The 72,089-nt window shown below is 33.3% G+C and overlaps 1 protein-coding gene across 1 annotated transcript; it reads right to left on the bottom strand.

The window, feature by feature from the left end:
- Positions 1 to 14,732: 14,732 nt before the first annotated feature.
- On the bottom strand, positions 14,733 to 48,031 carry LOC129000363 (nephrin-like). The gene is made up of 20 exons (XM_054427327.1): positions 47,869 to 48,031; positions 41,800 to 41,979; positions 36,434 to 36,586; positions 34,555 to 34,743; positions 33,746 to 33,971; positions 33,154 to 33,218; positions 30,839 to 31,138; positions 30,091 to 30,227; positions 29,661 to 29,814; positions 28,860 to 29,034; positions 28,482 to 28,612; positions 27,043 to 27,315; positions 26,298 to 26,579; positions 25,968 to 26,143; positions 25,412 to 25,696; positions 24,563 to 24,695; positions 21,331 to 21,492; positions 19,297 to 19,439; positions 18,673 to 18,835; positions 14,733 to 17,243 (listed from the first exon to the last, which is right to left on the bottom strand). The coding sequence occupies exons 1-20, from the start codon at positions 48,029 to 48,031 to the stop codon at positions 17,038 to 17,040; spliced, it is 3,696 nt and encodes a 1,231-aa protein (XP_054283302.1). The 3' UTR covers positions 14,733 to 17,037.
- Positions 48,032 to 72,089: the final 24,058 nt, after the last annotated feature.

Raw genomic sequence — 72,089 nt, forward strand, 5'->3', positions numbered from 1 at the left:
AATGTTGTAGGTTTGACCATTTAATAACCTAAAAACCTTTAAAAACTTTTAATTAATTACTTTCTCTTCTTCTTCGTATCCTGGTTTTACTTACTTTTTAATACAAGGGATTCGGAGGTGTCGAAAAGACTGTTTGTGCAGACATTTAAACTCGCAGTAGCTACTTGATAATCGTGAAAGAAAGGGCAGACGGGTGTACTGTTTTGCAGTGTATTTGAGTGTAAAGGTCCTAAACGTTATATTACAAATTTTTTCGCTTTATAATCTATTAAGATTTTACTTTTATTTATTCTAGTTTTTTGTTGTTGTTAAATTCAGGCTGTTTTGTGGATTTTTGAAAATGTTTATGTCTAATTAACAAAGATAGAAATATTTAGCTGTAGAGATGTGTTTGGTTTCTACTGTAGCATTATTTTTCCGTTTTATGTTACTGTATAAATTGCAAGTTATAAAAAATTATAGGGGGAGATTGTCAAGATCCCAAATTTTAAAATGCCTCCCTGTAGCTTGCTCGAACAAATAGACGCAGAATATTAATGTCTCGTTGAAGAGAACAAACATCTTTTTTTCAGGGCGTCCCCCTAGACTCCAGAGTAAGCTATAAGCGACTCATTTAGAGTGAAGTAGGCTGGATTCAACACATACGTCATCATACAATTGTTTAGTAAAAAATAACGTTAAAAATTAAAATTACTCTTTGACAATTTTTTCTTGTATAAATAAAATCCAAGCAGAATAAAACAGGTTAGGTATTAATATTCAACTCTATCTATTGATAGGCCTAATCTGACATTAGACGCCTCGTTTGTGATATTATGTAATGAGAGACCCTTCAATTAGAAGGGCTCTCTTGAGGGATTACCTATTTCCTAATTGGCCCGGTGCGATCCATCAGTGGGCATCGGTTATAGGAAAGCATGAGGAAAGCATTGAGTTTTAATAGAAGATAAAAATAATTTTAATTCACTATTTGGACTTCTTCCTTGCATTTGTAAAGTCTTGACAAGTGTAGAAAGTTGTAATAGACGGGGTTTAAAACTAATCAAATTTGAAGCGAGTTCATTGCAACTATGTTGTTTTACTCAAATTGTCTATACGTTTCCAAAATGTATATGATATCTGATTTGTATGATACAGGAACTAACTATTCTTTTATTACAGGAGCTGGGTGTTATTGCTGCTCGTTTGTAGCTTTAAGCCCAATCCGGTGTATTCATACAGAGTGTCCCATAAACAGCCAAACTCCGGGAAATGGTTTTATGTGTCAAAATAAAAAGAAGATCATCATCATTTTGTTTTTGCTCACTTAATAGTGAATATTATCATTTCAGCTTACCTAAACGTTTTTGAATTTCACTTGACATGTTTCGATTCGATGATGATTTTGAGAGAAGAGCATAAAGCAATTTTCTTTACCATATAGATTCATAAATTGTATACAACGAAAGGGCCATAAGTCGTCATCGGCATATGTCTCGCTAATGACAATAATTGCCCAACTTACTGATTGATACTGACACCTTACAGATTGCATCTCGACTTGACGACAACACTAACTGATCGAAGCATCAATTCTCTCAGATACTTATACTGTTGTGTTAAGTTTTTAATATAATGGCAATATAATGAAAACCCTTTTTAAAATATGTGCATGGTTTTAAATACTTTAAAACGGTAAAATATTTATAGTTCAATACATCTCATTTTGTTAAGTGAAGTTAGTATCTCCTTTGGTTGGTATATAAAATTCTTCCTCTAGCACTTTGTTTAATCAACAATATGGTATTTATTATAAGATTTTTGTAAATATTTTTTCCTTCAATATATTTTTTTGTTCACCTAACAGTGAGTTGTATCATTTGTCATAATTTTAGTTTTAAATATTTCAAGAATATCATTTCGCCGTGTATCAAACACAATTTTCAACACAAATTGTAAAAGATCATTACAATTTGGTGTAATAACAGAACCCTCAAAGTAAATAAAGTACGGACTCGAATGTTATTTCACTGTTGCTTACAATATAACATGTCCCAATAAACGTCCTAATGTCAAACATTTGCAAGCGTGCATCAGCATATCGAAATGTCAAAACGTTACATACCGATCAATGTTACGATTCGTTATCGAAACATTCTGATCGGAAGCCTTTAAAAATACAAGTTGTATTTTCATTCGTTTTGTAAGTAGCAACGCAGCTTGCTGAGTAATGTGTAGTTTTAGTGAGTAGTACGAGTAACTTTCACTTTACAAATTTAAACATTTACGTAGGTCTTAGAAATGATTGGAAAATTAGGGTTTAGTAGTTTTGTTGTACCGTTTATACGACCGTCTATGTGTTTTTTATATTCATACTTAATTTACTATTGTAAACTATTGTTACTATTTGCCATGTAAACAATTTTTGAAAAAGTTTACATTTTACTAATTCTGTTGTTCTTTTACTCGTAATAAGTACGAATGGGTAATAAGTAGACAGTAGATACAGTTTTTTTGTAGTATTCATCAGGTTTTATTTTAGTTAATGAGTCAAACCACCTATCCCTACTATTAATGGGCAGTGGAAAGAATTTTAAACATTAAGTAAAATATATTTATTTAAACTATTTTGTTTTACAGGAACAACCTTGCTTTGTTTAACCTTTTTGGTACCTAGTATCCCTTTCTAAGAAAAGATCTTTCTCGCCAAATCCACCGTCAAACTATAGCAGTCTTTTGTTTAACTCCTGTGAGGTTTGGATTAAAAGGAGGAGATTCTAATAATTCGGCCTAAAGTTTAATAAAAAAAAGTGTGTCTCAAAATATATCTCTTTTTAGCGAATTTCCCATATAGGGAATAAGCTATTACCGTAGTACTCATGGTAAGACCTGGACGCGGGACCGATTTTTTTTTCGTTTTGAGGTCCCTAGAGGCCAAAAACACCATCCGTTCAAATTCATATATATATATATATATATATATATATATATATGTCCGTCAGCACGATAACTCGAGCAAAAATGATCCGATTTTGATGAAATTTGGTACAAACGTGTAAACGTACGTTTATTCGAACGAGTTCGCGATCCAGCATGATCGAACCATGGGAACGGGGGTTTACGGGGGGTTTTATGGGGTAAAAATAGGTTTTTCCCATTTTTGACCCAAAAAACATAAAATTTTGCAATTTCTTTCCAAACCATTTTGTAGAGCTTAAAAAAATAAATAATTTAGTATATTGAAGCGTTATTATGCGCCTAATGGTTACGGAGAAAATTCAAAAAATTGTAAATTTAAAATTCCCATGTTATTCTTATGGAGAATAAGTAAACTGTTGTAGTTTGCTTGTTTGTGAACATATTTTGATCAAATTTGGAAAATGTTTTCATTTCTTACTAACTATTCACATTTAAAAAAAAAAACAGTTTTACCCTCCCTGATGCAGCAAACCTAAGTACTTGTTAAACTAATTCTATTTAAATCAAGAATAAATGTTATATTTTTAAGTAGACATTTCAGTGTAAATCCAATCAGTCAAATGGAAATTCGCTTAGTCTGCAGGTTTGCTGCGGCGGGGGTATTTGTTTTTTAGGTAAAAATAAAAGTTACCTCCATTCACCTATTTTCATGACGATTTATTGTTTACTCGAATCGTCTGTTAATAAATAGTTTTTAATTCGTACAACACCAAAGCTCTTCTGTAAAGAAGTTATGTTCTTAGAAACTCCTCAGATTCCTCTGGCTGGTTTAAATCCTCCTGGAAACATAAGTATAACATAACATAAATATAAGTATGTTTGTGACAAAAATATTTCTGTTTGAAAACGTGTCATTTTATGCGTCCTAATACAAAGGTCCAGCAATTAATTATTTGATAACAACGCGTCTTAATCGAGCGTCTATTGAATGCATTCGGAATTGCAGAGGCAACAAAGAGCTGCCGATTTATGATAACAATAGATCATGTTTGTCCCATAGACTGGTGAACTATGAGCTACACCTGCGCTCGTCTTTGTTTATCATGGCTTTGTACACGACTAATGGGCAAAGACTAGATTAATTAATTAATAAAAGTCCACGGTGAGACTAGTGGCAACGTCGCAGCGCCGGCGGACCGAAACAGAGCTTCTGCGTAGCGTTTATGTTTACGATAATAAACTTGGTTATATAGCAATAATATGGTTGGAAAATAACTCTTTATCCATCACCAAATATTGTTCCTAGAGACTTTTATGGTTTTAAACTCAATTCCTTCTTTTTGTCGTTTTACTCGTCCCTACTGTCAAACGACTTAGTAAAGTACATGAAAATAAAAATTCTGAAACTTTATGTTTGTAGAATAAAAACAACAACCTGAATTAAATATGAGGTTAAACATGTTATACAGGGTGAATAAAAAGTCAAACCCCCCCTCTAATATTTTCCCAAGTAAATATACAGAGATATCCTTTTGGTGGTCTTGCAATCTCAGCAGAAAGTTTCATTTAATGATTTTGAAATTGTTGAGTGTCCCCAAAATAGGAGGGATTTTGCGGGCAACTCAAAATTTTTTAATGTAAACGCTCTTCAAGTGACACCTCATTTTGAAGTGTTTACAAAAATTAAAGATTGGTGGAAACCAAATTTCGTTATCTCTTCTCTATCCAAAATGGTAGCCCGTCAAAAGTTTAATGACGTTACTGTTTTATTAATTTATTTTATTGTGTAATAAAAATTAATTTCTCTCCCTCTAATTTGTTCCTAAGTAAATATTACAGAGTTATCCTTTTGGTGGTCATCTAACCTTAGCAGGAAGTTTCATTTTATGATTATAAAATTGTTGAGTGTCCCCCAATAAGGAGGGATTTTGGGAGCAACTCAAAAATTTTAAAAGTAAACCCCCTTCAAGTGACACCTCATTTAAAGTGTTCACAAAAACTTAAAGAATGGTGAAAACTAGAGTTGGCTATCGCTCCACTGCCCCAAATGGTAGCCAACATTACAATTACAAACCAATATTACCATTGATTTTCCATAACATTTGACGGGCTACCATTTTGGATAGAGATGAAATATCAAACTCTGGTTTTCACCATTCTTTAAGTTTTTGTGAACACTTTAAAACGAGGTGTCACTTGAAGTGGGTTTACGTTTAAAATGTTGGAGTTGCCCCTAAATCCGCCCTTTTTGGGGGACATTAAAAAATTCAAAATCATAAAATGAAACTTCCTGCTAAGATTGCCCTCCACCAAAAGAATATCTCTGTATATTTACTTAGAAAAATATAAGAGAGGGGGTCTTGACTTTTATTCACCCTGTATACAATTGTATGGATTGAGAAATGTACTGAGACAGTATAAGTAGTTTTAAACCACTGATAACAATACAGTACAGTATTATGTATTCGAGTTGTTGAATTCTCCTGATTTGTCAAATCAATAAGCATTTTCGAGCTTGATACGAGGCATGGGAATTGCGAGACAGAGGGAAACTTAGAGCAAGTTGCCAGACCTAACCACCATTGACTGGTTGGCAACTTCCAACAACTCCGTCATTGTACCGCAGTCCGCAGATGATCCAACCTTACCTCGCGTATAATTTTATTTGATTTTTTCGTGGTTTATTTAATGTTCATAAGTAGAAGTATGCGTCAGTAATTTTATTCGATTGAAAGGAGTGCTTTATATAACTCAATGTTATATGAAGTTATATTTATATTTAGAAAAATACGTCGAAAGGAGTCCAAAATGAGCAACGGACAAATTAAAGAGCAGAATGTGCACCCGTTTAGCAAACAAATTATGATATTAATCTAGAATTCTCACAATGATTTCTTTAAGTAATTTAGCGTATAGTGTCCCATTTATGCTAGTTCATACTGACTCTGGTATTTCGTATATATTTAACACTTTAATACTTAAATCAATTACAATTGACGTTTGATATGCGTCCTGATTCTATACTACAACCATGCCTTCTCTCTAATACAAGGCATGTCTGTTTAAAAGTGTTGGTTTGGCAACGTCCCATCGGCGGCCTATTGTCATGTTAATAAAAGTAATAAAAACGTGGGAAAATGCGCAGAAACTATTAGGAATCAGGAGCAGTTTCGGTAGGCCGGGGTTGCCGTGTTGCCACTTTAATCTCGCCGTTAATGAATCACGGTCTTTCATAGGACACTGAATACTGATCCACACACAGTCTACGCTTGCTAATATCCTGAGCAAATTTACTTTTTAACATTGACTCCAATATGTATTACTGTATTAAACACAGGGCTATTATTAATTTTAAACGTTGTTAATCCTTTTAGTGAATTTCCCTTTAGGGAAGTAGCTATTACCGTAGGTCTCATGGTAAGACATAAGCCCGGGACCGATTTACTTTTTCATTTTGATGTCCCCAGAGGCCAAAAACACCATTCGTTCAAATTTTTATATATCTATATCCATCTATGTCCATATATATATATCTCTATATATCTATGTCCATCCGCACGATAACTTGAGTAATTTTTGTCCGATTTTGATAAAATTTGGTTTGAAGGTGTAAGGTGGGATAAACTTGAATGAGTTCGCGAACCAGCATGATCGGACTATGGGAACGGGGGTTTATGGGGGGTTTTATGGGGTAAAAATCGGTTTTTCTCATTTTTGACCCTAAAAACACAAAAATTCACAATTTCGTTTTAAACCATTCTGTAGAGCTCAAAAAACAAATAATTTAGTATATTGAAGCGTTATTATGCGCCTAATTGTTACGGAAAAAATTCAAAAAAATTGTAATTTTAAAATTCCCATGTTATTCTTATGGAGAATAGTCAACTGTTGTAGTTTGCTTGTTTATGAACATATTTTGATCGATTTTGGAAAACACTTTTATTTCTTACTAAACTATTATCATTTTATAAAAAAAAATCTTTTTTACCCTCCCTGTTGCAGCAAACCTAAGTACTCGTTAAACTAATTCTATTTAAGTAGGAAATAAATGTGCTATTTTTATGGAGGCATTTTAGTGTAAATCCAATCAGGTTAATGGAAATTCGTTTAGTCTGCAGGTTTGCTGCGGCGGGGGTATTTTATTTGCTGTCTGCTATTCGAAGAAAATACATACACTATACAAAACATGTGATTGAAATTTCTTCCATTTGTTTTGATTTTCTGAAATAGTCATCTCCAGCATAGAAGACCGTAAAGACCATGTTCATTTTTTTTAATTTAAATTCATTTTTTGTGCCTATAATATAATCTATTTCTTTGAAAAACTGTATAGTTATTTTTTAAGCTTAATTTGAAATTTGGTTACTGAAACTACTGTTAACTAAAATTTTTACATTTAAAATAAAAATGTGACATATAACCACTGCTGTTTATGTATTAAAATAATAAAAATATTGTATTTTAGTTCATGTAAAGATAGTGATAACTTAAAATATTTTTTTTAGAGACCTATGTTCGAGGTATTTAAATAATAAAGTTTCTTTAATTAAGTTGATGCGGCTGAACTGTTTTTGTATTAAAACAAAACCTTATAAATCTAGTTTTGATTAATCATATGATTTAATCAATTAATTTCACCAAATAATATAATATTTTTGAAAGTATAGAATAGCTCAAAACTATGTTTTAAAGAATACCTTATAGAACCATCTTATAGAAGCAGTAAATTGCCTAAGTTAGTTGGATGACACTGACGCCCTCTTGATTACAGTTGGAATACTAATTAATAAACTAAAGCAACCTCTTACTTAGTATATTTTTTGTAATAAACTGCTAACTTTTACTAAGTTACTAGATGCAAATTAATCTCATGGCAACTTTAAAAGTTTTTATTTATACATAAAAATAGGTTTTTATATTTATTTAGCCGACAATTCTGTGGAAGGTAATATAATTGTATTGAAATGAGCAAATAACTAATTTATGTTATTAAAAAAGTGTAAACACCTATAAACGAAACATAAAACTCTGAAAGCCTTGTAGTGTCTTTATTTTAATTCAAATTAAATATCAAGAAGTAAAAAGGCGTTTAGTGTATGGCGTTCGTTTTTTTCTCTGTAGTAAATAGCCGATTAAATTCAGTAACTAACTAAATATTAGGGTTAATCGTAGCAATTAATTATTTTATAATATAAATAATTATTACTACGATCTACGTCCGTTAAAATATAAGTATATAGGCCTATGTAACACTTATATTTATATTTATTCTTACACTGATTATCAGATTAAAATTATAATGCTATTTCAAAGACAACAGTTATAATGGAGTTTTCAAATCTACATTTGACAACTCCAGGAGACAACTGATTGGCAAAGTTGGTCAGATTGGAACTGACGTCTTCTTGATTGCATCTCAGATTGAAGATGATAATTAATTAGTTTTACGGATAAGTGAAGTGATAAAATCAAATAATAATAAATTTGGTACTTTGTTTTATTCTTAAATTAAATCAAAACTTTAGTTAATTTTATGGCAGTGTTTAGCTATCATCCTTTTTGGTTCCTTTTATGCTAGCCGTAAAAATCCCTTTGCTTTTTTTGTAGACTAAATTAAAATGCGCAACAACATGAAAGCAAAGACTGGAAAATGAATGACGCTTAAACATTGTTGAACATGATAAGATAGCATCAACGCACCGAGAACCGAAAATGAACAGCTGTACTTTAAAAAATACACCAAATCTATAAACCTATAGTGCTGCATAGTAGGTATAATATACAAACTACATGTAGTACTATAACTACGTAGTAATAGAACTACTTAGTATTTCGCGAATTACTGCAGTATCACACACTATATTGCGTAAAATGCACTGTGTTTGGTTCAGTGTATAACCTAGTATTAATTGTTGAGTGTCGATAAAGTAAAATCTTTAAACATTCTTCCAAGTAGGAATTCCATTATTATTTCCAATATGTAGCCAGTTAGAAGTAAAAACCAACTCAGCTGAGTTGAGCCTCAGTCAAGTTGTTCTGCTGTCAATTATTTATTTCGTTCTCACTCAATATATTTTATCGAAAGCTACGGAATAAAAGGACACAATTTTGTAACGTATACGATCTCTACTATTATATTAACCGTTATAATATTTAAAACTAAAAGGGTATAGACAATGCAAGAACTTAATACAGTACTTAAATTTTCATAATGCTTTTTAAAATCTGTGAAACATTGTAATTAGAATGTTATCTTCCACCTAAATTTCGAGTACTGTTTTTTTATATATTGCGTTTTTAACATAATTTTAAGTGGTTTCTGCAGTGTAACACATGGATAGAAAAAGGTGGTGGTGTTGGGATATTCGTCTCAATTCCTCCCTAAACAAAGAACACAATATAATCCATATATTTTTTTAAATCGTGATATATTATTAACTTGTTCAAATAATTATGCATTATACCAGTTACATTCTTGTATATATACGTATACTAAAACATAACAGTCATCAATATTTTATCTCCAATTCGCTAAAATGTATATTGCAATATTAGAGTCCTATCACAAGATTTTAGCATAATACATTGTTTTAATGTGATGTCCCGATCCTAGCAAATTACGCTGCAAGCAAATCATATTAAAATAAAAAAATCAAGTTAGAGGAATCTACTGAAATTCTTCGAAAAGCACGGTTTGCAGTCTATTAATGTAACCAAAAAGTGTTTAAATGCCATTATTGTTTCTACATTTATAAGCCAAACTGTATTGCAGGTTACTTTAAGATTAAAAAATAAGTATAACAAATTGAAATTATATTTCCGGCTGTTGAATTAAATTGACTAGAGGTCGCCCCGTGGTCGAAAACTCGGTCAAATATGTATCATGCACTTCTCTATTTCCATCTTTCCGCTGTAAATAAAACATGTGATTGGAATTTCTTCAATTTTTTGGATTTTCTGAAATATTTATCACCAGCATGGCAATTCGTAAGGCTCATGTTAATTTTGTAAACTTTAAAATAATTTGTTGCGCTTATTTTGAACCAATTTCAATTTATAAAGACATTCTGCATATATACAGGAAAAGGGTTTCAAGAAATACGCTTGCCTATTAACATAGGTCTTCAAACACGGTAAATTACTAAATCCAAAATTTAAAACTACCAATATTTAACGTGTACAGTTTTCCGTGTATTTGTCACGTAATTTAAAATATTCAAACTGTCAGTGGTATTCAGATCTACTTAGTTTATGTAATCAATCAAAACTAAATCGCAAACTATTACTGAGTGTGATTGATATAGAATCTAATCTGAGTAACCAATACAACGACCCTAGAGATGGTAACTGATATCGTAGAGTGGCTTAGTTGAAACTTTCCTGTTTGTAACTTTAAAAGCAATATGAACAACGGAACAATACTGTAGACTTGGTTTTGAGTGAAATAAATAACATATCTCATTGAAATGCATTATTGATATTTTAATAATTTCATACAACATTTCTCTATTGGAAAACGAGTTATCTTAAGGATAAAGTCTTGACATTTTAAATTTTGTTTACAATAATACTTATATCCAACCAAATCCTATAAGTACCACTACAAACGAGAGCTTGAATAGACCCTTTGAGTATTGAATAGTCAACGGCACTACTTAAAACGTGAATATGACATTAGCATAACTCAGGTCATGACATAATCGGTGTATATACTATTATCTAGTTGATGTACCGAAAACCACTCCAACTCCGAAATGAATTACTAGAAGCTAATCAACAATGGAGGAAATATCACCAATTTACCAGAATATCGTTAACAATGCTCTAACAATAATGTATGATTAGCTTGTTTGAGTGTTTTCTCCAAATCTACTTCATCGGATTTACAATTAGTCTAACAGGAACGCTTTGATTATTAGTGTTATGAATACATCTATATATCATCACAACACGAAAAAATACCAATAGGCTAATATAGATAGTTATTCTAATTACTCTAAGATGATTATTATAAATATATCTAATAATTAGATATTTTATTGGTATTTTTTCGTGTTGTGAATGCAGCATGAGGATGCGATTCATTTATTATTTTGAAACCATTAAAATGTCTACTTTTAAATTATTGCTTTTGCAAAGTTTATGTTTTTCCACTTCTCTGTCGTTTTTCTGAGGCCTTTGCCAATGATCTATTTTCCCTATCATTATTTTATTTATAAACTTTCAGTAATCCGCTTCAGCTATATTTTAAGATAAAATTTCATGGGTATTACCTGCATGCAGGTCCAAAAGTAACAATAGCGTTACGTGTTTTGGCGAGATGCCATCGTCAGACACTTCAGTCCAGGAAATAAATACATTGAATCTGCTTGATTAGCTTCGTTGGTTTTTAAATACGAACATACACTCAACACAGGACACATACATGTTGAACGTAGTGAGGGGTTATGTCATGACGTAAGCAATCCTTGTTGAACTTGATGTCAAGATCCGTAATTTAGTTATATCATGTGTAATATAACAAAATTGTCAATAATACGTAAACGTAACGTTCATCCATTCACAGTTTATGTTAATATACTTATCCAGAATATTCAAGCAATATCTATAAGCTGTTAATCTCCAAAATACAAGAGAGGCGTTTCATTGTTTTTGGTAAGGCTACATACATTTCCTATTAGACTTTGCATAGTCTGGTTAGTCTTGTTACCCAATTTGAAAGAAATGAAATAATACACTTATTTAACATATCCAAGTACTACATATAATCTATCAATCACCATCCAAAACACAAGAGAGATGTTTTATTGTTTTAAGACTTAATCCATTTCCGATTTGACTTTGCAGATGAAATATGAACAAATCTGATTGCAAAACTACGCTACGATAGACGTGTTGATAGAACTGAGGCCAATATCTGGAGCCAACACGGGGACCATCAGACTCGGATTACTTTTATGACAAGTTTATTACGTTTGTATAAAAATAACTTCAGCTTTACACGTGCATGATTTTATTAATTAAAACAAAAACTGTTAAAATCTAGTAAATGATTATTTCCTACACTTATAAATTATTTGAGTCCATTCAATATTTTAAATTTAAGTTTCAATATTAACGTGACTGTTTTAATCTTTTTCTTTAAACCAATTTTTGGGCTCAAACAAAACTACCCAACTAATATTTGTAAAAAAATTCTTACATGATTTTTGTGTGCTTTAACAGTATTGTGAGAGTTCGCCATTTACTTATATCAACATTTAGCTCTGCTTTTCCTGGATGATCCATTGTTTAGGCAAAACACGACCGCCCAGTTTGTCATTTCCATAATCTCTATAGCATCTCTATAGCACTCAATCAATGCAGCCTTAAAATGCTATAACATGTTGATGTAAAAAGGGAAACTTGGAATAATGTCTAATTTACCTAATAAAATATACCAGGTTCGTATTCGACTGGGCTTAATTAATAATTCCAATTATTAAGCGAATTAAAAAGTATATATTAAACCGAAGATAACGATACAATATTTTTACCTAATCCTTCTCACAATAGTTCTTTTGAGTATTATTATTTTTCTGTAAAAATATATATTACATCAGTAGGTCCTAAAGTGAATTTTTCGACCCAAGCTTATGTGTAACGACCAAGAGCGAATCCAGGGTTGGCAAAGGAGCAAGGGTCAAAAGACACTTTGTCCATGTGATGAAAATTATTTTACTGCGCCATTATCTAAGCTAACTAAATTACAAAACGATAATTTCAAAATTGTCCTTACTTAAAATTACCTTCCGTAAAATTATTTCTGCCTTGTTCTTGTTATTGGTTTACAAACAGCAGTTGCCGTTTTTGTTTTTAGAAGCTACACCTATTACTCCGCCAAAACAATGATAAATTTCAATTATTTAAATTTGTTCAGATGTTTATAAAGGGTAAATGTTGAGGTTATTTTAGTGAAAAACACATTTTGACAAGAAAATAAACACAAATCATTTTGATTTGAACTGCAAAAACTGCAAAAAAGTGTTTTGAAGTTAGGTTAGATTAGGAAGGTAAAGTTTAGGTTATAATGTATCAAGTTGTTAGTTTATGTCGCCTGCAAACTGTTTTTGTAAAATTAAAATCCAGAAAAAAACACTTCAAATAACTATTTCAAAAATGCTTGCACTTTTGATTTCTTGCATTTTTAAAATAGTTATTTGAAGTGTTTTTTTCTGGATTTTAATTTTACAAAAACAGTCTGCAGGTGACATAAACTAACAACTCGATACATTATGACCTAAACTTTAACTTACCTAATCTAACCTACCTTCAAAGGACTTAATGCAGTCACCAATTCACATAAAGCACGACCTACCACCCTCACATACCTTTTCTGACATTAAAAGGAGTTTGCTTGCATTCTAGAGGTTTGGTTAGGTTAGATTATGTTAGAATAGCACCATTTTTTTATGTAATTTCCAAACGGCGAAATATAAATCAATAAATCATTAAAAAGGATAAAATACTGGTAACAATAATAGGTACATTTTATTAAATGCATTAACTTATTGGTCTTAGAAAGAGAAAAGTGTAACTTAATCAGGTGATTTTCATATTGCAGAATCAGAGGTAGCCTAGCTAATTAAAGTTGTCACTTCCATCTGCTTGACTATGATTGAAAACAATCAGCTGTTTGCTTACTTAACCCATAGTTCAATCCACTTGTAAATGTCATCCATCCTACCTTGTTTATTGTAATGTTGTATATTATTACGGCGAAATCTTGAAAAATATCCATCAGTTGTGAAAAATAATGGTATATTTAGATTCAGGAGGTAAAAAACTATAAAGTAAGATATCAAAATAAAAATTCGTTTGGAGGCACCTATACGGAATAATTACCTAATTATTAGTTAGCAAGAAAATTAAAAAAAATCTATTTAAAATTCCCAAATTATTCTTATGGAGATTAATTAAACTGTTTTAGTTTGCTTGTCAATAAGTATAGATATAGATATTTGATCAAATAAATGTACTGTATATATTTTATATGCTATGCTAAAAACATTTGACTAAAAACACACTTTATTATTCATCAAATAAAATGATTACCTTATCCAACCACAATTGTTGGTGAGATGACTAGTTTCGTTCCTTAGAACTTCATCAGGTCATTTTTAATGCAAATGCAACCAAATCATCAATGTATTAATACATTGTGTTATATCAATAGATTCTTTAAAAAACTGCCAAAATCACGATTATTATTGAAAATTGTCATGTTGATAAAATAGTTAAAATGGAAGACAAATTGATAAAACTGATTAAAACTGTACTAGCTGGTCAGCACTGTCTATCACTGCCATTGACTAAATAAAACTTACATAGGCCTAATCATGATGTTTCTTCTTCTCTCAAATGCCATCTGTATTTCAGTTTGTTTTGTCCTTTTTATTTTATACCTCTTTGAAAATTGTTGTTTGTAAATTGTCAACAAACTGACAAGCTTAGACTGCAGGTTTGCTGTGGCAGGGTATTTTTTACTTTGCAAGCTTGAATACTAAGTATATCATAAAAAAAGAATGGCACATGGAAAATTTATGTTTTTACCTTTATACTTATTTTAAAGTTTGAGTAAGGTCTTTTCCCAAACAATGAAATGTATATAGAAGCTTCAGTCATTCTTTTGGAAAGCCTTGGATTCCTTCCAATTTCATCTCATCCTTGTTGGGTTGAATTATACAGTTTTACCGATATCCTTTTGTCATAAAAGGATATTTTTACACAGACATGATTTCACTAATATTAATACTAACAGTTAAGTATTAACAGGAAAATAAAGGGAGTAGGAATTAAAAATTAAAAATCAACTTTATTTATCAACATAATGCACATTATTGTAAATACGAATACGATTTGGAATGAGAAACCACTGATTAATCGTAACCTGGTAATCAACACTTAGCTTGGGTAAAGTAACATTGATACCGGGGTGTAGCGTACAAAATATAGCATGATCTAGCTACAAATAAACACGAGAACCTTCTGAACAGCCTCCTAGAAAACTCGACGATTATTGTTTCGACTCCGAGATATAACAAACTTTTAAAAATAGAGTAACAATCAACATCGGAAACATTTCATTAAACTTATAAACATTATTAGTTTACAATAGTAGGTCTACAATTTTGAAATTACATAACCGTCTATGTAAAAACGGATATAAGACAGCAAACGATAATAACTAACGAATAATATCGATACATAATGCCAGTCTTATACATATTATACAAGGTCGATAAAATAATTACTTACTCCCAAGAATTTGTGAACAAAAAGTATTTCGTGACAGTATAAAAGAGAAAATGTACAGTTCTATGATACAAATAAAATTACATTTTTACAAGGACGTCATAAATAAAGTCACCTTTAACTAAATGCTTATCAGACTTCTACATACACAAATAATTACAGAAAACTCTCTCAGGATCCAGTAAACACAAGGCAACGTTATAACTGAATGGGGGTATGTAATTTTTGTGACAAAATATGTTTCTTTATTAAAAATATTTTTACATAGGCCGTCCACCTTCCCACTGAGCGTCCAACTAGACTACAGCTTATGTACATACATACACAGTCCTGGAGAGCGGCATGTCAAATAACAAAAACAAACAGCTATTTTACAATAATAAAGGAAATACCGCTCGGTGCCAGAACTGTTCATTGTGCCTGGGAGGCTGCGGACGAATCTTGTCTAAGATAACATGAGATCAATACACTTACTGAACATACATTAGATCACAACGTGATTGAGAGTACACAGTTCTTGCTTATTGTTCTTATAATAATACATGAAAATATCATCCTCGCGATTTGGCACGTTCTGTAACAACTATACGTTCAGAAATAATCATTTATCTTTTTTTACTAAGCTAGATACCGTTGTAATTTTTAAAGAAATATTTGTAAACCATATTGTAAATATAGTAAACAGTAACTAAACTAACTATAATCAAACAAATTTAACTATGTAATTAACTTTCATTACATACCTCATATTATAAAAAATACTGTTGATCATTTTGTTCAAAAAACTTAAGCAAACTTAACATCACACAAAGAAACCACTTAAAATACGTAGGAAAACACACAAATCGAGACCTAAGAAATAACATTGAAAAAGAAGCTTACATCGAAAATCACACTGAGTATTATAGTGGAAAAAGACTACAAAATTGTCCACTTTGGTACCACAAACATACATACAACTGATGGAATGAAATTTTCATGTATTACACTTAAAAAGAATAATTTTGGAATATCCTTAACAATAGATTGTGTAATCGAGTATAAAAATGGGATTGAGCTGTTGTATGTATCGAGTCCTATGTACACTACTTTGGTACGATTCACTTCGACTAGTCCGTGTTCAATACACCACTCTCAGTTGTAGAAAATATATTTTGGCAACACTGTCACAACGATGACCAAATGTGGCTCTAAATGAGTCCTCACAGCACATTTCTACGTTGTCGCGACAACACTAGGGGCGTTGGAAGACGAATCTGCTTTTTACATTAAGTTTATATGAGGGAGGTTTGAAAATTTGTTAAACTTTAAACTATTTAAGGTGCTAGAGAGAGAATGAGTTCAGATGATTTGATATGTACATGCCTTTGAAGGTGGATGAAATAAAATTGGGGTTAAAGACCAGTAGGTCCAGAATTATCTAATCATTTTGATTTTTATTGTACTGTTAACTTTTCTAGCAGTAAGAACATTACTACTGGAAAATGTTTTATCTCAAATGAACAACACCATTGAATACATTATATCTTCAAACAAAATATAAAAGGATTGTAGTAACCCAACGAATATTTATCTGAATTAATTACATTGAGTTATCATCAATATAGAAAAGTTGATGGATGAATCGGAGGATTTTGGATCACTTTGGACGTTCTAGTTTACAAAAAAATGCAAAGTATCCAGAGTGAATTAGATCGTTTCCAAAAACCTCAGATATCTAGATTTTCATTGTGATAGTATGGTGATCAAACGACGGGATAGTTTGGGACGAAAAACTTACAAGTAAAAATCGCAGATTCTTCGATCCCCTCAGTATTGCCGTGGTCAACGAACAGTGGTCATGTGTCACACGAGGTGCCCCTCTGTCTCGATGGAGTTGGCGTAACTAAAGGTGGAGAGTAGTGGAGGCGGGGCGCTGAGCACCGTCACGTCAGGTGGGGGGACGGGGGTACGAAGGGGGGGCTGGGCGAACTGCACTGGTGGGGGGTACGCCACATAGCGGGGGTCGGGGGAAACATTGTAGTACGCCGACGGGTCCATGGGCTGCCCACCTGCAAACATTGTTTTAAATTATTAAAATTTTTATATTTTTTATACCTATTTAACTTGAAATATTGGTGGAAAAAAAGACAAAACCTGAATAATAATACACTACATGATGGTTTCATTTCTATGGAACTTTAACTAGTTTGACTGTTGGTAATCATGGAAACTGAAACTGACCAAGGTCACAGAAAAAGTAAAGTACAGAGTAAAAATTCAATGTTGAACTTAAGTGGTGTCTAGCACTATTCACTCGTGTTTGGGGCAAAGTTCAACATTAATACTTCTCCTAACCCCCCTCGACATCATGTATACTAGTACGCTGGAGGAAGGAGCCGTGTGATAGGAACATCCGCACAGTGCTTGCTGCTTGGGTTCTTCCTTGCTCGTGTCAAGTATTAAAAAGAATAATTATGTTCTATTTCTACTTTTTCAAGACTTAAAGAAGTAAAGTGTAAACAAGTAATGAACTAGGTCTTGCCAAGGTTTATTGAGAGAGTAAAAATTATAACCAAATCACATTTTATAATGTAGATGAGGCTGTTACTTCTGATAATAGGGATCAATCTAAATGCTGTAGAGTATTTAAAGATTACACAGCTTTTTAGTCTCATTCAATTTATATTTTATTGTTTCTGCATCGTTTATCAACTTTGAAAGTTGTTAAATTGACGAGTTATTTGTTGGAAATGTGATATTTATTTATTTCCAGAATGTTTATTGTGACAGCCTAATCTGTGGTATCAGTGTTGAGCCTGTCTTGTTGTAACGCTCCGCAGGCAGCCCAGTTAATCTATTGTGTAATTGCCTAGCTTAGTACCAATACCCCGAGGCCCTACACCCTGCATCACCTCAGTAATTACGCTCATATAAGTCCTCAGTCCTCCACCCAATTATGGATTATAGATGAGACGTCCGTTCCTTGATTAGTTCAGTTATTTCAATAATTTTCTGTTTTTTTGTAAAGCGGCAAATAGATAACCCTTCATAAGTGTCTTTTGAAAGTGATTTTGAAACACGATCGGTGACAAAAGGAGGTTTTTTGGGTATTGAAATATTAGTAGGTAGTAGGTGGGAGGGAGGAGAGTGAAGTGAAGTTTAATAGGTTCCCAGAAAGAGGCCCGTGAGGTACGGTTACTCTTGAAACTGCATAATTTTCTATAAAAATAAATGCCTCCAGAGGAAAACTCTATTATGACCTAAGAAAGTGTTTTAATAGAGTCAATAAAATAGTGTTGACAAGAAACATACTAAGATTATTATTATCATGTGAATAAATTTTAATTGGAGAAACTTGTGGAAATTGTTGACTATGTTTTACTAGGTAATGAAGAAATTTGATATCATTAAACTGTTTTTTAAGAGTTGGGGGAAAATATTCATAAATGTAAGTACAGCATGCAATATGAAGTTAGTATTTTTTAAATTTATACACACCATAATCGATGGACTGGCCATTGTGGGTTGCGTAAGCGTTGCGGTGAAGCCCAATGGTCTCCGCCTCCTTGATCTGATGTTGCATCTCGTAGCCTGGGTATTGGAACGGATACTCGATCTGTTCTATCAAGTAGGTACTGGCAGCAGCTTTCCTAGAGTCCTCCTGTTAAACCAGGGATTCTATTAGAATTTGTATCAATGGAAGTTTTAAAATAATTAATTTTAAAGTAATGGTTAAAAGTTAGAGATAAAGTTTAAGTTAGAATATAGTGTAGAGTTATAATCTCGTAGATGTTAACAACGAGAGTTAGAAACTCATTGATATTAACTGTAAGTGCTAGAAACTCAAATATGTTAATTATAAGAGTTTGAAACTCAGAGATATTAACTAAGAGTTCAAAACTGAAAGATATTAACTCAAAGGTTAGAAAAGCAGATATGTTAACTATAAAAGTTAGAAACGCAGATCTCATTGATATTAACTATAAGAGTTAGAAACTCAGAGATGTTAAATACAAGAGATAGAAACTCAGAGATCTCAACTACAAAAGTTAAAATCTCAGAAATCTAAACTACAAGAGACCGAAACTCAGAAATGTTAACGACAACAGTTATCCAGCTCACCGTATACTCAGCATTGCTATCCGAGTAACTCTCGCTCTTCTCACTGACGGAGCTCAACGTTTCTCCTGTCACGGTCTCGTTGTAACTGCTCGGAGCGTACATCTCTATTGTGGCTGACTTGCTGCTACTCTGCTCACTCACGCCTGTCAACATTAATGTTAATTAGTCGTCTGCTAGAGAACAATCTAATTGGGGTTTGTGGATTTGTTAGATTTTAATTTGTAACAAGTAAGATATGGATCATATTTTGATTGTATGGTGGGGACAAACTCTTTTGTATATTGTGAAAAATGTGGTTTTTTACTATTCATAATCAAGTATTAAGTACCATTATTGCAGATATATTGTATTGATGTATAAATTATCTTGAGTGAATAAATACAAATAATTATAATTATAAATAATTATCTTGTATGAATGAATTTGCCAGACTTCATAAACCAAAATTCACATTGTTTTCAGTAGCTCAGAAAGGTTTTATAATTTTGATAATTTGAGTTTTTAAGCAAAACTTTTTAGATTGTTGGAATTGAATGCTATTCACTAAATTTAGAGATTTGTTAATATATGTTGTAACATTTAATATAATCTTGAATATGTTGAAACTCTATGTGCTAACATACCCAAGTGCTAAATTACCACTAAACTGAACTATGTCAATGCTATAACTCAACTACATAGTCTTTTATCATTACAAAAGAAAATCTACTTTGTTCAGAGACAAGCACATTAAATTGGTTAAAAATTTAATAATTAAAAGTTTCTCTCTTCTTAACCAACAAAAGATCGCATTATTGGGTTTCTCCAAGTATTTGGTTAGTTGGGCAACCTAAGAGCAACTCTATTAATAAACAATGGCAGAACGTGTGGTTACTGTGGTTCTCGCTGAAAGCTCGCTGTCTTGATTAACTATGTATAACCAATCCTTTGGGAATGTCCAGCTCTAGCCACTCTACTAGAGCTACCTTTACTTTATTAAGGCAAAACATTGCATTCGTATCCCTAGTTTCCCATAAATGTAAATTTGTATGCTGATTTTCTCTGTTTGAAATGAAGAGCATTGTTACGTTTAAGAAAGAAAAAAAAAAGAAAAAAAAATTGACAATAAGACAGCAAGTGTAAGATGGGAAAACAAAATGTCCACTCTTTTTTTTTCATTGTATAAAATAAGTAAAATATTTTATCAGATGAATATATTAACACACATTAACAGGCGATTTATAGAGCCATGTGAGAATGGTTAGTTAATTTAGCTGAAACCATTAAATCAATTTATAATAAAGTTTAGGGAAATGTTTGGATGGCCAATAAATGAAATTTTAAATCAAGTGATAAATATGACAGGATAAATTTATTTTTATTCTCATACGACGCCTATCTGTTATAATTTTCCATTCTGTGAATCTTATTCAACATTCTGCCTCATTTAAAAAATGGTTGTATTTAAATTAAATATTTTAATAAAAATAAATTTTAATCTTGCAAATGGGAGTGATTAGTACATATTTTTAAGGATAAACCAAATTTAAATAGTATACACTGACTAACAGAACACACTTATAATAAATGATCCAACAGTGCCCAAGCCCAATGGAATGAGGGTAACATTTTGTAATTATTTTAACCCAAATATGAATACCTATATTTCTGATTATTACAGTAGAACCTCAATAACAAGTCTCAAATGGTCATCAAATAAGACTTGTGATCAAGGAAAACTTCTTATCAAGGTTTTTGAAATGACATGTGATTGAGGGTAAAACAAAATCAAGAGTCTTAAAAAAACAAAAGTTATCAAGGACCACTTGATACTAGAGTTTTGCAATAGAGGTTTCACTGTAAAATAGATATTAACCTGAACTCTCGATGCCCGACCGTCTCCGTTTGCGATACACAAAGCAGGCGACCAATGCCACATTGAGTAGTAGCAGCACAGCTCCGGTGGAGGCCAGAGCCAATGTGAGAACTAACGGAAGATCTGACGCCAGAGCGACTCCATCAGGTAGATCTACGAACGTAACAAACATAACTAACCTGTGACTCGCTTGGCCGCTCGTCGCCGCAGACAGCAAGCACCCAGTAGTACATTGACAAGCAGAAGAGTAGCCCCAACTACGGCACCCACCACCAGCACCATGTTGGCCCCCGCTGGAGCCCCGTCTTTGCCCCGCGAGGCCACAGAGAGCGGAGCTACACCTGCCCCACACCCACACCGGTTAGTACAGCGTTAGTAAGCAGGGTACACCACCATGTAATGTGTGTCACTAACAGACTTTTTTGTATTTGGTAGACTTGATTTGGAGAATTATCCGGGTGAAACAAGTATTGGATATTATTTGTAACACTGTTTGAATTTTTAAATTGTAAATATAGAAGTTGTGTGTCACAATTTTAATTCTTAATTTTAGCCATTATTATTTTTATTTGGTAGAGTTTAGGGTTTTACTTGGATGAACATTTATTTTTTAAACTGTTTGATTATTTTGCATGAAATAATACATTTAAAAATTTTATAATTACTGGAGTCGGTGTTTGTAAACACAATGGAAAACAGATACGTTTTTATTTTTACACATTTAGATATGAAAATAAAAAATTTGATTTAAAAAATAGATGAGTTCAAGATATAGATAGTATATGTAGTAGTTAACAAATTTTTTTTAGTCTTGAAATATTTAACTTTGAATGTCTCTTGCAGAGAATATGTTCTTGAATTATTAACATTTGACAGTACAAATTATAAATATGTATAACTTGTTTTTTTTTACTAATAGTAGTATATGTTATTCAATATCAAATAAAAATCTATTAAAACCATTAATAAAACGCAAAATATTAAGAAAAAAAATACAACTTTTTTTCTCTAACTTTTGGGAGTTACTTCATATTAATATATTTTTCATGTGCAGCCACGTTATAAAGGTAAGTTAGCATGTAAGTCTTTGCTTAATAATTAAAACTATTAATATATAGATTGTCATGTTATTCTTTCAAGTGTAATTTATTTCTATAGTAAAATTTATTTTGGCGATGTACCCATACAACCTAAACAGGGAGACGGATGAAATATGAATATTTATAAGCATATTACATTCAAAGCATTGCCTTGGAGGAGACAGTTTGTTAATAAGTTCCATGTTACTGAATGATGTCGAGCTAGATTCTGACTGACATGCAAGAATACTTTATACATGTTTATGACTTGGCAAGCATTACGTTCTAGTTTGCAGGCATAACTAAAAATAATATCTTCTTAATTTTATAGTTTATATTTATAGTAAAGATTTCTAAACATACATAGTCACTTTGCAACAATTAATCAAAAAAATATTTGTAACTATAATTTTAGATACAAAAAGTGGAGTTTAGTAGGCCTATATTTATTTGAGTAATTTTAGTATATTTTATTTAAGTATATTTACTAGATTAATTTCCATAATATCTGTTGTAAAAAACCAAGGTTATAATATAAACTAACTTTGTTGCTTGTGGTAACATGTAAAGTGATACACCTGAGCATACTAGTAAAATATCAAGTTAAATTAAAAACTGTCCAATATTGATTTGTCAAAAAGTACAACAAATCATCAAATAAACTTATGAACTTATGAGTTCACTTGTTAATTGAACAAAAATCCCTAATAGAAACTGTCAAATATTTAACAGGTAAATTAAAACCGTTGGGAACATTGAATGAACATGATTTAACTGATTCCCATGGAGAGTGATGTATATTTGATTACTCTGTGGACAGTTTAAATTATATTTAATAGCAGTGCCTTCATTGAGAGACGCGTGCGATATTGTATTATTTGTGAGAGTAATCCAACATCGGCTGTCCAATGGCGGATTACGCCACAGATTGCTACTTCAGATGGATTCAATTCCACCCACAATCCCCCACGAGCCTACAACTGCTTACGATTCCATTATTGGACTTACCCCGATATTCCGCCCATTATAATAACCAATCAAGACTGTTTTTAGTTTGCGGATCCAAGCTAAAAGTGTCCGAAACTTATATATATATATATTTTCTTTTCATCTGTTTAAACAATATTTTTTCATCTATAGGTATGAATTAGTATTTTAACAATATTTTTCACCACCAGAATGACCGGTAGAATATTAATTTAAAGATTTTTGTTTCATAATTACATTTTACAGTTAATTATATTTTAACACGATGATTATTATAGAATTTTTTGTTATTCATATTAACAGAAACAGTTCTAATTAGGAGGATATGCTATGACGATGTATTAGTACCTATTTTAGTTAGGCTAAATAAACATTCAAATACAAACACTTGTCATGCCAAGGCCATGCTGCTTGCACAAGACAATACATGCAGCATAATACAGTCATGCTTAATAGAACATAATGTATATAATATATATAAAACATTTGATGTAATAAAATAAAAATACACATTCAGTTACCTATTGTTAAAAATATTCAGGTACAACTTTGTGTTTGAAATATAAACATATTAAAATAATTAGAATTGGTAAAATTTCTATGCGTCTAACTAAAATGTGATTTTAAAAAGGTTCATAATAAAATAACATTTACCCTCTTATTAACACCCAGTATAAATAATATTCGCTTTATACCTAAGGCAGGAACATAGGTTTGTTGATGTGATCACAAAAAACATTTGGTTTTTAAAATTGTGAATGCTGAACACAAAATTAGAGATTTGATGGCTGTCCTTGCAAATATATAAACTTAAAATCTTCATAAATAAATCAATTAATAATTTAAAAAAGGATAAACAGGATACATAGACTAACTAATGAATTGAGCAATACCTTCAATACCTTGAAGGTATTGTTCAATACCTTGAAAACCAAATAGTGAATAATAAAATGTAGTAGGCTAGATTAAACAGTCTTATGAAACATTATCTACAATTTAAAATAAAATAAAACAATTTTTACTTTTTATATTTTCTCTGAGTTAAAGAGTAAACATCTACAATTTAAAATAAAATAAAACAATTTTTACTTTTTATATTTTCTCTGAGTTAAAGAGTAAACAAAATGATTTCTGGGGTACAGACTCTTAAAAACTTCCTTCCAATGGTTGGTTCGATCAAGTTATTCTAAGACAGTTATAAAAAATATTTACTCATTACTACTTGAGAAATAGGCCTACAAAACAAGCACACAATGGCTATGCTGGTTTTGGTGTCATACAACTGCAAACATTCATATCAAAACAATATAACTACTTGTAATCATTTACTAGTCTCTGTACTCACTCGAGGTAGTGACTTTGAAGGTGTCAGGCATGTACTTGCTGATGCCGAGGTGGTTGGACGCCATCACACTGAAGCGATATTCTGTGCCCAGCTGTAGACCACGGACTACCCAGGTAGTGGCATTACCCGTGTCCTGCAATCCAACATAGAAGAGATATAAAACTGGTGATGAAAACACCGAGACACAATACTAAGTACTTTAATCTGAATGAGAGTAAAATAATGTGCTTATAGAGTGGAGTGATATGCCTTGTGACAAAAATCTGCCGTTTCCTTAGCCCAATGATAAACAAATATCCAGTTAGCTATTATATTCAGGTAGCACAGTGAAGGATTGAACTTTTCATTGTAAAAAGGAATAGTTTCTATCCTAATAAAGAAACACAATTTTTATCCTGTGATTATTTGTGGGTATATTTATTTATGTCATAGTGTTTGTTGAAGTGACGTGGTTCTGTAAAGGTGATCAATGCAACAATTATTTAAGTGGTCAAGAATTGTTTGTTTAAAGTAATAATTATCTGTAGGACTATAAATGATTTTTTTATTACTAAATTAGTGAATAATCTGTAAAATTCAACAAAAAGTACACCTGACTAAACTTTCAACAAGATTGGATGGAGAAACTGTGAAGATTCCAAAATGTAATAAAGCTCTTGTAATAAAGCACTGGAAAAAAATGTTTTTTAAAATTGGTTCATTAATCATAGTAGTTAAATGGTAATAGACTAAAAATAGTCGATAGAGAAAAATATATAAATTACTAAAATATATCTTACTTTTTGAATTTCTAACTGATTGTGTACATATAAAATTGAAAATTGCTAGCTAGTATGAAGTTTGAAGTACCTCATAGTGGTAATTAGTATTGGGTTGTTGCAGAGGTTTGTAGCGTATCCTGTAAGATGCTGGCAGACCACCGTCAAACCCAGGAGTCCATTGTAGGGTTACAGAGTCATGTGTGATGTTCAACACTTGCAGGTTGTACGGAGGCTCTGGTGCCGAAGTTACGGAGAGCTTCACCTCAGACGTGGCGAACCCTAATTCGTTCCTCGCCAGACACTCGTATCTTCCGTAGTCAGAGAGTTCCACGTTTCGAACAGACAGGACGGACTCGTAAGTCACTTCGTCAATCTGAAAAATGAGGCTTGGATAAAGTTATGTGAAAATCAATGAACAGTTAAAAATCATTCTGAAAGTTTATAAAGAATATTTTACCACAAAGTATAAAGTAAAAAAGTAGTTCTTCCTAATAAATAGAAACCATGATTTGGGCATTGAGTTACATTATCCACTCAAACCTATAATATCCAAATGATAAAATCCCTATTAATATTAAAACTTCCTGATAGAAATAAGTTAGGTTGTCACCTGGAACAAAAAGTTACTTAGACTATGAGCTTACCGTGTTGTACTCGAAGGTGTATTTCTGCGGAGTTTCCAATGGTATTGCTTCTCCATTTCTCCGCCAGGTAAAATTCAGAGCAGGTGCGCCACTACCACGACACACCAGTCTACCAGTGTCGCCACTGTTGCTGGCAGCTTTGGCTAGATGTGGGGCAAGATCCATCTCTGGTTTGTCTGTTGGAAGGATTAAATTTAATTATATCTCTTGTAAAAAAAAAAATTGCGAACTCGAATCTTTTATGTTTCTAGCAAGTAAATTTTAATCGAGTGTAAAGAGTGAAAAGTAATTTAAAATATTTAAGGTTAGCTTATTCAAATTTCTACTTACGTTTGACAACGAGGAAAGCATCTTTGGAAGTTTGGTTGCTAAGCCCGTTGTTCGCCACACAGTGGAACGTTCCAATGTCCTCCTTGGTAGGATGATTGATGATGAGGTACGAAGTATTGTTCTTGAATGACATCTCTGTTCTTCCTGCGATGTTGTAGTTGTCTCGTTTCCACGTGACATGTACACCAGACAAGGGATGCCCTTCCACATGGCACCACAACTGCGCTACTTCATCTTCCCCCACCACTACTTTGTCACTGACTGCCACCACGGTTGCTGGATCTGGAGGTAAAGTGTTATTTACTACAGGCTTAGCTTAGTGTAAGCATTGAACCTTTATGATTCTTTTAGGAATACCCAATCAGACAATTGTTTGTCATGAGCAAAATTGTCAGTTTGGACAAATTGTTTCAATCCTCAGTGAAATCTTTGCATAACACTATGTGTAAGGTTAACTAAGAGGATACAATGCTCTCTTAATTATGAAAACATTTTTATTTTGATCCTGGAGAAAGTCAGTAAGCAGTTTTAATAGTACTGCTATATGTGTCATGTTATTTGAAGGTTGCTGGTTTTATACCCAAGATGGGTATGGGCTACCGGTTTCGACAGTACCTACACTAAGTTAAATCTCTTAGAAGGTACAAACTGCCATTGTCATTAAAACACTCACAACAAAAAATGAGAAAACCCATTATTATTATTTCTTAACCAAGTCAATCAACAAGTAACGGTTTATACTCACATTGTACAGATATGGTGATGGAAACTGATGTGGCTCCCTCACTGTTGACAGCTTCACAAGTGTACACCCCTGCGTCGGACCTGTTGAGACGGGTGAAGTTGAGCAAGGGGCCCTCCACGTGTAGATGGGGCCCGGGGCTCAGCGGGGCCTTGTCCTTGGTCCAGGTATAGCTGATGGTGGAGGGCCGGCCTGTGGCTTGTGGTGCGACCAGTAAACTGTCACCCTCCACACCTGACAGTTCCCTCTCTGGCAGCTCATTGAACACGGGCTTGTCTGCAAACAAACGGTAGAAATATTTTTAAAATGTTCCAATAAGACATTGTTTGTGTCAAAATGGTTTAATCTGCGTGATCATAACTAAAACCAGCGTCAAAACCTTAGTTGTAGAAAAAAAACAAAATTTTTTTACTAGTGTCTATGCCTTAACCGGCTTAAATGTTGACAAAAGTTTACTAAAATCACTTTATATCATAATAATAATAATAATAATAAAATAATAATAATCCATTTGACAGAAACATTACTACTAACTATTTTAAAGAATATATAGACAGTTAACAGAGTATTTGATCAAATTATTGGGTGCTAAAATAGATGACTTTTTTGTGCTACTGTATGTTCAAGTGAAGTAAATATGTCTAATGGAAATACATATTTTAGATGTAATATAATTATTGAATGTATTCGCAAAGGATAATAATTTAATTTAATCTATGAATAAACCTATTTATTACTCTTATAAGCACAGCCACAATATTAAATATCTGTCCAATTGAACCTTTAATAAATCATGGATTAAATTGACAATAATCAGCAATAAATAAATAATTATCAATGATGGTTACAAAACTCATTCAATAATAGAGTTTACAATGTGTAAGAAATATATTAACTGTTTCATTAAAATATGTTCAAATAAAACCAGTTTAGAGTCATAATATAATCATTTCAACAAAGAAAATAAATTTTTAACAATGTTTCTAGCAGCCAACCCTCATGCATAAATCAGAAAAGTTTGGAACTACCAACATGCAAAGTGTCAGGGTTAGTTTGCTTTATGTTGAAACAAACTGGGAAATGAAAGTTTATCTTGTTTAATTAAAATTATGCATTAATTATGTTTAAGGTATGTCAAAAGATAACTTAAACAAAAAAACATGAATTAATTTCTGGACTAACCTTGACAAAAATAACTTCTGTCTGTATAGTTTACACCACTTACATTTATAGTTGAATATTTATTCCTTGAGCTATACATTTTACTCTCAATAATTGCTGCCTTTAAACAGGTAAGTTTTTGAAAACAAGATAATCCAGGGTTACCGTACATCAAATGTAAAAACCGATAGGAGAACAGTAGTTAGAGTCAAAAAATGTTTCAGTACTATCTTTTATCCCCTCTTAACATAAAGTTAAGAATACTTGACAAATTGACTCACATAGAATGTTCATGGTTACAGCATCGTGCACGCTCCTCTGCAGCGCAAGGTTCATAGCTTGACACGTATAGACTTGTCCGTCCATCTCTGGAGTGATGTTGAGCTTCAATTGCATGCTGGAGAATGTTCCCCTGCAACAAACAATTTATCTATACTTTATCCTAACAACTAAGCAAATAATTTGACTAAAACAGAACTATATGCATTACAATCCTAGTTCCAATTTAAAAAATTTTTCTACTTCATGCTCTATGTAATCCACTTCAGAATCCTAATGTCAATGGCTAAATTGAATTGTTATTCTTTCTTTGAGTGTGCAGTCCTTATTAGATACTTAATAGAAATTCTTCCTCTAAAGTATTTATAAACATCACCTACCTATGCAGACCAGGTTTGGAGGAGTTTGTGATTCCCTCAGATATCGGTATACCGTCGCGCCACCACGTCATCTGTGCTGGAGGATTGCTGGATGCCGCGTCACATGTCAAAGTTGCAGTGGTTCCGGCCCGAAGCTCTTCCGGTTCCCTTCGTATCCTTACATGGTCTGGCGGGACTACAGAACAAGAAAAATAGGGAAAATACAAAGTGGAAGAAATCATAGGGTTCCGTGTTCAGTTTTCAGTTTAGAAAATTTTTTTTTTAAGAATAGGTGAAGACTGGTTATGCCTTTATAGCTTATTGACACAATTAAGCATTCTATTATATCGCTTAACTGTTGTAAATAACACAGAAACTGTTTCATTGAAATCACATGAATGAGACCAGGAAGGAGGGGGATGTTGTTAGGAGTTTTTAAATACACTTAAGCATTGTTTTTACCTGCATAAACAGGAAGTAGTGATTAGGAAAAATATATAAAATAGGTTTACAATTTGAATTTTCTACAATAGGGAACTTCTACGTCATAGCGCTGGCATATAGATTAATTAGTTTATACTCAAAATGAGGTTATTGTTGAAACTTATAAATTAATATGATCAGTCGGGTGTACTAAATTTAAGACTTTATAGCTTGAACAAAGAGAATCGAATAAAACATACAATGCTGGACGCAAAGCATCATAAATGACAAAACGCTTCAACGAAAAACATCTCAATAGAATCTCCAAAGAGAAACATCACGTACACAACTTAAGACTTCAAATATATTCGAATCAGGGAACAGTTCAAAGAGACTTACAAAAGACGCTGAGAGTGACTGTCTCAAAGAGAGGGATCTCGGTGGCGGAGTTGGCAGCTTCACACTTGTACACCGCCTCGTTGTCCGTCACATTCGTGAGGATTGTAACCTCGGCCGAGACTGAGCGATCTGTCACTTTGGTCACTGACTGGATCTGTAGGAAGAGGAGAGAATTCAAAACTATTTGAAAAGTTTTTACAATAATTGATTAAATTTAGTTTTTTGAGTGAAAGACTGGGTTGGAAACACATTAAGAAAAGAGTTGAAAGCAGTCAAACGTTGGTTTAAATAACTGGTGTCAAGTGCTTAAGGGTTTCATCGTCATTTGACTGACCAGTCATGCTCTATAATGCATAGCTGGTACAACCAAACTGTTTAAGTATCTTAAAGAAACTAAACTATACTAACGTATCCAAGTAGATTCACTGACCTTCTTGTCATTCTTGTACCAAGTGATGGTGGCTAGAGGATTGCCCCCTGAGGATATACAGGATATCTTCTGCACAGTTCCTGCAGCAATGTGGTTTCCCTTGGTGTAGCCACTGATGATGGGAGGTCCAGGGGGATCTAGGAAGAGAAATGAAGAAATAAATCAAAGGTGGTAAGGATATAAGGCTATAAAAAAGATACAATAATAACAAAGACAACTATTTTGATAGTGGTTTGGATGGTTAGCAATAAGTATTGACTTGATAGTATGCTAGAAAGTATGGTTCTATAAACTAATGCAAGAACTTCTCATCACATTGTAAAGCCTGAAGCTTGTTTTCTTTTGTCGTTCATCTTGGCGAGGGTGAGAACTAGTGTTGAAATTTTCTCTTATTTTAATGTTAATTTTATGATTTGTGCTTTACTGTTTGGTTATAAAACCAAAAGACCAACAATTGTTTACAGTTAGATTTTTTTTTGTTGAACTAATTTGAAACAAATTGTAAACAAAAACACACCTCTAGAAGAACTGTTCGGAACACTAAAGTTGTCTTCAACTGATCTATAAGGAATACAAATCTATGTGTTTGTTTAATCTATGGCATGACGTCAAAGATTTATTCCTAAGCTGAACAACAAACGTCAATCAATATCATAACCACACCAAATTACTAAAGACCCTCTTCTATAATCAAGAAACTCAACGTTGAATACTCCACATTGTTTACAACCTTATGTCTACAACTTACACAGCACATTGATGGTATGTGTGCTGACAATGTTCTCGCTGAGTTGCATATTGAGTCCGTGGCAGATCACCACCAGAGCTCTCTTGTCGGTGTCCACCACGGCTGTAGTGTTAGACATGGTTATCCAGCCTCCCTCAGGAGCTACAGCGTTGCGTTGCGTAGCGTTGCGAACACTCTTTCCACCAATCAGCCACTTGATGTCTGCCGGAGGATTGCTACCAGCCGTCACGCAGGTGAGTGGTACAACGTCTCCCACACGAGCCTCCGTAGGTCCTGATATCGTCACATGGGCTGGTGCGACTGGAAATTAAATAGTGTAAGGCACATGATTATCGTAAAGGATAAGGATTTTAGAAAAGTATATGGAATGGTAAATTGTTCACTAGCACAAGAAACGATACACTTTACACAACAATTAGAATATATAATTTGTTCTCAAAAATATGTTTGACAAAGGAAGATTTTAGTCAAGCAGTTAAGCATTAAACCTCACTTGGTTAAAAGTTCTATTAGGGACAGTGAAATATCTTGACTTTTAGGTAAAGTGTAACATTTTATGTTCTTCTTGTGCCAGAGCACTATTTTCTATTCAATTAGGCAAGTCTGATGAAATATGAGAAACTAAGCACCCTAAACACAAATATTAGGGGTGTTTTATGTATAATTAAAATATCCTAAAAATATTTTTTTTACTTGTATGTAGGCCTATTGAAAGACCAATTATGTCTTAGGAAAAGGGGTATGGTTAAGTAAAGGCAGCGAAGACCAGCCTTGAAATATTTGAACATGAATCTTTAGTATCATATTATTTCAATACTTATCATTAGTATTGCAATATATTAGTTATTATTCATCCATAGTATAAGGTTGATTCATTCAACCACAATCAAGATGGACCGTTACTACAGTTCTCAATTTTGAAAGTCTTTTCCCACAAAAATTTAAATAAAACAAAGAACATCGTAATAATAACAAAGCTACTGAGTGAAGGTATGGTAATAATTATGTCACAAAGCAGTATAAACTGAGGACAGTAAACTGGTGTGTTTGGGTGGAAGGGCAAACATCAGCTCGTAAAGCGTCAACTTGGGTATCAAGGGAAATGGACAGATTCTGAGTCTGCCTGTTAATCAACTGCCTACTCAGATTGAAAGTTGCACCAACTTTAGAAGGGGTCAAATTCCCATCTTAACTAACTGCTATCACAACTAAACCTGTTTAAGCTTGTTCAAATTAATGCCTACCAAAAACTTTCAATACTTGATTTGTATCATAAAATTTATAAATGTTTACATGTAAAATGTGTTTTTCCGATGTACAAAAATGATTTAGATTCTATCACAACGTAAATAAGAAACTGTGGTTATAAATGTATAAAATTGCCTCTTAGTAACAGTTAACCCAGCTAAAAGTGATCTAAGTAAGGAAAAGTGGAAGTTGTAATCAGTCAAAGATCATTCCTCCACTTGTAGATAAGAATAAAGTACATGGTTTCAATAGTATAAAAAAATATAATTTTTTCCTAAATCTTATACATATTTAAAATTTTATGGGATTTCTTAGATTGAATATTTTCCGATCTAATCTGAAGCAATAATTTTCAAAGTTGAAAACTTAATTAGCAAACAGAAAGCAGCTACACAAACACAGTTTATTAGGGCAATTCAGTCCTAATACTAATGGGACAGGTGTGTTAACTTTGTAAATGACAGCTCTTAAACTTTGCACAGTTTAGAAATTGACTTAAAACTTTGCCAGTAAACAAGGTTATCCCGGCGTACCAAACTCTCTCCGTTCTTTCTAATACTTTCGGCCCGGCTGTTTTTGCAATAAAAACGTCTGTGAATGCCGGTGGATAAAAACACAAATGGTTATTGGAGATTTATGATGATTTTGGATGGAAATAAAAAAATTGTGCATGACTTTGTAAATCTATATCTTTACAAACAAAAAAAAATATAGTAACTAAAACTGTTGATCTGTATTTCGATAGAGTGACAAATTTTTCAAATTTAATCATACTGTATTATGAATATCATGTATTTTTTTAAATGTATTTACCTAATTGGAACACTTATGATATATATTTTAATGCCAAGTAGTATTCTTGAGGATCACCTATTATTTAAAATATCAATCTAATTGAAAAAAAATTCTATTACGAAGATCATTTGTTGTCTGGTTGGTTCTATAAGAAGTAACGTGTTATCTTTACAAAACTGAATACATGTTTCAGTAGAAATAAAGTTACTAGTTAAATTGAAATTATTGGTAAATTTAATAACATCGAGAACATAAAACTATATTCAGCTTACATAGAACTGTGAGCGTAACCTCGGCTTTGAGTGGGCTTGGATTCATCACGTTGGAGGCGTCACACCTGTAATAGAACATTTTATATTAGTAACATATATAGCTTTGAGACAGTAAAATTACCTTATTTTACTGACTCTTGAGGGTTAAACAACTGTTTCAATCATGAATATTTTTTTATCATTGAGTTATCTAAAAATTACCTAATTCTGTATCCAAGATAATCCAACCTGAACTAATAAGTAATTTACAGTTATTTACACTAATAATGGACCTAAAGGTACTTTAAATTTGGTTTCTTGGTAAAGTAAATAAACACACTGTCGGTTTTCCAATGTCTTGATTATTAGATTGTTTATAATTTTATTCATAGAGTTTTGCAATTGTATTTTTAGCTATGAATACAATGATTCAGAATGGAATGAGATGATCTGCACACCATTGTTAGCAGATTAAGCTAGATTAAGATCAGCTATTTGTTTAGCCAGAAAAATTAATTTTAAACAGAAAGGTAAAGGAAAGGAAAGCTGGGTTACTTTTATACTAATTCCTCTTTTAACATAAATCACTTTTCCCTACCATCTCCGAACTCACCTATACTTTGCCTTGTTGTCGCTGGAGTCTGCAGTGAATGTGTATATATTCTCAGACAGTCTACCAGCTGTTCTGTACGCCATCCGGATCTGTTCACCGTTCTTATACCAGATCAGCTGAGCCGGGGGATTGCCTCCTCGAGATCTACAGATCAACTCCACGGTTTGTCCTCGGCGGATCGTCTCTCCTTCCGTGTATCCCTCAATGTACGGCAACCCAGGGGGATCTGGAATAGTTTATCAAAGGGTTAAACATATTTGCCAACAAAAAAGAGGTTTATTTTTTGTTTACCTACCAAAAAAACAACTTCAGTACCAACTACATATGGTTAACATATTTGCATGTTTAACAAAGCTAAAATCTGTACTCAATAGTCGAGGTTAATAAATTGAGTTGAGGGGTCTAATGAATGATACAGATTATGTTGAATGCAAGTGTTTAGTTGTACTCATTAAATATGAATATCAATAATCTGAACATGAAAAGAGAATAAGGTTACCTTCTGTTACTGACGGATTGAACTTAAAATGTCTTTCCTGATAAAATGTATTTCACCTCTAACAATTAATTGGTTTATAACGAATTACTTTTAATCCCTACAAAATCACACAGTGTTTCATGATCTTTTACCACCCTTATTATTTTCCCTGAATCACATCCGATAATCCTAAGAGACAGTAAAAAAAAATACTAACACACACAGTTTGTATATGAACCTTTGCGTCCCTGGCTCCAGGTCCATTGACTAAAGCAGCTCTGATTTAATGTTATTTATACTTTTAGAATCTATAGAAAGTCTGCGCACTTACATAATACGCTGAGTTGTACAGTGGTACGCAGAGGCATGTCATCAGGCAAGGCCTCATGCTTGGCTGCGCAAGTGTAGTCTGCGTAGTCGTCCTCCGCAGTCGGCTGCAGCGTGATTCTGCTACTTACTGTAAACCTCTTCGCTCTCTGTCCCGGAGTCTCTACTTCTATCACTCTGTCTACTCTCTTGTCTATAACAAAATACATAAATAAAATAAAACAACAGAAGGGTTCACATATTACTAATAACAACCAAATATGGGTTATTTTCTTTATGTATTTTCGTGTCTTATAAAGCTTAAGTTCATTGACATGGACGGTTGGCTAAATTTGTCTATGAGATAAATCAGTTGTTTGCTTATATTAACATTAGGAAGTAATAGTTTTTAACATATTATCTAATTAAGCAAAAATAAATTGGTCAAGCTAAGCTACCTTCAAAAGGAAAGGATGATAAATAAGCTAAATATATTTCTATACTGAAAGAAAGTCATAAGTAAATATTTTATGTAATGCTTTTGATCAATCACTTTTATACTACAGGTATATTGTTATGTAGTTGAGATAGCTAAAACAACAATTACCAATTTTGTAAGAAACCAGTATGTACTAATTAAAAAAAATAGTCAAATATCAACATTTTGCAAATAGTGGGAAATAAAAAGTAGAATATTGCAATGCAACATTTAGTATGTTTAAATTATATTAAGGTAATCTTCCATTTCATAGTTTGTCATTTAAAATATTTACATTAATAACATCTATAGAAAAACCAATAATTTATTACTTACTTCAGTAAAAGCTATTACCAGGTATTTATTGGGATGACGATAAAGAAAATCTACTATCTACTATCTAATGTAAAACTGACCCACCAATAAAACCAACAAGAAAAGAATGTTGGAAGAATGTTACCACAAATACCAAAGACAACCACTCAATAGTATTAAACATTCAAGTAAGGAATTTGAAGGGAAAAGTTAAACAATAACATTCGTGTTGTTCTGTTCAATATAAACACACACGTAGTTCCAACAAAACTCCAAAGTCGAGTTTTACTGTTTCCTAACCCAAGAACAATTTAATTGTAAACTGTGACTTGCAGGGTTTCTTGAAGTATTCGCGGCTGACTTTACTTGCTTAACTTTCAGCTTGACAAACTTCATGTGAGATCATTAAATTTCCTAACTAAGTTACGGTATCAGAGCTCTGTAATTGTAAATCAGCTTTGAGAGAATTGCAAAACAATATTATTACAAAGCTTTTTATAAATCAGAAAATAAGATTTTGATTTAGATAGAAAATATTCTCACATTAAATCTTCAAGTTCCTTTTAAATTGGTTTCAAAACTGCAACATCATTGAACAATAAACTTGACCTTATTTAACTTACTTATTTTTTTCAAAAGGAGAAATTATAATCCATATAAGAGATTATAATTTCTCTACATAGATAACCTATAAAGATTCAAGGATGTAGACCCATTTTCTTTATATCGGTTTAAATGTGAATCGTAATTTGATAGCTGACCCCTCAGTTAAATGCATCAATCAGATTGTAAGCAATAGACAAATCAGTTTATGAAAAGCATTTGAATAGACTACTTTTTGATAATTGTAATCTCAGGAAGGTAGTTCACTCTTTATATTGAATGTAAAATAAAAATAAAATATTTCATTAATAATTAGTAGCTGTATTTACCTGATAATTTTCTTAAGTACACATAATCATTGAATAGTAAGGGTATTGTATAATCTTTTTGCCCCGGAAACAAGTTTTGAGCCCTATGAAAGTGTGCAGTTTGCGCAAATGTCCTCTTGTAAAAGATAATTAAATATTATAATATATTATATCTATTTGGCAAGTGTAGATTATCTTACCCAGTTTGAGCTCCACCTGTCCTCTGTACCAGACTATTTTCGCCGCAGGTTTGGAGTTCTTCACAAGGCACTCTAGCTGAAACTCTTCATTTTCTCGTATCTCTATTTTTGAATTGGCCGTGTGGTTGACCATTTCAATGGAGGATGGAGGCGCTGCAAGCAAAACATTTTGTCATTCTCGAGGCTTATGGTAATGATTAGCTGTTGATAAACTTTTGAAATGAAATAATTTATCAAAACAGGCAAAGTTAGGGAAAAATTTCCAATTTTTTATTCTTAACCTAACAAAATAAATTTGTCAGCTTCACATAATGTTTTAAATAAAAATTTAATCCTAAAATTGGGGAGGGTAAAACTCATTCTATTTTAATATATTATCTCATTAGACATCTTCTACAATCTTTGGACATTTCATCTACAAATCCTAATGGTGCTTTTATTTAGAAAAATCTACAAATTATTTGAATATGTGTTAAATTTTTGAACTTTACTATTTAAAATTTTTTAAAATATTTCAGATATTGACAAAAAAATTCTAAAATATAACTACTTATTAAAGCTTACTACAATCATTAAACAGATGAAAATCGTAAACATTAAGTAAATCTTTACACAAAAAAAGCATAAATCACGTGAAAAATCCCAATAAAACACAGGTGAACAATGCACCACCAGTCTATACACAGAGAACAATGTGACAGTGAATAAAAAGTGGCGAAAGAGGAACTAAGAGTAGTAACATCCATCACTCAATTAGAGCAATGGTGCCACGACAAATCATGAAGTAGGGGGGTTGAGGGGGGGGGTCATACATCAGGTGATTTACTGAACCCCGGACCTGGTGACAAAACACACTATTAACATGTAGTGGGGACCGATTCAACTTTGAACTGTATGTTAAGATGTCGATTTATTAATATTATTTTACTTGCAATTTAAATTCTTGTAGCATACAAAAACTAATAATTTTATCTGGTGTTCAGCAGAATAACAGGTTAAATTGTCAGTTTATTAGATACCCAGATAAAGCCTATTTTGTTGGCAAATAAATGTCTTCTTACGTACAAAATTAATAGATTTATCTGGATTACACCGTTAAAAACATCAACTATTGTCGAACTGATACCTTTTTAAGGTAAACTTACATTTTTTTAAGGTACGGAATAAATTACATGCAACAACATACTTTATATGACATTTTTACAATTCATTAGTATAGTTCACTTGCATAACCTCCTTGATAGCCATACAATCGGGGATGGGGGGACCAATGGATTTAAGTAAGCAAAAAAGAAAAATTTGAAAAGTAAAAATACTTAAAATTATTAAATTAGTATAGCAATTTTACATCAAATTCCTCAAGCTTTACAACTCAAACAACGTTGAAAATAAAAATAAAACTTTTACTTTATTACAATTATTGAGTAAAATCCAATAACTAAATTTAAACAATTAAAACGACTCATTAAAACCACTCTGACAAAATACTCTTCCCACAAAGGTAGAAAAGGAACTCGTAAAACAGGTTTGACGACACTCGATAAAGGAACTGAGTGATACTGATCTTGATTCAATAAGGGGAGAGATAGGACGAGAGGAGGATCTATATAGGAAATGTGGTGGGTTAGGACGAGCTGATAACGGGACAAAGTACTGGCGAATGGTGTCATCTCATGTTGAATTAAACATCACGTCTACAACACTGAGAAAGGAGAAACTGTTGTTGATGAGTGACAATCTGGGGGCTTGGAATCAATGTTGGACCTTATAGTTTAGTAACGAGTATTATTTAATTGGATGTATGTTTGATTGTTGGATCATTCAGTTGAATACGAGTATTATGTCCTATGGGACAGGGTATATGTTGTTGGGTTGTTGGATCGTCCAGCTGTCTAAGACCATATTTATGATGTGTACATTGTAATCCATTATTGTCAAAATGTCGAGGAGGAAATTGGGATTCAAACTGTAGACATTTAATTTGCACCTGTTTATCGAAATGTATTTTTATAGCATCAAAGTTAAAGTCATCAAAGTTTATATTTAGATTCACCTGCATTTTTATTCAGAAACTATAAGTTTATTAAGATTGAATTGAGCAAAGACAACATTTGTATTTACATGTATGTAAATGCATGTTTAAAACCTGCGCTAAAATAATTTATACTGTAAACGAATCACTCTTTCATCACCGATCTCTAACCCAAGATTGACTTGTGTTTGTTCAGCTAAACCATTATGTTTGCTAACTCGATGTTAAAAATGAAAATAAACTGAACAAGAAAATATATTTACATGGTCTTGTTTATTCAAACGTGTCCTTAAAACTAAAGACGTTCTACTGTAAAAATCCTCAGTGTTTCCAATCATCGAAGCATGCCATGTTTTATTCTTTTTGTGAATGTTGAAACCCACCAACTCAATGACACATTTTTACCACACGAACAATGCATTTCAAACCCGATATATTCCGTCGCTTCAATGATCCTTACAAACACATTGAAGTGTGATGGAAATAGTGAAAAGCACGGAACTTCCCCTCATACTGTCACTTTGGGGGGGGGGGGGGTAATTGAGAGAGACTACAGTAAAGGAATAACAGTTCGTTGGAGCGTCCTAACACAAATACTGTCCCTGCTCAGGTCATATAGATACCCGGTGTTCCAGAGGTCCCTAAGGAACTCCCTGTATTCCAGGATTTGACGTTCAAGTGTGTTGACACAGTCCACAGTTTTACCGAACGACTTCTTTGTTTTGAATATCTCCACGAGAGAGTATTATTTGTTGAAACGAATGGTTTGTTTATTTAAGTGGAAAGTGTATTCTTTACTGTGTGCTTTATATTGTGACTTTAAAATCTGTAATAAGCTTTGAAAATACAATGGCACATTTTGCTGCATTTGTAGTTTACGAGAAAAGGACATTGACATTCAAACGATGATTGTAAAACATAAAAATCTCTCTCAGCAAACGTAAAACTTTGTATTGTTAAAACTGTTCTTGTTCAACCGATTTTAAACATTTTAAGAAGTTAATTTGTTGTCTAATAAATAATTAAAATGTTATAACTACATAATTTAGGAAAGAGTAGCGCAATTGATAACGAATTTTATATTATTCCAATTAAGGATGATTACGAAACTTATTCGTGACATTATAAAATACTGTACAAAAAATATTAACAACTTCAAATTCCCCAAGCTAAAACCACAACCGCAAAATTAAAACAAGAAGTTAATTGGAAGAATAATTGCATTAAAATGTCAATTTTCAAATTATTCCACAACTTAAACAGAGAAAGGATTTCATTACAAGGACTGGAGCAATATCACCTAACGGCTTAACGTTCAAAATTCCAACTCTCTCTGCCTCGATTGTCGTCCTCATTATAGTATCGTTTAGTCTTCAACGATTCTAGACCCAAACTATCATTACTATTACCGATGACTTTTAATAATGCAGAAGATAGGCAATATTTTGTAAGGTAATTTAATTAAATGTTGCTTAAAATTAAAGAATGAACTATGCTATTGTGACCTTGCTTTTATTACGTTGTATTGTAATACTGAGAACATTAAAACGCTTCGCAAATATGGGTTTGATAGTTTATTGATTCTCACATAAACTCCCCTTGCTATTAAACTAAGAGTTTATTAATAAAACAAGAGAAAATATAACTGAAAACATTCTAAACATTACAATTTGATTGTTATTATTAGGCCTCAAGGCAATTAACCAGTTCATTTAAGTTTATCTCGTATATTTACAGTAATTAAGCAATGCTGATTGAAAATGTTATTTTTGTTACTCACAAATAGCAGGGTGTTTATTTTGATCGCTGATGTTTACGATTTGGCACTTTCATTGTTGAACTAACACCATCTATTTACACTATGTTTCAAACAAATAAATTGTCAGTTATAATTGTGTTTAATAAATGTAATAATTAAGATGAATTAGAACTAGGCCTGAGCATGCAATATAAACAATTAGCTAAAAGCCTTTGATTTCTGTGAGAGAAAAATTTGTGTAAGAAATGCAGTTTTTGCACTGCATAAAGACATTAGGCCTAAATTTATTATTTTAAGATCATCGCTGTTTATGATTGATGTTTTATTAGTCTCACTGTACGTTAATATTGTATAAGTATGGTAGATAGTGGATATAATACGAGAATTCCAGGTTCCTAAACTGTATATTAATAGAAGAGCACAATACTACGCCAGTAAATTATTTTAATTGTGGACAAAATAATAATTTTTTACTAATATCAGTTTTTGATGATCTCTAGTTGTAATTAGTGTAAGAGATATTTCTGTTGTTTCAGCACTGCACATTGAAAATATTTATTTAATATCATTCATAACTGGCTCTTGAAATGGTAATAGTATGTTTGTGGGTCCAGTGATACCTTAACATGCAATTTTCATTAAAACTTTATTAATGCTTTTCCAAACTGTATTACAATCGAACACTGCAGCATTAATTTCGTATCAAAGTGTAAATTGTGTATAGGGAACTTTTATTTTTGCTAATAAATCATCGACAATTTTCCAATTAAACACCGAAACAAAATGAAGAAACAAATCACGAAAACCCGACAACCAGGGACAGAGTGGTCGCTGAGTGCAGTGTTGTCAAGTGTTGTCGCTCCCTGAACAATAAACATATTTAATTGGGCCAAAACGCACATTTGAGACGCGGAGGTCGCAACGCGCATGCCTCACTGGATCGATGGTACAGTCTGTTCTCCGTCTCACTCACTCTCACGGCACTCCCTATCTGCGCTCTCTCTCACACAGTCCATCCAGGTATCTTAGCTGATGAATTGCCCCGCCCGACCCCACATTTGACTCATTACTGACCCCAACATTTGTTGGAAATCGAGAGTGAAAGTGGTCATGTGGATTTTGAAATTCAACAAAATACTATGTGCTAAACATAATACGAATAAATAATGGATTTGTCAATGAAAATATTGTTTTCTTACATGAAAGCATACACGAATAATAATACTAATTGGATATAAATAGTAATTTTACGCTGTGTATTCTATCACATAGTGTGATCGCCTTCATCTTTTACGATGCAATTCCCGCCTAACACAGATGTATCCATATTGCTGCATCAAGTTTAACGGCGCGTCCGATGCAATTGAAACTTTACAACAAAAACGTGCACCAGCTCTTGCAAACTTCTATGGTATTTGTAGTGCTTGTTCCATTGAAAACGATTTTCATTCAAACGTCAAATAGAAATTGCAAGAAAAAGTGTTATTATTGTTATTAATGGTACATAGATTCCACACTTTGTAGGTGGGAAGCATTCATTTAGATGAGGACATCCTCTACAGATTGTATACTCACATATGACGGAGAGCCGGGCGTCCGCCCTGATAGCCTTGTGGAAGTTCGCGGGTCCGACCTGACACTGGAACTCTGCGTCGTCCTCCAGAGAAGCGTTCACTACTCGCAGGTTGAACACTCCGTTTTTACTGTCGCCGATCACAGAGTAGCGCGGGAAACCTGGGATCACAGAGCTGAACCCTGTAACAAAAGTGCACCTCAGTATCTGACAAATACATAGTAAATAACTAAAACCTATTGTAAATAAACTAAAATGAAAACTGTTACACAATGGAAAATATATACTGCATTTAGTATTTTCTTTATCAAATTGTGTGAAGGTGAGGTGTAATTGCTACATATTGAGCAAAGTTATGATGATTTCCTTTAGCAGTCAACGTACTTAACAATTTTTTCCAGTTGATCGGTTCTCTTTGCACTAGAAAAAAAGGGATAAATTACAACAAATATACATTACAAGATTTATTTGTTTTCACAGTTCGAAACAATTATACGGTCAAAAATAGGCATTTATTATATGAAAACATTAACACTTTAAATTCCATAAAAAAAGTTTAGAAAATCTTAGATTTTCACAGCCAAAAATCGCAATAGCAACGAGAATCACAAAAATAGCCTTGTTATTACCATAATATTTGTTCAAAGCTAATACAATTGAGAAGAAACAACCGTGCAGTTATTCATTCATTATTACGAAATTCTCCAACAATTATTTATTCATATTGTCTAATTTCCATGAATGCAAACAAAACAACTAGATATAAGCTCGTTCTAATACTTGATAAGTTACATATTTCAGTTGAAAGCACTCCAAATAACTCAACAGTGTTGGCAACACCACTTCACCTAACATTCTATTGTAACAATGCAATTTTGAGTACTCATTTGTTAAAATTTCATATTTAGAGTACGTTTATTGGCAATGGGTTTTAGCAAAATATTGTATAACTTGCGTAAACCAGTGTGATAATGTAAAACAAATATTAAACCCGACTCAATATTCGTGGTTATTCAATGCGACCACAACAAAGCAAGCCCTCTGTTTTGTTTACCTGTTTTTGTTACTGGACCTAGCGGCGGTGGACAGTTGAAAATCTATATTATTTTTAAACCACCACATAGTGTCCATTGCTTTGGTCTCAACTATTTGTTTAAAAAAAACTATACAGTTACTAGAACAGTATGTGGTTATGGATACTCAGTGAAAACTAACAACACAGAAATGTCACTTCAGCTTGGTTGAATTCCTAATAGTGTGGTTGTTTCGAATTACAACTAAATTCGAATTCAATCAATCATCTGTTAGTGATACTGTGTTCAAAAGGTGTTTTAGATATTCTAGTCAATGCTACCTTAATAAGCATTTGATTATAGTCCACAGTGGCATGCTTTACCAAGAACATATATCATCTGTTTTGTGTAGGCTAACTTAGCATAATGAGAACCATACGGTCACAAAATAGTCATCGCTGTACAATGTAGCCTAATTTGATACAGATTGATTATAGTACTTTATGAAAATGAATCTGTATTGCAGAATGTGTATCGCTTGGTATAAACCCAATCTCCAAGGGTCAGTGTTTTTACTTTTTTTGAACCATGTACAGAAAAAGGTTTTTAAACCAATTTATTTATTTTTTAACAAGTATTTATTTACAATCTATTCTATACTGGAACATTAAGTAAATGTCCACATAAAATTTATAAGGTTGTAAACATGAAGCATGTATAGATAGCAATGATGATTAAAAGAAGGTCATGAGTAGGAGGTCTGTGCATCCCAACAGCGAACTAAACGTTCAATAATTCTAACAGTAGGTTTTATCAGCTCAACTTCAATACTAGAGGTTTTCGTTACTTGATAAAACTGTTTCATGTACACAGCCACAGCATAACTGAGTTTTTATTTCATTTTGGAGGAGGTTTATACAATTACTGAACACTATTTTGTGGCTAGTTTTCTGCAGAACATGTATCTGATAGACTGGTACAGTGTTTCTGACAGTTTATAGCATGCTGTACACGCTCAGGGCAACTAGAAACATCGTTATCAATGTTTATGATACATAATGTCCATCGCTTGAACTACGTGTTTTCAACAGTTTGCAAAATGAACGTTTCGATACCACAACTTTTAATGTGTCAAAACACGACTATAATGAAGTCATATAACATAACCCAATCATATTTTATGACAGCAAAATTGTTAATTAATTATACGTCGTTACACATTTACGGTCAATTGGTAAATATTATACGTTGTAAGTGATTTAACTTTTTTGAACAACACATTTGATTTTCTCAGAAACAAAACATTTTTCATTTACGTGGTGCAAAACAATTGTAAAAAAATTACTAAAAATCTTAGAAAAGTCAAACAAACAGTTTCTTCCTCAGACAATGTAGGAGTTACGAGTTTTTACATAAGTAATTGTTAAACAAAAAAAATACTATTAAATGTCCGATTGAGTAACATTTCCCAGTTTAACCTTACAACTTTCAACTTTCAAGAGCCAAGTAAATGAACAACACAGAACAACGTGCAAATGTGTAAGAAACGCAGCATCTCCAACGCAGGGACAAATCATAACGCAATTCCCAGCCCTCATTTGCACACAAAACACATAAAAACTTTTCCCATTTCGCCATTCTGACTGTAGATCGCAGATGTGCTCGACAAACCCACAAATCTCAGCAATTAGAGGTTCGGGAGCCAGTGATTATACGGATAATTAAGTAAATAATTGGCACTCGCCCCGGTAGCTAAGCCAACTTGAGCAGTAATATCCTATTGTTCCCCTTATTGGTAAAGCCCGAGCAGCGCAAGTTGAAAATCTACCTTGGGTGAAAGTGAAAGGTAAAACAAATAGTTTGCGATCGCATCCAACAATGCAGGTCAAACAAAGTTAAACGAGAGGAATCCTTATTGTAAAAAAGTGGATATTAGATACTGTACCAGGGAAAATGTTTTGCAAATAAAACTAGCAAATGATAAGACTAACCATCTTGCGATTGATTGTATGCGTAATTGAATATAATTTCATAAACATTATTTATAAAAAATATCTTAAAATAACTTATCACGTAGCATTTAACTTGGTGTAGGCCTATGTATTGGCATTGGAACCTAGCGGTTTACAATTACAATACGATATTTTCAGTGATCATAAATTTTATCAGTTTTAAAGTACAAATTTATTTATTATGATATTAAGCAGAAAAAATCGCTAATATTTATAAGGCCGTATATCTATTAATAGCTTAAGAAAGTTTATTGTAAGGCTTTAAAAGAGTTATGTCACAAAACATTTGCTGAGTGCAAACGAAACTGGGGTGTTTGCAGACTAGTTTGTCAAAAAGAATGATCTGAAATAGGATAGAATAATACTTGAGCCTCGGTATAATAACAATAAGGAAAATACGCAGTACTATCAATTCATTAGCTTCGATATTCCTTGAATACGAGAACGAGGAAAATCAGTGTGGATCTAAAATTACAGTGTTCAACCATACTTCATCTATGGTTCAACTACGCTGATGATTAAGTATGACCACAATGTAAAGTTTATTGCTGCTTGATACACACTCACAATATTAGTAAGTCATAGATTAAAATTTCAATTGTAATACATATATACGTTTCATTCACTGATTCTTATTCCGTCACTTCACTCTAATATATCACGCCAACAGAAAAACAGGATTACGGAAATGAAGACGCAGTGACAGTTTGTTTGTGACGGTCGACCGAATCACCGGGGATTGGTTGTATCCATCTAAGCAATTCCTGAGATGAGGAGGGAGGCATAATTGTAGCGGAGTTTATCTTATTTTGTATTCCCGGGACAACAGATGCCTTCAAACGGCGCTTCCTAGAAGATGCATTTTCCACACCACTGGACCAGAAAGCATTTTAAAACCGGCAGTTTACAATAAAGTCGGATATCGGAACGCGGGATTTGCATTTGCGGAATTGTGGAAAATTAACGCTCTGCGCAAGTCTGGGGAATTGCTAACTGGATCCTAAATGCGATACTTAGAGATTCCAATGGAGCGATGAGGTGAAGGGGTCACGGGTTCAAGCATTTAGTTTCCGGCCGATCAGAGAATATTGCATTTATATAAACTCAGTAGCTGTGAAACGTTTCTAATTGAATTTGCAAGTTTCGTAAAAGTATGAAATTGAATGAATAAATTTCGTCATGTGGAAGAGAACAATTAATTCTTCAAAACCATTAAAGCCAATGAATGGTATGTGCATTTTAATATATGTAGCTTTAACACAATTAAAAGGTTTCTTTCATTTTATTTTAGGCCGTGTTTACGCAATGCCAGTAGAAAAACAACCTATCTGCCAACTAGTCTGATATAAACGCGGCTGTACTACAAATAAGGTTTTCCTTATATTCTGTACATTTATTTCAAAATATAACTCGTAAAATCGTTTGTGCACTAAATTTTAATGATGTCATTTTGGATTGACTTATCGTCAACTATGAAAAAATAAAATATCAAATTATCTGCTGTCGCCTTTGGGTTCAAATTTCTCCTACTAAATTATGCGTATTTCGGTGCCAACGTCATCGTCAGAGCCAAATAAGAAAAATGTTTGCCCAAAGAGGTGTGTGGAAAAGTACACAAACAAACCTCAATGGTCAATAGTCGAAACCACATAAACATGTAAAAAAGTATTCGATTGTTATTCAGCATAGTTCTTCATATTAAGACGCGTGTACTGGCAGGAGTATATGAAGGCGCTAGACGTGTGTCCAGACTCACTATGAAAACTCAATTATTTAACCGTATCTCATTTCTACGATTAAAGTCATAAGTAGCTGTTCCGCAATAGTTTTCCCTCAATTTGCAAATCCCCAGTTAGAGGGCGATACTCCCCGCAGCTCGCCGAGTGTCGAGTGCTTGTGTTTGTTTGTGTAGTGTTGGGCTCCAGTCGCTTTATCTAAGTCGGCTTTGAGTAACTGGGCTATAATTGACACGATCCTACCTCCCCCTCCCCCTCCCTCCACGCCATCACTCCAATTATCCCTTCAACTTAAGTTCGCCCATCCAATTAGTAAGCTATGCCAGATCTCAGGCTCAGGAAAATATCGCCATGGAGACGGAAATGGTGGGATTATTTCATTATTTTCTACGTGTTTGCATTTTAAAATATTATGCATCCTCATTTCTCCTATAATGTTCCTGATTTACCTAATAGAACGAAATTAAATATGTATTCAAAACTATATTTAACTAGGTTTATTGTTTCTGTACCACTATCTGGTGAAGGATTAATATGGATGCAATTAAATAAATAATACTCCGATACTCCATGGTTTGCCACAAAACCAGTGTTTCCACATTTTGGCCAACCAGGACACACAACTGCTGGTCGTCGGAGTTGGGGACTTGCTACTACAGAGATACAATAAATAAAGTACTTATACGTTACATAAAGCTAATTATTTCACTAATTTTTACAATGGCCATCGATTTTTTCTTACTGAAATAGTGTCCAGATTGGTTATTCCGTTTATTCATCGTTACATATATTTGAAATATTGCATTAATTAAAGACTGGTTCAGGTTAAAGTTTAGGAATTTTGAAATCCAAAACACCAAAATAATTATAAGTACCGGATGATCAGGGACCTATTTATTGACTTGCGAGAAATTCCTTTTCTCTCGATTAGGTTGCGAGGTGGCGTATGCATTTTTCAAGGAGGCATTCAATAACTACATACTACATGTTATGAGGAAGTTTTCGTTTAAAATTTAAAATCTTGTTAGACAGCTTAACAAATTGACATGGAATGATAACTGAGAAAAACCTTACATTTTTATGGGGAATCGCATATTTATATTGTTTCAAACACGTGCAATTAGGCTAGGACCTTTGAGTTTTTACCATATTTACTAAAACTAGACAGGATTCTTTTCAACCATGTTTCAGAAATTTAAAGAGAGAGAGAGAAATGATCTCAGCACAGCCACAGTGAATCCATCTCACTCATGTGTGGTATTTTCACATGAATTTACCAAGTCAACAGCTGTTCACAACAAAGTACTCACCTAGAGCAAAGCCATCCTTGGTCCACTGTACGAAGCCAGCTCGGTTCGCGACCTCACATTGCAGAGTCACCTCGCCTCCCTCGTGGACCTTCACGTCCTTCGGCTGGACACGGAAGTACTGTAACTGTCCTCGCACTGCAACAACATGAATACAAGTCAGCATGTAGCAAACTGTAAGTTCAAGAAATCAGTAGGGCTTTAGAAACAGTTCCAATATGATGGTCCTTGGTGTAGTCAAACCTATTCACATTGCAGAGTCACCTCGCCTCCCTCGTGGACCTTCACGTCCTTCGGCTGGACACGGAAGTACTGTAACTGTCCTCGCACTGCAACAACATGAATACAAGTCAGCATGTAGCAAACTGTAAGTTCAAGAAATCAGTAGGGCTTTAGAAACAGTTCCAATATGATGGTCCTTGGTGTAGTCAGTCCACCTATTCACATTGTTTCCCGGTGACCGATTTGCATATTATGTTTAGTAATATACCAGTGGAAACCCCAAGGATAGGTCAACAATTTTTAGTTAGTCTGGAGTTTAAATGTAAATTATATTTCGTGATACCACAGAAAACCGGGTATTTAAAAACATGCGTCTCGGGGATACAATAGCTCCTTTTCTCCCTAGGTAGAAATATAATCATTTGCGAAGGGCATCAGCTGAATAATTACATATTCGTAAAATCCGTTTGCTGATTTTTGGCGAAGAAAATTGTCTGAATTAATAAACTAATCATCGTATTGTATCATCGTATTGTAGTAAATATTTCTGCTTATGATCGTGTAATATTTTATAATTCCATACCACTTTATTGCTATTTAGACAAATTAATCTGTAAAATATTTAAGTCAAAAATATTAATTTTTTATTGTGTTGGCGGAGTAATGCATTATAAGTGAATAACAGCGGAACAATTTTCGTATTCAATAAAAAAAAAAAAATTAGAAAATAATTTTAGTAGGTTTTTCATCAAGATAAAGAATGTACGTTTAGTGAATTATTTAGCTTGGAGATGGTGAAAAATATGACGGAAAATACAGTACATCACACGGGCCAAGGTCTTGAGCTCGGGAAGAAAAAAATAATTATTTAAGACCACAGTGGTGAAATATATTATTTTCTAAAGAAACTCAAACAAATAGAAGGATGTCTACAAGATTACATGAAAAAATGTCATCAAGATTACTATCACAAGTGATTATTCAAATGATTGTGTGTTTTGTATACCTAAAGTACTCATAAAAGTCTATTCATGTTTATTTTGTTGACCACGTCATCAACCAACCGTTGGATACGTTTCCATTGAAAACGGAGTATCATATATCCTAAAACGATACCAGTCAACAACTTTTGAACTGTAATTCTACAGCATTGGGGGTTTTACAGTTTTGTTTCATTTTTGTAGGACCTTAATATACTTAATTTTAATCATAATCATTCCAGCCATTTTCGGGTCAAAAGATCAACAATAACTAACATTCAGTAACTCACATATTACTACGACGTACAGGAACTACCACGTGAGATATGACGTACAGTAACTCACAGTAACTACAACACCATGAACAAACATCAAACACAGTAACGATTTATTTTCACCGATGATTCCTTGTTTCCTATGTCGTAATACGTGTACTGTACTAGGGTGGTTGCAATTATCGTAGATACCGTTGGCTGTGTACAGTAAGTCATTCTATAAAAGGCAAGTGTCTAAGTTAAAATGCATCAATAAACTATGGCAGAACGTGGGTTGAGCGAGGCAAGTGGAACTTTCAGACTACGTGGGTAGTTCTGGGTCACCTGTACACTTACACACTGACACACACACACACGCGCACGCGCATACACAGGTAAATCAGCAGGTGGAGTAGTTGACTGTACTGAGGAAGTTGTAAGCAAAGGTGGATTGAAATATAAACAGCGTGATGGGTGTGGTAAAGCGGAAGGTTTCTTAAATTTGGAGATTCATAAGGCACACAATTAGAAAATACATCGTAAGTATTTTGAGGAAGGGTATCTGCAATACTGGGACAACTGTCTTCACATCTAAAGAGGACTGATTTATAACCCAACAGGTTAATATACAGTCTCATGTCAGACCCGAGCTACCGAATAGTGACATTAGCTAACAAAAAATAGAAATTTACCATTAGCAGGAATTGAACTCGTACCTTTAGGATAGAATGTTTGAATGTAAGAGCTTAAATCATTAGATCGGCCGCACCGCTTTGTCTTTTGACGTTACTTAACCAATCAATTCCAGCTTAGCAATGCTTGCGCTAATATTGAAAGCTTAAACTCTGTTTCGTGGATGCACTGCTCGCCTTCAATCTTAAAGTTGCCGGTTCAATCCAAGCACACTTGATTTTTTTATTGGGCTATCAGTTTGCGATGCATAAAAATCGACGTTCGATGGTAAAAGACCAGGGCTGGACTGTTTCCTAATAGACAAAGTACAAAACTTGAAATGTTATTACACGCACAAAATAAAAAAAACATCCAGTCCAAAATACAACAACAGTTTGTAGAAGACTGGTAATTTTTCACCACAAAGTAGCCCAATGTCTGTTCTAAAAACTAAGATAAAATGATCAATATCATAAAACCTTGGGGAACCGAACAGATTTCTAGGAAAACTTGAATATAGTATTAAAACTCTCCAAGTATCACTTTCCAAGAACTAAAAATAAAATGCAATTATTTTTACATCCTAAGGAATTAATAACGTCATGGCGTAGTTGAAATTCAATCTTAAAAACAGACGTGAACTTAATGAAACACATCTTTGAAAACAAGTATCGATATTTTCAAGATGTCAAGCAAAACACCCCCTGCAGTCTTCCACTTGGACAGGAATTTATTCAATTTATCTTTGATAATTTAGCTATTATTTTTAAAGGCATCGTGCCATCCTTTTGGTCAATTTGCGATATCACATTTACGGACCACTGAACAATATTATTTCCTTGAATTTGAGAGGCAAAGTGAATTTAAAAACTGTTGTTTTTAAAAGAGTTTATTTTCCTGTTTTCTACTTTTACGGATAAATAGGCCTAATAAAAAATATAACTGTTACAAATAAATACGAAAATAAGTCCATTTCAACGATTAAATTTTGTTTTCACCTCACTACCGTGTTCTTACCGGGTGTTTTTAGTCGTTTTACAAACGTTTATTTGAGGCCGTAAGCTACGTATTGCCGTCTTTGCCAGCTGTCATCGTCATTTGGGGAAAGATCATGTTTTTACATCCCTAGGGCCTAAAATCAGCTGCCCAATTACTTTCTTAAAGCAATAATGCATATTAAATACACACTTAGTATCCATAGCATTGCAATATAATTGTTTTATTGTCACCGCTGCCTAGCAACTATTTATTATTATTTTTGCTGATTCCTCAAAATTATTTCTTCACATAAACTTAAAGTTGTAGTTGTGTTGACTATTAGTGTGCATTATTATTGTGGTGAATAGTGGTAATAGGGTATAGTGTGGTGAAAAATAACGTTCGTACCACGGACCGAAATGGTTTTGCAGCTCTCGATCGTTTTAAGTTCTCGACTTTTAGTTCTCGAGCCGGCAGAACCTCATTTTCGGCCCTAGGTACGAAATATACTATTTTATGACGCCAAGTTGTGCTAACTGTCTTATTTTCAATTTCGATTTACACTAAAAATCTTATTGATCAGGAGCCGTAATTCTTTTTGTCCATGGTAAGACCATTACTCATATTTTTACACCAACTCATGCTTTCAATAATACCTAAAATAAATAATATGCAAATGAGTTGGGTAAAAAGCCATGTATCAATAGCTGTCAATCAAATTTACAAATCTTTTTCTTGAAATATTATTTTACAAACAACTGCCAAGTTAATTTTTTGAAGACTCACTAATTAAGAAGTACGTCTTGACTATTAACTTCGGCTTTCCCAAAGTAGAACCACTACTACTCTCACTCATACATATTCCTATTCTCAGTGTATAAAGTAATAGGGGCAATATACAACAGTAGTATAAAGATACGTATCCACCACATAATTGAACCACCTGAAGCTGGTCAGTTCGGTGGTCAATGCACGTGACTTGGGACCACGAGCTGCCCGAGCTTCCGTCACGACTAAGGGTTTGCCAGTTGATGATTTGACCACCGCATGGTTGGAACCCTTCTTGGGTCGAAAGTTTGAGGATCGATCCACTATTTTGGGGAGAAGCACTAATTAAAAGTAATATAATTGTATTATGAAGTTTGTAATTGTGTAAGATATTTTTTACTTTGTACCTTTAGCTATATTCCCTTTAAAATATGGTAGTTAGGCATCGGTGACTTGAGATTCAGGGTAGAAGAATTATATAAAACGCGGTTTTGTGTGTTTAAAAGCTAAATTGGCGAATTGAACGTTGTGGAACATTTGAACACGAGCTTTACTAATTCGAGCTAATTTATATTAAATATACTTTATTTTATAATTAGTACCATATTCATTCAAGCCTTGTTTATACAGTTATTTAACTCGGGTACCAATTTAGCGACAAAATAAAATATTTAAGTGCTCACTTTTTGTGTGCTTGTGTGATTCTTTTTCAATTTAACTTATAAATATTTTACTGTCGTAACAAAGCCAAATCTATGCCTGCAATCAATGCCAACGCAGCCACTTCTGTGTTTGAGTCGAACATGACCTAAGGGCGGCTGTTAACTATATGACTCATGGTCTAGCTCTAGCACCAACCTTTTGTGTATATCCCCTTTGAAAGGTTAATTGATTAATTAAACTCGTGCTCTCTACTTTGTGACAGACCAAGGAATTACCAAGAAAGGTTGTAACAACCTTGAGTGTATGGCAGCCACTAGCTACCAGACGTGGGCAACAGCTGACTGTAGGCGGAGACAACAGACTACTAGGTAACCTTCAGTATAGTGCACGCTATACAGGGAAATTATGGCTCAGTAAGTCCCTAGTTCAGTATGTCCAGTTTTACTATGGAAAGGTGTATGAAATGTCAAAAGTTTTAATGAAATATACCTAGATGACCCAAAAAAACACGTTTTTTCATCCCTTACTTTTTGTTTTACGATTTTGTATGCAAGACTTGTATACGTTTATTTATTGATTTCCTTTGTAGAATTGAGTTGAGTTTTTTTTTTCAGCAAAATAAAATAACAAGCTAGGACGGTATAAGTTACGTTTCTACAACCTGTAATTTTTTACATCATTAAAGAAAATGTTAGATGAATAATTGAAACAAACACATATGTATGCTCCATGCTAATAAGAAAGTTTACAATGAATTAAAAACATTTGTTGACAGGATGGTTTCAAAGACCACTGAAGAGCTACCTCATTGACGCTTAAACCTTTTTATTTACGGTTCATTAAAATATAAAGTATTAAATATGAGTGTTAACATGAACCTTTCTGTTTGATACGAACCTTGTAAAATATGAAAGAAGTATAAGTAGTTTTGTAATAGAACATTCATTTGACTTGGTTTTAAATAGGATGTTTTAAATTTTAATTTTAACATAACAGAGTCTCTTATCCATGTGTACTTTTTTCTGACAACCAAATTTACCACTACATTTTACAAAGGACGGATGAAATGTTTCTAAATTCAATGATAGAGTGAAATATTTATTATATCGAATTATCTCATCAGTAGTTACATAAAATCTTTGAGTTACATAAAATCATAAAATCTTTGAGTTACATAAAATCATAAAATCGTTGATAAATAAAAAAAAACTGTTGTACGAGAAGTCGTAAAACAGTTTTTTTCTCAATGTTTTTATTTAATACATGCTATGTTTTGTACGATGAAACACACAGTAAGAAATGCTGTCAACAGAGAAAATACGATAAGTTAAACATCCCAACCACACAATTTACAAACAGCACATGTTTTACAAACAAATATCAAATTACAAATAGGCTTTAAGACTGAAACGGATTAACACAAAGAGTAAAACTGTATGGAAATGGATGAATCCAACACAGAACGTCGAATTTATTGATGTACACAGCAGAAATGCCACTCGATCAGTTCATTGATTCCACAAACATGGGTGCGCCGTGTAGCATGTAGACTGAATCAGATACAATTAAACCACAGTCCGTGCTTTATCATTGCGTTTGTCGTTTCTTTCTGGATTACGTTTGAGAATTACAGCGGAATCTGTTGTGACGATCAAACAATATTCGAACGTGCATTACACTTTTAAAGTTTACAACTTATTACATTTGTGTTATTTTTTTCTATTTAACTTGTGGATTATTTCACTGTACGTTTTTATAAGCTGGTTGTAACCAACGTTTTATGTTGGTTGGAATTTAATTGGATAAACATTGAACTTGACAGTCTTATGATGAGGTCGAGGGGTGCCAATAAGCCATTCCATGGTGGAAGTACTTATCAATACAATATAATTTAATACACAAAATAATGAACAGATTTAAAACCAATGTAAGCACGCCAAGTTACTTTTTAATATTCCTTCGACGACACTACAATGACTAATTACTAACATAATGGCAACCACTATAAAATGGCCAAATTGTATGACTGCAAGTTTGTTTTCACGGTAAATAAATTGAGTTTGGCCGGAGATTAACGACTTGTGGACCGTTGAGGCCTCATGTCAGAAGCCATTGTCTTGGTCTTGGTTGTCCAGGCGACATAATCGCTAGCCCAGGGAAGGGCTGGGTTTACAGCTCATAAGACCACCACCGACCCTACATTCAATTACTTCGAGGGAGGCAATCTAGCGATCACAAAACATCTGACTTTGTATACAGAAATGTTACGTTTTGAGGAATGGATTGTTGATAATGGAATTGCATGGATATTTTCAGTGTGGCTAAAGATGCTTGCTTTTAAATTTGATTGAGTCATGTTACACTAGGTATTCATAGGAATAATACTAGGGTGATAGGTAATTTTCCCCATTACAAATTTGTATTTGTTTTATTAAAACACAAAAGGTATAGGCCTAAACAAAAGAAAAAGGTAAAAATAAGACTTTTGATCACATATTGCTAACGTGAACATATAAATGGCTTCTGAGAAATGTATTTACACAAAACAACTCTACATATATCATGGATGCATAAGGAAAGTTCAAGATAAAATCCATATGTGTCGTGTACAAAAGAGGGAAATGGATCATTGGATGGCTTTTATTCCCTCAAGCAAAGAACTGTTGCACATTTACGGAAAAGTGATACCAATAACACAATATTTGATCTTAGATGTCATATTTTCTCCTTTTGATTCATTACGTAAACGTTATTAGGACATTTTTTCGTTTGGATGTTATGCCACCTGTATGTATTATGAAGTGAAGTCAAAATTAACTACCTTAAAGTATATCTCACGTTTATTACAAAGCTTTGTGACTTGGAGCTCATAATAACTAAGAACTATTGTTGTATTAAAATACATGTTAAACTTAAAATTTCGTGTGATGAAAGGTGAATGTTCTTTTTCAATATGTTCACTAAATAACTTCTTGATCAGCATTGTACGTGTTATTAAATTTACGGAAAGTAAATAAAAGAAACGTCTTATAACACTTAAAACATATATTTACGCTTATACTGTTACTCACAAGACTCAATATATTTACCGTCTTGTGAGTAACAGTATAAGCGTAAATATATGTTTTAAGTGTTATAAGACGTTTCTTTTTTTTACTGTCCGTCAATGTGTTCCTCCATCCATCTCAATATACAACGTTCTATACGTGAGGGTTTGCCAGTTAGATCCAACTCATCTGTAAGGGTTTACATTGAATTTTAAGAGCTTTACGTCATTACGCAGCAGCAAAACATAAATCCGATTAAAATAGTACCTACTTTATACTGTCGCTGACATCAAACAATGTACAAACTTCTAGTCCCTGCCTATCACAGTATTGTACAAAACCTTCAAGGAGTACTAGTATCAAAGAGAACTAACACTGAGGTACAAACGTGTACTTGCAATGTAAGTTTCACAGGCGATCTAAATTCCGTTTGTCTGCGCCAGTGCAGGAGTTAGCTAAGTGGTGTAATGTTTCAAACATGTATCTGGAAGGGACGTGCTGGGTACATAGGAACATGGACGTGCGCGAACCCAGAGGAATGGTTTACATAGTCATTTGGCTTTTAATTTGTTGCCGATTCCGAGCACGTCGCAACCCAATAACATTTGTCCTAACTATTGTGTCCTCCGTTCAGCTTTCAACGCGTAGAGTTCAACATCAGCGCTCAACAGCATTGAATATTCTGTTGTCATTCTTTGTGTAAATATAACCACACGACGGTTTAATTTTACAAAATTATTGTCGCTAGTCATCTACACATTCTAAATGAGTTGTAATTTTTTTATATCACGAGAAACTGTGCTAAGCTGTGGATGTACATTTCAATATTCAGTAAAACTACATAATTTGCTAACATTATGATCTAGAAGACTGTACAAAATTTCAGTGATGTCATTTGAAATGAGATGAGATGATGAGAGTGAGAGGAAAACATTTATGAGAGAAAAAAGGAATTGTATGTTACAATTAAGTAGTCCATTTTTAACTATTTAAATTGCACCTACCCGTTTTCATAATTATATTATAAGAGTCATAAGTTTTGCAATACATAAAAGCTATTAAAGTTTCATTTACGAACAGTATAAAAAGCTAAACCTAAATGTCCAGTCAAGTCACACCAAGATGATTTTACGCCCAAACATACCACCCAGAACCAACTCGTAGTATATAGAGGGTTACAAACAAAACTGTTTACGCCATGAAATGCAGTTCCAATGGCGTGCCGGAAGACTTGGGACCAGGTTTCAGGAAGTCAACTCTTCAAAGAGTTGTTTGAAGAAACAGCTGTTTTCAGCAGTATCGAACAGATGTAAAACGCGCGGGAGTAGCAAAACGGTTACTTCAAAGTCAGTCGATATTCTCACATTGTTAAATTGACAGCTCTTCTGCACGACTGACTCAGTAATGTTTTAGTAGATTATACTAGACTGTAAGTAAATACTTTAAAGTTGAATAATTTCTGTAAAACATGATAAGTTTGCGGTGTATATGATTGAAACAAATACTCAAAACCTTCTCTCCAACACAAAGACAAAGCTTACAATGGTAATGTTCGGTGCTCGCGGTACCAGCATAGGCCTACATATTGTGACCCACCTGTTTGAAACCCGACACCTAGCAGAGGCGGTAAAGTACCCCCCCCCTCCTCCCACACACAGTAGAGGGGTCCAATTAGATTATTTAACTCATACCGGCCTCTTGGTGACATGTGAAATATCATCTCCCAGCCCAGTTACGATTTAGTCTATAAACCAATTCGTTTTCTAGGATCTTCCGTTGTTTGATAAATCCCAGTATATGAATGAACAGTCCATATGCACATAAATTACCACACACACTCACATAAACATAAATTATTTTTTTACACAAGTACAGTACATTCCAACATACAAATAGGCGGACGTTACTTCTATTAACTACACAACCACACATTGACACACGTATAGTTACATAATGCACAAACAAATTTAATATAGTGGAAAAAATAGTATACATAAGCCACTGGAAAGCCAAACACTGGCTTAATAACATTCAGTATTTCTATAAACGTTGTTTACTTCATTTTACGCTGTTAATTTATTTCTAAAACCAATTATTTTCTGAAATATGAAAGCTGTTTGTCTTTCGAGATAAATAAAGCTAAACCAACCTCGGTTTACATCGGTTGTGGTTGGAATAACAGTTGTTTCAAACTCAGTCTTCAATTAATAATAATAACCATTATTATTAAAAAAATGATTTAATGATTTTAGGAATATCGATAATGGTTAATAGAATTTTCCATTTGAAGAATAAGCTATTACCGTAGATCTAATGGTAAGACTTAGGCCCGGGAGAGACTTAGTTTTTCGTTTTTATGTCCCCACAGAAAAAAAAATACTTCCATGCATTTTAACGAATGGTATTTTATGGGGTAAAAATAGGTGTTAAATAGGGTTGTAGGTGGTAAAAAAATGATCAAAGAAATTTGGTCAATTTATTTATTGCATTCTACACTATAAGTATTTCACAACAAAAAAACTTACAAAAACGAGCATCAGACTTTATGTTATTTAAATAGGAAATCGAGAAAATTGTAAAGTAAATATTCAATCGAGCAAATGGACATTCGCTTGGTCTGCAGGTTTGCTGCGGCGGGGTCGGAAAACCAGAACAATTGTGCGTTAGGTACAGGCACAGGTATTAGGAACAGCAAAAAATTGCTAATTCCACAAAAAATAAGTGCACTTAGTTTCTTAGATTAATATAGCTATTGATTGTCTGACACAAACGAGGTATCGGGAAAAAATTGTTATTTGTGCAACTAGTGAGAAAAGTGAGCAATTGACTCACTCGAGAGAAATCCTTACTCACGAGCCGTAGGCGAGTGAGGAATGGTTTCTCGAGTGAGGCAATTGTACTTTGAACTCGAGTTGCACATTATACTTTTCCTACAGTTACCATAAAACAAAAACATTTGTGAAGAAACATGAAGATACATAACCTATTTTTACACAGAAGTGAACTTTTAATATAACATTTAATGTGAAGTGACAAATACAACAATACAACAGCTGACCAGCTGATTTACAGCCAGTGCTGCCAACGTATTTCGCGCGCATACGACGTTGCCTGCATGTTACGCGCTCACTATTTCGTGCCTTCACATTGCAAATCTGGAGTGAGACAAAGTAATTAGAGTGAGACAATGTTAACATTGTCTCACTGGTGAGCGAATTGGCCACTTTGCTTTCTCAAATCAGTGAGAGAACATGTACATTGTTAGGTAACTGTAGGAAATAAAATTTTATTTCAGAAATAAGTTATGAAATCCGCAGTATAAGGCTATAAAATGTGCAGGATGGAGAAAGAAGCGCTTAGAAAAGTATTTAGGGTCAACGAGCGGCGCAGAACCATTCGACGACCCAGTTTTGGCATTAATGGTAATGCGTCGTTGTTTGTAGCGAATAGCGAAGGGCTGACTTGGTAACTACAAACTTAACTCTCCATGTCTTCGGGTAGCGTATTGTTAACTGCACTTTTGTACCGTAATGTAGTTAGCAATATGTCTGCGTGTTCGAATGACAGGCCATTGTTATAATACCTCAAAATGAAAGAAAATCAAGCAAAAATTTTATGACTCCGTCAGAAAATTTATAACTGGTTTGTACTCAAGGCCCTTTGCAAAAACAATCCACAAAAAGGTAAATAAACATAAAATGATATGAAAACTATATAACCCAGGGAAAAAATCTAAATAGTTTATAGTAGTGTTGATTCTAAAACGACGTTTGCTTCTTGATTTAACAAAAAATTTAAGGTATTTGAGGTGTTGCTTTTCAAATAAGTTAAGGAACTATGCTGGATAATGACATTTTCTGCATTTAATCACTGATTATAATAACCTTTCGATTCCAAAATATCATAGCAAACATTATTCTCTCTCAATTTGTTTATTAATTTCCAAACTCTCTTCTATGTTTGCATTCAACGGTAATTATAAATTTAAATTTAATCTTAAAACATTTTTCTTACTATGAACTTCAATTATAGGTCAAGAAACCTTAAATTTAAGAATGAAATTGGTTAGTTAATGTGGTTAAAGCCCCAAGAATATTTAAAGTTGGTAGCTTAATAAATTGATTAGTTAAATAATTTTTATTCTTGACAAAATTAAGTAATATTACCAAAATCGGTTATTCATTTTCAATTATTAGAATCTATAATGAACACAAAGAATACTATTAAACACACCCACCAACGACTTCAAGATTAAATAAATAGAATTCAAAAACAAAGATAGAGAAATCATCATTCAGAAAAATAATAACGATTATTTTACATTTCCAATAATGCGTTACTTTGATCGGAAGAGCTAAAGAAACAGACAATAAGACAAGGCTTTGTAAATTCTAAATAAATCCGAGCTTTGTTCTTACCCTTAATTACTCTTCATTGATTTTATTTTCTTAAACTTCTCCTTTGCTTTTACAGTTCATCGTTGTATTTGAATAATATTCAGAAAAGAATGATTATACTCGGCTTTCTATTTAACATCGACATTTCTTCGTCAATATGCTTTAGAAATGTAAAATGCACATTTTAATCGTTTTTGCCCGTAATGGAAATGATATGGGTCATTTTGTTGAGTTTACTTTGTACTTTGTAAATAGCAGCATTTCTGAGGATACAAAATTATTGCTAAGAAGACACAAGGATGTAGATTCTGTTTAATACTAACCACTAACCAGTAATATAAGTTTAACTAAACCGATAAACATTATTGATTTGAAACCACTACTAAACCATAATCCTGAGATTAGTATCCAGGGACGAAGGAAAGCACATTCTTTTACTCTTATGATAGTCATACGAGACTAAGAAGCACATTTCTTAACATCTGTTATTTAGAGTGCACCAAGCCAAATAAACGAAGAAACACCTACAAATAACCACAACGACCGTATATCATTTGATCTGGTTCCTCCTAAACATTGATGTACGGTGATCCAGCAGACATGCGGTACTTATAAATACTTGGTAGTCAAAAAGTAACAATAACAATACAAGTGTGGTGACCAGACGACACTTGCTATCTGTGGGGCGGCGCGGGGGGCGGCAACAGCTGGTGGGCCCCGGGGGAAAAAACTCAAATAAACCGGGATTACATAAGACCAGCTGTTGCGCGGCGTTCGCACATCCCATGTGTTAGTCAGCTGGTGATCTGCTGAATTATGAAACATATTGGCGGGGAAAAAATATTCGGATTAAAGATGTGCTTGAAATGGCGCGAAAACTACAACGGGGTCGAAAAAGGCGCGAAATGTTCAAATTAAGCAGGTTAAAGTTACTAATTAAACTAAATAAACCATACGCATGAAAATACCAAAAGTGAGTGTTTGGTTAAATCCATTTTTGAATTTATTGTATCCCAATTTATAAATAAACGTCAACATTTACAATGAGTCTAGGGGAAATATTATCATAATTTCTACCAACGTTTTGTCAAATGTAATTTATTTTACTGTATGTATATTTATGTGTAGACTTGAACCCTGTGTGAGTGTTACCACTTACGAAAGTACATACAGTAATATGACTATTATGTTAATGTTTATCAATAAATGGCTTTATAGTGGAGCATGAATTTGCTAGTGGATAAAAGCACGGGATTTCTGACCTAAAGGCCTGAATTTAAAATATCCAAGTATCAATGTCCATAATAGATGTGTCCTATTATGTGTTGAGTATTGTAATAATGCTGTGAATAAGAGGTTTAGCTGAATTTTTTTTAACCGCATAAGCTATAAATCGACTTACAGTATTTAAAAAAAACTTACACGTTTATTAGACATGATAGGAAGGCGATTTCAGGATCAAACTTTCAAAAACACTTTTACAATTTTACAAACTAAATGTAAAATGGAATAGGAAACAGTAAAAATGTATTCACTTTGAAATAAGAAACGTTAAATTACATTTTTCATGGGAATTCCAGTTGCGCAAAGTACAATCTAATAAGGTAACATACAATCAAAAGTGTGCGTGGGCTTGACCGAATTTCGCTGCAATCCAGATAATTAAGTGAACGTCACGATTGTAAGGTGACGCTTTTGTAACGCAGCAACGCGTCACGACTGATGAAGTAATACAGGGTGTGTCAGATATTGTGGGGAAATTATAGCTTACGTCCTGGTAAGTAGTTGTAGTTATCTTGTAAAAGACACGACTTAGAAAGGCATAAGTTTAGTTTTAGTATATAAGGTTAACGTTATCTATCAGTTGGTGTTTATGGTTAAAATAACTAATTAAAATTGGGGTTACGTGAGAATAAAATATGAACTAATCAAATAGATTAGTTATTTATATTCTTAATCGTTACGTAGTACCTGTATCGTAGATGAAACATACTCGCATATTTATTTTTCATGTTTCTGATCAGCGAAACACGATGTTTAGATTCCTTAACTCGGGTTCTTTAAGTGCGTTGATGTATATCTTTTTTAAGGGTTTAAATTAGTTTTTTTGTATTTTACGTACAATTGGTAAATTCCACACTACTTTACTAAAGTGCAAAGCGCTTACTGAAAGTAAAAGCGAAACTTGTCGACTTCAGCGCATCAATTCAAACGACGCCGGATATGAAACGCACATCAAATAGGTTTTAGGTTTACAAAAGAATGAGTGAGAACCAAAGTCAATTGCAATATGTTCAGAAAGAATTGTCATTGCATATTAAAAAGAGTCGTTCTGAAAACTGGACGTAAAATGTATTGCGAGTTTTCTTTTGCAAATAAATAAATATTGATTAAAATATTGAACATAGATTTAATCTTGGCTAGGGAGTTATATTAATTTGTTTGCAACCTTTTAAGCTGAAGAAGGCGAAATTATTTTCAGATTTATGACACATGTTGATTATGAAGATGGCGTTTACAGAAAGCTACATGTACTGTACATTTTTCATGTTTCTGATCAGCGAAACACGATGTTTAGATTCCTTAACTCGGGTTCTTTAAGTGCGTTGATGTATATCTTTTTTAAGGGTTTAAATTAGTTTTTTTGTATTTTACGTACAATTGGTAAATTCCACACTACTTTACTAAAATGCAAAGCGCTTACTGTAAGTAAAAGCGAAGCTTGTCGACTTCAGCGCATCAATTCAAACGACGCCGGATATGAAACGCACATCAAATAGGTTTTAGGTTTACAAAAGAATATGTGAGAACCAAAGTCAATTGCAATATGTTCAGAAAGAATTGTCATTGCATATTAAAAAGAGTCGTCCTGAAAACTGGACGTAAAATGTATTGCAAGTTTTCTTTTGCAAATAAATAAATATTGATTAAAATATTGAACATAGATTTAATCTTGGCTAGGGAGTTATATTAATTTGTTTGCAACCTTTTAAGCTGAAGAAGGCGAAATTATTTTCAGATTTATGACACATGTTGATTATGAAGATGGCGTTTACAGAAAGCTACATGTACTGTACATTTTTCATGTTTCTGATCAGCGAAACACGATGTTTAGATTCCTTAACTCGGGTTCTTTAAGTGCGTTGATGTATATCTTTTTTAAGGGTTTAAATTAGTTTTTTTGTATTTTACGTACAATTGGTAAATTCCACACTACTTTACTAAAGTGCAAAGCGCTTACTGTAAAATAAAAAGCGAAACCTTAGTCGACTTCAGCGCTTCAAACGACGCCGGATATGAAACGCACATCAAATAGGTTTTAGGTTTACAAAAGAATGAGTGAGAACCAAAGTCAATTGCAATATGTTCAGAAAGAACTGTCATTGCATTTTAAAAAGAGTAGTCTAGACATAAAATCTATTGTGAGTTTTCTTTTGCAAATAAATAAAAATTGCTTAAAATATTGAACAAAAATTTAATCTTGGTAAGGTAATTATATTAATTTGTTTTCAACTTTTTAAACGGAAGGAAAAAATATTTTCAGATCTATGACACGTGTTGATTATGAAGATGACGCTTACAGAAAGCTAGAAGTACTGTATCTTAGAAACATAAAGAACCTTTTATACTCCAATTCTACAAATCTGGATCCTTATGTATACATCTACCTTTCTATAATAAATGTAATTAAAGACTTCTAGGAAAACTCCCTCGATTGTTTATCCGACAAAACATACAATAATATCCACGAGAAGAGCAACGCAACGCATTGTTTGTTTAAACAAAGACATAATAGTTACGGTCCATATTACTACGGTTATTTGATTAATCTTTTGTTGAGTGAACAAAACGCATTGTCTCATTTTGTTTTCAGAGATTTTGAATACAACACGCTTTCCCTAATTCTTGAATATAAGCTTTTGAATGACGTGCATTGTTGTTCGAGAAGGGTGTTAGAGTTACTTGACTACATCGGAAACAATGATGTAGACGAATACAAAGTGTCTACGTATTGTAGCATTATAATTTCATACTTAACATTAATAGGTTTTGAATCAATGTAACCTATACAAACGCATTGTACCAGTATTTACATTTATGGAGATATTTTAAAAGAAGGATTTACATCTCATTCTAACTTGGAGTACAATATTGGCTTTTAGGGACAACACAACGAAAAGTAAATCATTCCAGTTCTGAGGTTTTATCTTGAAATCTACGGTTATTCTCTATGTGAGAAATTCGCTGAAAAATATGAATTTGAAATAAGTTAAAATTCTGTTTAACCTACTACCAGGAAGAGAGCACGATGTTTTGCATCCTTCGACACTTTTGACATTTGTAAGTTTTTTAAACAAGAAGATATTTGAACAAGGCGTCTGTTGTTTAGAAATCCTCATCTTTTGTACCGACCACACCACATTATATAAAGCCATTTCATCGCAAAAATACAAAGATCCTATCAATGCATGGGTAACTATTTACTACAATGTGCACAGTAACTACGAACGAAGATTCAAACTTCACTGATTGTTACAATTCCAGTTACTCTTAAATAGCCTCAGGTAGGCCTAAAACATATTGTGTGGATAATTCAATTACTCGTATTTTTGTGATAAAACTAATGATAGAGGATCAAATTTATCGGTAATTACATAACAACTAAAACAAGGGAGCAAAATATTTTATTGTTCGCTTAGAAGAGGATATTTGTAATATTTATATCCATTTTAAAGACGGCTATTTTTTCTTTTTCGTTAGACTGATATCAGCATTTGTTTGTGAAATTAGGGTTCTTTACTGGCAAAGACGCTAGTCTTTTCATGTTAATTTATTTTTTTAATTTATTGGTCTTTTCTGTTCTGAATTCCTTTCCACCTGAAGACGGCATCTTATTCTAGATCACGAAACAAAACTCGTGTTTCTCATATCAAGGGTTAAAAAAGAACTAAAGCAACACTAAAGGCTTAACATGACAAACAATAGGATAACAAATTGACCCATTTGTTACACAGTTAATATCTACTAAATATTGTATTTAATTTTACGTAAACACTGCCTAAATAGGGACCTAATGTATCAGCTGGTAGACAGAGCAGCAAGTTCACTTCTCAGGCTAAGAAAGACTAATGACAAGACAAATGTCACATGTTGTAGGCCAAGACGTAGGTAATGTCAACATGTGAGGCCTGCCAGGCAGAAATGACTCACTGTGCCAGGAAACACTTCATTTGCATTTGCATAACTAACGACGAAGAAAACAGACTTCTGTGTGAATATTCATTCTTTCAAAGACGAGATCGACAACTATTCTTCACCTTCCTTGTCATTCTAATTGAGTTTCGTTTAGCATTCCGCGACGATATTCTTGAAACGACTTCATTTGGAGGAAATTTCAAGGTTTAGAATTCAGCTGTGAGAAAATTGTGGTAAGAACTGTACGATATTGTAAGATATGTGCAGGTGTATGTTTAAGTTCGTATATTACATAGCGTCATTTAAATATTCAAAAGATATTGCTCAAACGAAATATCTCGTCTAGCAATTAAAACTCACGGCATTTATGATGGAGTTTGGAGGAATATAATTTTTTTTAATGCAATAACACATAAAAGTGAACCATTTAAGGCCAATTCAATTAAGTATGTGTACAAAAACCTTTTTTCGGTCTCAAAAATTTTGATTTTAGATTTAGTTTGTCAATGCAATATTTATACTATACCTCCATGGTATACGAATAAACTAAAACGAATTGTATACGTTTATTTAAAGGACATCTCCGTCTTCAAAGATTTACCCAATTGAGAAACCTATATATTTTTGGCTCACTGTAGCTCCTGCTAGGTATCAAATGTAATAGTGGACAAATCACAAAGCACAACACACAGTTTGTGATTGGCGGAATTCAAGCTGAAGCTGTTAGATCGGAAGTCCCGAGCGTCACCATAAAAGTCACGTCCAATTTTGATAATAACTTTGAGTATTTAATTTGGTATACATTTTATTCCTAAGCAAGATAGAATCGTTTTTGCTATTCACGAAAGGAAAACGTGCTTGTGAAAACTACAGCCAGCTATTATGACTATGAGAGCCACATAAATGTCAAGTAGTTGTAAATATACTAAGAAGACTAAAAACAGTAATCAATCAGTAATACCATAAAACCCTTAGACGACTACTTAAAACATTAGAATTTTTGCACAATAAAATGATACTTCACAATAGTTCATTATTTAAGAACAAAGGATTACAAGATTATTTTCCACGATTTTATCGCACACTGGATGGAATACCAGGCATTGTTGGAGTGCGCACGCGCGGCACGCGGTGGTCACGTGGCACGTGGACACGTATAAATCACGTAGGCTACGGACATGTTGACAACGGACGTGACTCACTGTCCCGGGGCTATTACTAGATTGGACCCAATAGAAGCTCTACAAAGATCCTCCTAAAAGACTCGCTGACAAAGAATGCTGCCCGAGAGAATCAATCGACTTAATGCCTCCATTACTTTTTTTGCCTTTTCAAGTCCATTATTGAGTTGCCTTCGTTGCAATATTGTTTACAGTTGGTTTGTAAAATAATTGTGTTTGATTATCAGGTTTCAGTTCTGTTTTATCTCTGTGTTTTACAGTGATGTAATATAATTGTCGTAGTTTATGGGAAGTAGGAAATTGAGTAAAGTTTTATCTTAGTTTTTTGGTATGACTCGTTTTAAAACTATACCTTTTAAACTTATGAGAATGATTGTGGTTCATACGCTTTTGCTAGTTTGTTATGTATCAAAACTTAGTGTAATATCATACATGTTATCAATTTTGCTTCTCACCAACTTATTCCTAATAAGAATGTTAATGATATCACTCCTTGCTTCATCTAATAAAACATGTATTTGTAAAATAGTGTCATATTACAACAATTTTGGAATCGTCGCACATCCTTACTAATCCTAGCTTCAAATTGACTCGTAAAACGACTACAATTTTAGTTTTGATACGATACGGCGCGTATTTGTTTCCAAAGTTGGAAAGGGAAGTTATAAAATGCAGAGACAAAAGACGCTGTTCAGGAGGTAACAAGACCCCCGCGTCTAGGGCTTTTAGCGTGATTTGCTTAACTCTCCCGAGCTGGATTTGGGCACAACTCATTCGCTGGGTTAAAACTCGTAACTATATGATAAAGTCAAAACTGAAATGTAATTATGGATGATAAATATGTAAAAATACTAGTTCAAATTCCATTTTACCTTTTTCGTACACATTTTGTATCCTTTTTTTAGCGTAAAATTTAACAAGAATAAAATTAGAACACACTTAACTTTATTCCTGGTAGCAGCAATACTTAAATACTCATCCTTATATTACTTATAAAAAAAGTCTGACAACAAGGAAATATTTTTGTGAAAATCCAATTAGGCAAATGACAATTCGCTTAGTCAAAAGGTTTGCTATGACTGGGGTATACTATAACCAAAATGTAAAAAGAACAGAAAATAAAACGTAAAACTTTGAAAGAGATCAAATAACATAAGCATTTGATGTATTGTGTACGTTTTTAGTGTAGAAAATACGTTCAGAGTTCTGAAAGACATAAGGTTTTGCAGTAGATCCAATAGATACGCAGTCTTGACTTAAACTTAGCAAGGTTTAACAAGTTTGCATTATAGGTATTATCTCCACAGTATTATTTCTGTATAATAAAAGGGTTTACATTATTTTTAAGAAGCTAGTGTTTTTTTATGAAAAGTTTATTTATTTAGTTTAACCCTTTTATGTTTTGTTTCATCCCAGAAAAAATAAATACTCAGATTTACATTTTGCAATGATCTTTTCGCTGTTGTAATTCAGAATCAGCATGAGTATAAATTTAGCATAAAACATAAATCTGTTAGGAGAAAAGTTTCAGGACACAAATCTGGGGAAGGCGAGGGAAGAAAGTGTGTCAATAAAATGACGTTGGGCGATAAAGGAGTTCGTTCACTCTTATAGGTGGGCTGAGTAGCGGCTTATACACACACACACACACACACACACACACTAAGCCGCAACTACGTACGCGCACACTCGGACCCACAGTCCACTTGTAAATAAACACATGACTGAATATGTATGTTTACTTGAACCGGTTTACATCTAAAATTAACATAATAATCTTACCAATGCTTGACGACTTATTATTACGTATGCTTTGTGGAAATATAGATGTTTATAAGCTATTCAAGTGAGAAACATCGTTATTGGAAAGTGTATCATATGAACCATGCACGTGCAAACATGTTTAAGAAGTCATGGAAGAGAGCCTCACTTGGATATACAAATAAATTAGTAACAAGTATTAGTACCCAAATACCAAATATTAGACTTTGACTACAGTTGTAGTCTGAAGCTATCCACATATCCACGTCACAAGTAGACCCAAAACTCAAAATAAAAATTGAAAAAAAAAACTTTCTAGGAGGGGGGGGGGGTGAGGAAAGAGTAGTCTTGAACACGTAAACGCGAGACTTGAAATAAATAAACCAGTATCGTAGCTATATCTTTTGAACCCAGTATTTTTAAATAGAAATTACAATCGGTAATATAATGAAAAAGGATGTTAGAAAAAGTTATTTATGCCAAACATGTGCGAGTTGTGCGTTTCATGTACCGCATTAATAGGCACGTATTCATTGAGTTGCACAGATGTAAAGCCCGACGGACAACCGAAATGTCAAAGTGAACGACGCGCGGGCTAGTGTTATTAATCTGAAGGGATTTAAGCCTTCTGTGGACGCGATAGAAGTGGTGCGTGCCCAGCCTGTGTTATACACAGTGTGGAAAACTCAGTTTGATATAAATAAATCTGAAAGGGGTTTATTTGGAAAGTGAATAGAAAGTTTAAATGAGTATTTTAGAGATGTTATTTTTGGTCGTGATGAGTTATGGGATAAGTGCGAGTTCATAGAACACTTTACTCAATAAATTGTATAGTAAGTGTAATGGTACCATTGACTTTTGGCTAGTATAACCATCATTCTTTGGTAAAATCTAAAGCCTATTTAATGTGTGTTCCATATTTGCTACCATTGAGAGCGCCAATGTAAGCAATTTTCTCCTTGCCTACTTTGGGGACAGTAATTATTCTGTGCAGTATTCGTTTGCCAAAGTAAAAACCGAACGCTGTCAAAGCCTAAAATAAAGAAGAACCATTATTTGCACTTCAACGCGCTCAGCCAGTAACCGGACATGACTGCAAACACGAAAACAAGCCTCAAATTTTAATATAGAGTGATAAGTCTACTTGCATTATCCAATGGTTAAACACTGTTTCGTGTAATCACAGCTAAATCGAGAGGTTTTTAGTTATTTTACTGACATTACAGAACGTTTGAGGATTAATTACACCTACTAGCAATTTAAATACAATCATGTGAATAAAATATTTACAATCCGTAAGTATGCCACAATCTGTGAAAGCTATTCTTACTCCGTACCCAAAGGCTTTCCCAATAAATGCCAGTTATGTTTTTTCCAATCCCACCATTCAAATTATTCCTTTAAACATAAATAAACACGATTAATGTTTTTCCATTAGACCAATTAAAGTATATTATGCATATACTTTGAATACTGATGTCTATTATTCTCTAACTACAGTACTTGTTAGTGTACACAGTGTGGGTTCTGGGGGGCTTTCTGGTGGGGGGGGGGGGGGGGCAAGAGCTCGTCATTTGCATCTTGATAACGTTTGTTATCAGTCGAGATTCAAGGACTCTCTTCACGAGTGCTTCTCTTCATCTGTTGCTTTACAATATTCTACCAATAAAAAAAAATTATTCGTGACGTATTTGTAATATTTTGGTTCAGCTTGTAAACAAAATAATAAAGTTTTAACCAAGAAGCTAAATTGTATAAACATTATTTCGATGCTTGTGTTATGACATTACCGATAACCTACATGAAAAGTACATCTAATTTAAGTTGAGAAGGCTACGTCAAATTGTGTTATCACATACATGTCAAAATGAATTTCCAACTAAGCCACTAGGTACATTAAAGTTAAATTTAGGCTCGTGGTCGAGTAAATTATAAAATCAGCTTAGGTTTATGGTTTTATTCACAGATTTTTACTGGTTTCGATCCTAGCTTTAAATAATACATGGTAGAAAATAATGATTATGGCTTTAATCCACAAAGATTATAGCTTGATCCGAATACCAGGATTACCTGTTTATACGGGGAGTATTATTTAACCTAAACATGGTTATTTTGAAATGTACAAAGCGTGTTTGAGCTAATAGGGAGTACGTAGTTCACCTATATATGCACTTAAAACTGTACAATAAGGGTTTTCGCTGTAGCAACCATATTTCAGTCGCCCCACTTAAAAGATTTTTACGATTAAGGTGTAATGTTAATGTAATGTAATTTTGTACCCTAATAAAATGTGGAGTGTCCCTCGTAAAAGATATTTGAGGTATTAAAAATGTTTTACACTTTTACCATAATGGTTCTTATATTTATTAACAAGACACGCTTGCAGTATTTACAATCCTGCAAATAAAAAGGTAAAACTATATATTCACACGAAACAAGTCCAGAATGAATACACAGACTGAAGCAGAGCGAAATTCGTCTTTACTTTGTTATGAAAAAGTCTTCAGAAACAAGAGAAAATAAAGCCCGCTCGAGATTATTATTCCTCAGCGAGAGAACCGTAATTTCCTGTGTATTTTGCTGAAAGAAACCTCTACTAAAAAGCAAACATCCGCTTTGAATTTTGCATTCGAACTAAAAGCGCGTTCTGCTATAAATGATGGATTATTTATGATCTACTGTTCCGTTAAAGTGTATTTGTATTCCTCGGAGATCACGTAATGCGATGCGCTTCACGTCGGATACCTCGGGGTTTCATAATAGATTATTGATTTATGTTTGCACTTTATTAGCCACAGCTTTTCTATAAAACCGTAAACAAAGGGTTCTCGCAGGAATGACTGATGATAATCACATCACATTTGCAACAATCGCCGGTGTGGTTAACAACACGCTGTGGGATTATAAGACAAAATGAGCGAAAGTGATTTTCTCTCTGGAGACGCAAAAATAAATTACTTACAGCGATGAAGATCTTCAGCAAAATAGGATGGATCTTTGGGGAAATCTCTAAACGAAGGCGGCTCTTGCTATTGCTTGATGAGCATATTACTTTTACAATGGGATAAGCAAGTTAAAGTTGACGATTATTGTGTTGATTACTGTTTTAATGTTATTAAATTTAGTTGAATAGTGTTTATGTTTCAATTGAACAATTAATCACCTGCAATTAATTTGGAAGGGCACGTTTCAAAACTATTATTGTGTACTTATACTGATTTCTTTAAATAACAGTTCTACAATGCTTGGTATCAAGTATGATAAATATGGTATCATTCATTGAATTGTTTGTAATTTAGTAAGTCCAAGAAAGCTTCGTCTCCTTATTTGTACCACAAGTATTTACGTAACCATCCAGTACGGTTTTGGTTTTCACGAGTCCGCCTTGTTGAAATAGATTTATTAGAATTAACGATGTTCTGTACATAATATATGATGCCTTTATCCATCAATACGTTGGTCCCAGATAGATGAGTTCTCCCATAGGAAATCTATATAAAACTAAATATTGTCAACTAAAAACGTACACGTAGCGATAGGAGCTCGATAAGTTTCGGAATGTTTAAATACGCTAGACATGTAGATATGTACAATTTCGCTTTAGGGAATGGACATGAGGTCTTAGCGTGTAGACAGTGCACGAACGATGAAATATGTCACTGACAAACACGCTACCTTGACTTTTATACGTTACTTGTTGCACGTCTGTACATGTGTAGGCCTACTATTTCCAAAAAGAATAGTTACAATACTGTAGAAATTGTATAAAGTGAAATATACAAACGACGAAAGCGTGTTATCTGAATTGTCAATGACAACATATTCCTTCTATATGATACATAGCCAACTGAAACCTATTTAACTTGATTAGAGAATTAATTTAAGTTTCACGGATGAATATCTGTGGTAGCCGACGTGTGCAAGCGTGTGGCAACTAACGGTATTATCGAGAATTCCTCTGCTTTTCACTTTATCGGCATAACACTTCTACTTCGTACATGTAGTTGTTTTGTCAAACAGGAAATCATCGAGTAGCTTAAATGAAAGCTGACCAACTGACACACAGTTTGAGTCAAATTGCAATACAAATCTGCATTGCAGTAAT

This window comes from Macrosteles quadrilineatus, unplaced genomic scaffold, assembly GCF_028750875.1.
Source record: "Macrosteles quadrilineatus isolate MER2022 unplaced genomic scaffold, UCM_ALF_1.0 Scaffold_8__2_contigs__length_117827958, whole genome shotgun sequence".
NCBI classification, from domain to species: domain Eukaryota; kingdom Metazoa; phylum Arthropoda; class Insecta; order Hemiptera; family Cicadellidae; genus Macrosteles; species Macrosteles quadrilineatus.

What these genes read in the sequence shown, in the direction of transcription:
- LOC129000363 (XM_054427327.1), bottom strand. Translation starts at nt 48,031, where the DNA reads ATGCTGACTTGTATTCATGTTGTTGCAGTGCGAGGACAGTTACAGTAC. An exon ending in AGTCACTCTCAGCGTCTTTT is followed by an intron (nt 29,035 to 29,660) that starts GTAAGTCTCTTT and finishes CTTGTTCTGTAG; the next exon opens with TCCCGCCAGACCATGTAAGG. An exon ending in CATCACCATATCTGTACAAT is followed by an intron (nt 26,580 to 27,042) that starts GTGAGTATAAAC and finishes CTTTACCTCCAG; the next exon opens with ATCCAGCAACCGTGGTGGCA.